This window comes from Hyla sarda, chromosome 7 (assembly GCF_029499605.1).
Source record: "Hyla sarda isolate aHylSar1 chromosome 7, aHylSar1.hap1, whole genome shotgun sequence".
Classification (NCBI taxonomy): Eukaryota; Metazoa; Chordata; class Amphibia; order Anura; family Hylidae; genus Hyla; species Hyla sarda.
This window is the reverse complement of record NC_079195.1, coordinates 88,458,014-88,530,102: the sequence shown is the minus strand read 5'-3', so window position 1 is coordinate 88,530,102 and position 72,089 is coordinate 88,458,014.

The window sequence follows — 72,089 nt, the reverse complement described above, 5'->3', positions numbered from 1 at the left end:
ATTTATAGGGACAGAAGGTTGATCCAGGGATTTATTTTGATTGCCATATTTGGAGTCAGGAAGGAATTTTTACATCTAGTATGAGGGTTTTTTGCCTTCCTCTGGATCAACTCTGTAGGGACTCATTAGGGTTATAGGTTGAACTTGAAGGACTCAGGTCTTTTTTCAACCTGAACTATGTTTCTATGTTACTAGGTGGCAGGCATCCTGTTTTTTTGTCATGTATTTTGCTAACTTAGTTCAATAAACTTTACATGGATTTTATACAGTGTGTGATTTATGGTTGTAGGTGCTTGAAAAAGTATGACTATAAATTATTGTAATTGTAATTATTTTTTGGCTGATGAAGACTTTGTAGGTTTACTGGCCACTGTAAAGCTTATATTTTGGTGTTGTTAGTATCACTATTGCCAATTATTGTACAATGGACTAACGAATTATGTAATTGTAAAGTTTATTGTCATTTCTACACATCTGGAGCAAGCACAGACATTAGTCTTGACAAATAATAACCACACTCTGACCCTGCTGTATTTCTCAGGCAAGACATCTTTCAAGCCATTCCGGTTGTTGAAATGTGAGTATTTCAGTTCCATATTTCTGCTTTATTACACTGACTAATGTTTATACTTTATACTCTAAGATTCCTTATCATATGATGCATATGCTACAGTGTGTCAAGAAAAATGTACAAGTATGTTTATTCTGTGCTGATAAAGAGTTAGTGGTACATACTCCTGGATTATGTTCTAAGATTGAAAATGATAATTCTGCAATGGAAAATCTAATTTATAAGCTGAAAGAAGGGAAACAGCAAAATGCACAGCATTTCATGCAATGGGAAATTGCCTATATTAAACCTGACTGGGTTCAATTATAATCAAATAATTTCTAAAAATACAAAATAATATAGGCTTATATTTGATCTGATTTGCCCATAGCAACCAATCATAGCTCAGGTTTGGGGTTTCTAGCCTCTGAAAAACTTATCATGCGTATCAACATGATAGAGATTAAAGGGGTTCTGCAGTGCTTACACATCTTATCCCCTATCCAAAGGATAGGGGATAAGATGCCTGATCGCGGGAGTCCCGCAGCTGGGGACGCCCGCGATCATGCACGCGGCACCCCGTTTGTAATCAGGGCCGGCGGCGTGTGACGTCACGCCTCCGCCCCCGTGTGACGTCACCCTCCGCCCCTCAATGCAAGCCTACGGGAGGGGGCATGATAGCTATCACGCCCCCTCCCGTCGGCTTGCATTGAGGGGCAGAGCGTGACATCACACGGGGTCGGAGGCGTGACGTCACACGCCACCGGCCCTGTAGTCGCCCGTAGTCAGACCCGGAGCGAACACGCTCTGGGGACTGATTACAAATGGGGTGCCGCGTGCATGATCGCGGGCGTCCCCAGCTGCGGGACACCCCCGCGATCAGGCATCTTATCCCCTATCCTTTGGATAGGGGATAAGATGTGTAAGCACCGGAGAACCCCTTTAAGTGTCTGATCATTGGGAGCCTAACCTCCCTGTGATCTCTACAATGTGGGCGTAACTCTCCCTCTGAATGTAGCCGTGGGTCAGCTCACACTTCATTTATTGTCTATGGAAGTGCAGTTTCTCCGGTGCTCCAAAAGACCCTGAATGGAGCATGCAGGGAGAGTGTAGTCCCTATTTGGACACAGGACAATTTACAATAGAACTGACATGTTAATCTGTGGGTCAGTTCGATTACAGTTGTATCCAATTCACATATTTATTTTATTTATTTATTTAGTTTTCTTTTACCACTTTAAAAAACATTATGCTTAGATAAATATGCAACAAAATTCCCTACTATAATTACTGCACAAACTCGCTCTGTGCGTAATGACCGGTGATACAGAGGCCGAGGAACATCGTGACGTCACGGTGCTAGACACATAAAAATTTTAAGTACATGGTCAGGATTAGGTACTGATTAATATATCACTTTTCTTTTCTTTTCTTTTTTTTTGCACTATGACAGTACGCTTTAAGGTGAAAATGGGCTGAGTCCTTAAGGGGTTGATCATGACATCATGGGTGTTAAATGATCATGGTTGCATTTGCATGGTATTTACCTGTTCTTCTCATACTTGCATACATTTCTACTCTGCTCACAAGTTGTACCTCACAGAACTCAGAGCTAAACTGACTTCCTTGGAAACTAGCTAGAGTACCTAGTATGTTTATAGGTTTTAGTATAATTGAGAAGAGGAAAGTAGTGGCAGATACATAGAGATACTTACTATTCAGTTGAGGATATGAGGAATACAAAATAGGTTTTATTGTTAAACTATAGTCTACTTTGCCTGAGCCACCACAAGGGTGTGAAGACTGCTTACAAATTATATAACTACTAAATATTCATAAATGATTAATATTGATCATTGTGGAGTCCCAATGCTTAAATTTTACAATGCGCAAATGAGAAAATAAAATTATTCAGCTCTACATTCCCACTATATGAACTATATGTCATTTTAGCACCAAGTACATTGTAAATTGTATCTACATAAATGTTTTGTTCTTTAAGTAGGTTTAGCCGAAAAGAAATAATGGCATTTTTCTATGAAAACAGATCATTAAATGCAAGACCCTTAAATGATACATATTTCTCTTGTTGCCTGCAGCGTGACTATGAAAAATTGAACCACATGTCCCTAAATCCAATGTATTTTCAACGGTGCCAACCATTCTCCCATATAAATCCATTAGATTTAATCACAGCCACTCTGTTCCCACTTACAGGCTAACTTTGTTTTTCAAACTAAGTACATTACTGACAGAATCGTTCTCTACTGTAAGATAAGTTGCTAAGCCGCTATCATTATTTACCAGAACTGATACTACACAACTCAGGGACTCAGGATTCATTGGATGAAAGTTTAAACTTGAAATCTCATTCGTAGCTTACAATTTACTTGAATATTCCTTCTGAGGAGAAGACAGCTGTTTAAGAAAATGGTAATGCAGCAATGTCACCAAGGTGCAAGCAGAATACTAACAGCCTTTAAGTAAGTAAATAATATAAATGAATGATACATATTGGAATATTTGCAGTACTAAATTGTCTAAAAGTAAATTATCTAGTCACAGGTAAGATGCATCATAGTGAAGATAAGAGCTAGCTGAAATAAGGTAGCTGTGGAGACACAAATTATGACATACCCAGTGTTAGATATCGATCAAAAAAGCCAGTTGCCTCTTATATTAAATATTGAAGTGTGGCAAAAATAAGATAGATATACAGAGATACGGATAGATAAATAGATAGCCACTTATATCGGCCTCAAGAACCCCAGCTTCCATTTATTTTCTATGAGAGCTGTGGAAACACTGACACAGGATTGTGGTCTCCATTTCTGAGATTGTGCAATCACATAGTTATCTCCCACCCTGTGAACAACTTTGTCAGATGGTAGGGTTACATGTAGTTGATTGCAGTCAGGTAGCTCTGTGTGTCTGCTCGTAGCAGCGGATTTCCTGCAGTAGACACAGTGCCTGCTTATAGCAGATGTGTGTGGGGAAATCCACCGCTACGAGCATACACACAGAGCTACCCGGCCGGAGTAGGGACCTTACTCTTGTGACTGCTATCAGTGAGTTACATGTTACCCTACCCTACCCAAAGGATAGGGGATAAGATGTCCGATCCCGCGATTTCCCTGCTGCACCCGGCGTTTGTTTAGAGCGTCAGGTGCAGCGCTGGAGGCTCATGACATCATGGCCATGCCCCACTCATGATTTCACGGCCACGTCCCCTCAATGCAAGTCTATGGGAGGGGGGATGTCCTTGATGTTACAAGCGGGGCTTGACCATGATGTTACAAGCCTCCGCCTGCATCACCAGTCATCCAGAGAAGTTCCCTTTGTGCACCAGCTGTCTGGGGTGGCGCAGCAGAGATCGTTGGGGTCCCAGGCAGCAGAGTACCCCTTTAAACTGAGCTACATGTAGGTGCTACTGAAACTGTAAAGATGTAAACAGCTGGTAAAAACTATAGCAAAACAAGGAGCCTTTAGCTCCCTCTCCCAACACACACTATTATAGGCTGGCCAAAAAAGGGGTGCTACCTAGGGTAATATTGTATGAAAGGTCATCGCCATTCCACCGTACATTAATTTGACTATTAATCTTACTAGGTTGTGAGCCCAACTTTATGCCCCACCAAAGAGATGCAGTATGCTACTCCATATCCAAGTTTCACTCTCCATAACAGAAATGTAGAGTTCAATGTAGAACCCTTATATTAAAAATGCTGCTTTATTTGCTAGACATTGCTGCAAGGGATTAGCGAATTAAATCCGAAAAATCCAAATTCGTTATGAATGTCGTGAAAAATGTGATTCACAACGAATGCGAATATCACTGCGATTTGATCACGTGAATCGCTTAATTAAACTCCATCTAAAATGGTGGATGCACATGTGAGGATATGGGGCAAGGAATCCTGGGAAGGCTGGAACAAGGGTCAGCGGGATGACCCTGAATCACTTGCAGCATGCAGCCTATCAGCAGACAGTCACCACTGTGATGTCACAACCCTATATAATCGGTAGCCATCTTGCGGCCACTCATATCAGCGTTCAATTGCAGAGAGAGAGAGAGAACAGTGTGTTGCACAGAAAAGCTTTTTTACAGCAGCAATTCACCTCAAACCCAAATCTAGCCTAAAAGCACTGATAGGGAAGGGAGAGTGATTGAGAGAGAAAGTGCAATTGTGGGTGTATTACAGCAGTGATTCACCTCAAGCCCAAATCCAGCCTAGAAGCACTCATAGGGAAGTGAGTGAGATTGAGAGAGAGCACAATTTTGGATGTATTACAGCAGTGATTCACCTCAATCCCAAATCCAACCTAGGAGCACTGATATCTGGTGTAGGATTCTATTGTGGCACTTGTAGTCCGCTGCGGGCATCCTCCATTGTATGCATATTTATGCTGGGTTTCGCCCCTAGCAACGGACTACAAGGGCGGGATCTGCTCCCACAGAATAAATGCACAACTGCATTTGGGGTTGAGCACCTCCAGCCATTTGAGACCACATTTTTTGTTGTTGTTTAAATTTTATACTTGGAGGTGTGTAAACTCCATATGTAATTGTGGTGAGGAACTGTGTGGAAAGCCTTGTGGGGTGTAGGTTAGTTGGAGTGTTGCTGTTCTAGATACTGAAAGGGCGCTGTTAACCCTTGTCACTCGTGACACCAGGGTGAGGGTTAAAACTCTATATTGATGCTGGGCCTATGGCCACCCTTCCCAAGAGTGATAGGTGAGTGTGAAATAAATAGATTGTCCACAGCAGTGCTGAACTTAAAACTTGCAGAATCTTTACTGAAGATTTTCTGTATTTGCAATAACGGTAACATTCCAGATAACAGAGTCTATTGAAACAGCACAGCAGTGATTGGCAGATGCTTAGGACCGGAGAGTTCGCTTTAGCTTTAGAGGATTGTATTTGCATAGATCCGCCGGATTTAGGGGTTTGATTAGGTCCGGAGATCTTGCTGAGGTAACAGGGAATTGTATGAACTATCCGTCTCTAGTGCAGGTTTAGGCTTAGTAATTTGTCTTGTAAGCTGCGGAGGTCCTACCTCATCCAGAGTCAGCAACCCAAGAGCGAAGAGAACGAAGAGCGATCAAGATGGCGCAGCTCCCTTATATGGGCAGGGGCTGGCCGGTTTGGATTGGTCCAATCAGCTGTCACTCACGTTACATTGCATTGTGGGTGATCACATGTCATGAGAACCACCAAAGGTCCTTCAGCAAACCATAGAGTTCTGCAACCCGGTCACATGACCCGCAGGTCCTGCGACGCAAACAAGGTAAGAATCTTTAATAGACATATTCACATGTTTATTTACATAAATATGAACTAACCATGGGGTGGCGAGGGGCTAGCTAAGGTAGAGGACCCCCACTGTTCTTAGGGACTCTGTCTTTGGGGACCTTACCACAAGGTAACGCATTAAATACGGTACCGGGATACCACATTATGCGCTTGGAACATTCTCCAGGCAGCATGAAGGTAGCACCTGTGAGGCCATGCACCTATATTAGCCAACTTAGATGGGGCTTGCAGCTTGCCTCTCTCCTTCCATTGTATGTGTGTTTAGCCACGCTGGAGTGAAACTGGGAGGACTCTGTGAGTCGACCTAATGCGTCCGTAATTGCCCACTGGCCCCTGTTTTGGTTATCACGCACAGGTAGGTTTAGCGCTAGGTTCCCTGCCATTTGAGAAACCTTGGCGTTGGTGTGGGCTCTGGTATGTCCTTCATATAAGGATATACTGGCAAATGTCTCAATTTTAACATCAGTGTTGAGGGATAGCCAATGTCACTGTATACATCTACCACAGTTGTGCACCTATATTCCTGTATTGTATTGTTCTAATTGTTTCACATCCACACCTTCTATCTGGTGTAGGATTCTATTGTGGCACTTGTAGTCCGCTGCAGGCATCCTCCATTGTATGCATTTTTATGCTGGGGATCGCCCCTAGCAACGGACTACAAGTGTGGGATCTGCTCCCCCAGAATAAATGCACAATTGCATTTGGGGTTGAGCACCTCCAGCCATTTGAGACCACATTTTTTGTTGTTGTTTACATTTTATACTTGGAGGTATGTAAACTCCATATGTAATGCACCTGCAACATTCTCCAGGCAGCATGAAGGTAGCACCTGTGAGGCCATGCACCTATATCAGCCAACTTAGGTGGGGCTTGCAGCTTGACTCCCTCCTTCCATTGTATGTGTGTTTAGCCACGTTGGAGGGTACCTGTGAGGACTCTGTGAGTCGTCCTAATGCGGCCGTAATTGCCCACTGGCCCCTGTTTTGTTTATCACGCACAGGTAGGTTTAGCGCTAGGTCCCATGCCATTTGAGAAACCTTGGCGTTGGTGTGCGGACTCTGGTATGTCCTTCATATAAGGATATACTGGCGAATGTCTCAATTTTAACATCAGTGTTGAGGGATAGCCAATGTCACTGTATACATCTACCACAGTAGTGCACCTATATTCCTGTAAAGCACTGATAGGGAAGGGTGTGATATTGAGAGAGAAAGTGCAATTTTGGGTGTATTACAAAGCAACTGTGTGATGCAGCACTGGTGTGTACAACAGCTGAAAAGCTAATAGTAGCAAGCCAGCTCAAGAGTGAGCAGAGCACTAAAAGCATATTGTCCTCTATTAACCCCTTCCCGACCTATGACATACCTGTACGTCATGAGTGGCAAGGTGTTCCCGACCCATGACATAGAGGTACGTCATGAACATTTTTGCCGCTACTCGTGGCATCCCGCAGCGCCTGGTAAGATGGTGGCTATCACTGATAGCCAGCCATCTTACCATGCAACCACGGGGGTTTCATCCCCCACTGGGGGGCAGTGATCGCTGCTATCAGCTAGTCAAATCTGTCTAGCTGATAGCAGCGCGGTGTGTGAGTCCCGATCACAGGGATCGGGACACACACCACTCTGCTAAGTGTCCCTTACCGGTCCCCCGGCGTCACTTACCCGGCCATGTGGTGTCCCGAGCGGTCCCGGCGCGAGCGGCGTCCTCCAGGCGGTCCCGGCGGTGGTGCGTCCCGGCGGTGAGTTTGCAGCAGCAGGGCGGCATCTTCATTGGCAGCAGCGAGATCGCCGTAAAGCGATCTCACCGCTGCCTCTGGGAGTTTCAAAACTGCAACTCCCAGCATGCACAGACAGCCTTTGGCTTTCTGTGCATGCTGGGAGTTGCAGTTTTGCAACATCTGGAGGTCCACAGTTTGGAGACCACTGTTTAATGGTCTCCAATCTGTGCTCTTCCAGATGTTGCAAAACTAAAAATCTTAGCATGCTCAGTCTGTCCAGGCATGCTGGGAGTTGTAGTTCTGTAACATCTGGAAGAGCACAGATTGGAGACCATTATGCAGTGGTCTCCAAACTGTGGACCTCCAGATGTTGCAAAACTACAACTCCCAGCATACCAGACTGCCCAAGCATGCTGGAAGTTGAAATTCGGCAACATCTGATCCTTCAGATATTGCCGAACTACAACTTCCAGCATGCCTGGGCAGTCTGGGCATGCTGGGAGTTGTAGTTTTACAACAACTGGAGGCACACTGGTTTGGAAACACTAAGTTAAGTAATAAACTTTCAAGTGTTTTGCAACCAGTGTGCCTTCAGCTTTTAGATAACTACAACCCCCAGCATGCACGGACAGCCAAAGGGCATGCTGGGAGTTGTAGCAGTATGCCTCTAGCTGTTGCATTTCCTTCTGCTGAGATGTGTAGATTTTTGCAACAGCTGAAGGCACACTGGTTGCGAAACACCAGTTTGTTATCTAACTCCTTGTTTCGCAACCAGTGTGCCTCCAGCTGTTGCAAACCTACAACTCCCAGCATGCACGGACAGCCAAAGGGCATGCTCGGAGTTGTAGTTTTGCAACAGCTGGATGTTTGCCCCCCTCCCCCCAATGTGATTGTACAGGGTACACTCACATGGGCGGAGGTTTACAGTGAGTGCTGTAAGTTTGAGATGGCGCAAACTTGCTGTGAACCTCTGCCCGTGTGACTGTACCCTAAAAACACCACACTACACTTACACTAACCTAAAATAAAAAGTAAAAAACACTACATATACACATACCCCTACACAGCCCCCCTCCCCAATAAAAATGAAAAACTTCTGGTACGCTACTGTTGCCAAAATGGAGCCTCCAGCTGTTGCAAAACAACAACTCCCAGTATTGCCGGACAGCCATTGACTGCCCAGGCATGCTGGGAGTTTTGCAACAGCTGGAGGCCCCCTGTTTGGGAATCACTGGCGTAGAATACCCCTATGTCCACCCCTATGCAAATCCCTAATTTAGGCCTCAAATGCGCATGGCGCTCTCTCACTTTGGAGCCCTGTCGTATTTCAGGGCAACAGTTTTGGGACACATATGGGGTATCTCCGGACTCGGGAGAAATTGCCTTACAAATTTTGGGGGGCTTTTTCTTCTTTAACCCTTATGAAAAGGTGAAGTTGGGGTCTACACCAGCATGTTAGTGTATAAAAATTAATTTTTTTACACTGACATGCTGGTTTTGCCGCATATTTTTAATTTTCACAAGAGGTAAAAGGGAAAAAAAGACCGTCAAAATTTGTAATGCAATTTCTCCCGAGTACGGAGATATCCCATATGTGGGCGCAAAGTGCTCTGGGGGCGCACAACAAAGCTCAGAAGGGAGAGTGCACCATGTACATTTGAGGTGATTTGCACAGGGGTGGCTGATTGTTACAGCAGTTCTGACATAAACGCAAAACAATAAATATCCATATGTGACCCCATTTTGGAAACTACACCCCTCACGGAATTTAATAAGGGGTGCAGTGAGCATTTACACCCCACTGGTGTATGACAGATTTTTGGAACAGTGGTTGTGAAAATGAAAAATAAAATTTTTCAAATATCTGTCAAACGCCAGTGGGGTGTAAATGCTCACTGTACCCCTTATTAAATTTCATGAGGGGTGTAGTTTCCAAAATGGGGTCACATGTTCTGGCACCATAGGGGCTTCCTAAATGGAATATGCCCCCCAAAAACCCTTTCAGAAAAACTCACTCTCCAAAATCCCATTGTCGCTCCTTCCCTTCTGAGCCCTCTACTGTGCCCGCCGAACACTTTACATACACATATGAGGTGTTTACTTACTTGAGAGAAATTGTGTTACAAATTTTAGGGTGATTTCTCTCCTTTTACCCCTTGTAAAAATTCTAAAATTGGGTCTACAAGAACATGCGAGTGTAAAAAATGAAGATTTTGAATTTTCTCCTTCACTTTGCTGCTATTCCTGTGAAACACCTAAAGGTTTAAAACACTTACTGAATGTCATTTTGAATACTTTGGGGGGTGCAGTTTTTATAATGGGGTCATTTATGGGGTATTTCTAATAAGAAGACCCTTAAAATCCACTTCCAACCTGAACTGGTCCCTGAAAAAGTACGATTTTGAAAATCTTGAGAAAAATTGGAAAATTGCTGCTGAACTTTGAAGCCCTCTGATGTCTTCCAAAAGTAAAAACACGTAAATTTTTTGATGCAAACATAAAATAGACAAATTATATATGTGAATCAATATGTAATTTATTTGGAATATCCATTTTTCTTACAAGCAGAGACTTTCAAAGTTAGAAAAATGCTAAATTTTCTAAATTTTCATGACATTTCTAGATTTTTTACCAAGAAAGGATGCAAATATCAGTGAAATTTTACCAATAACATAAAGTAGAATATGTCACGAAAAAACAATCTCGGAGTCAGAATGATAAGTAAAAGCACCTCAGAGTTATTATTGTTTAAAGTAACAGTGGTCAGATGTTCAAAAAATGCCCAGCTCCTGAAGGTGAAAATGGGCTGGGTCATGAAGGGGTTAAGTGTAACCTGTGCGTACATCAAGATAGTGTACCATGTGGTTCCTGTTAAAGTCCCAAGGGTCCAGTTACTGTGAAAGACCAGCCAAAAGTACACACCTATAATGTTGTAAACAAATACTGTTTTAAGCATAGTGGAGCACATTGTACTCCTCTCAAAAGTGCATACCACATATGTACATCTAAGTGGTGTACCATTTTTTCCTGTTAAAGTCTTAAGGGCCTAGTTACTGTGAAAGGTCAGCCAAAAGTACACACCTGCTGCTGTTCTAGACAAATACTGTTTTAAGCATAGTGGAGCGTATTGTACTCCGCTCATATACGTTCTAAGTATGTCAGGCAGAGAAGTGTCAGGATGTGCACAGGTGAGTGGCAGAGGCCTAAATTCACCAGGCGCAGGCAGAGGTCACAGCAGACTTGGGGCGAGTGGCAGCAGGAGTCACAGCGAAAAGCCTGAGCTCCTGGTATCAGCTAGTGGCTGTGTATTGACCAACAACCCATCTGCTGTCATTGACCGGTTAACTTGGTCATCCACTTCATCACAAGTGAAATCTGATACCCCCAGTCAACAGTTGGCATGGCCTGTGAGCAATTCCTGTCCTCCAATTGCCTCTGTTCTATATTGTTTCCTCCCCCATAGAAGTATCCTATGCTGTGGGTTCAGCTCCACTTTTTAGTCAGGACGATCTACTAGAGGACAGTCAGCAGCTACTTCCCAGCCAAGAAGTGGAGGAGACATCCCCCGCTTCCTTCGCAGGTGGGCAAGTAGTGATGAGGAGAGTGGCATGGTAGATGGTGTTGGGAGCGTTCAGGCTCCTGAAGCACACACTGCTGAGAAACCTGAGGAGGACATCAGTGACGTGCTGACACAACTCGATGATGATGAAGCCGATCACACTTGGAAGCTGGGTGCAGAAGGGGCTTCATCATCATCAGGAAAAAAGGGTGGCATATTGCCCGTGAGGCAGCAGATGTGCCAGCAAGGTGGTAACATGGTTGGGAGTCAGCATGGTGGCAGCAGTGGGAAGTCTGGAGGCAAACGTGCCCGGGGTAGACCACCTGCTTCGCGGTAGCCTACCTGCCCAGAAGGTAGTGGAATAAGGGTCCCTGGAGTTGGTGACAGCAACAGTCAGTCAGTGTGGACTGTTGGGGGGGAAATTAGCTACTATGCGGTGTGGCAGTTTTTTATATAAAATATCTGTAAGCTTTTCAATTGTGAGGCCCTTTGGTCTGGTCAGGCTGCCGCCACCTCCGGGCTTGGTCATTCTGCCACATGTTGGTCTCCTAATGCTGGATCCACCTCCAGGCCATGTCATTGTGCTGCCATGTGGTCTCATTATTCTGTTGGCACCTTAAATTAAACTTTAAAAATGTTAATCTATCTAAAATCTTCAATAAAAAAAATTATTCTAAAATATCTCTAATTTTTTCTATTTTGAAGCCCTATGGTCTAGTCGAGCTGCTGCAACCTCTAGGCTTTGTCATTGTGCCACCATGTGACTCCTTGGTACATTGGGTTTTGTGGTCATACAGTATTAGTTCAAAGTAAACGCTTCAAGCAACCGGAACATTACTTGTGGATCTAATCAAAATCTTAAATTTAAATTTAAAAAAAATCTATGTCATCTTTTCAAGACTGAGGCCCTGTGGAATTACCACAAGAATCCAATCAAACAGGTTGGAGCAATAACAATGAACCATAACTGATTAAATGAAACCTTCACACTTTCACAGTTGGGGGGGGGGGGCGCTGAGAGACAGGGGCTAGAACAGTTGGTAGATCGCCTGGAGGAGGACCATCAGCTCGATTTTAATATACAAGTACGAGTTTTTTTCACTGCAGCCACTTCTAGCTTTATGCGCCCAAATATCCATTGGCACAGAAGCTGTATGCTCCTGTCCAAGTTGCTGGGACTACAGTCCCTCCCTTTTGAAGTGGACGCTAAGTCATGAGCATGGGGGTGCGCAGAAACATTCGCACTTTCACAGCCGGGGGGGATGCCGCTGAGAGGCAGGGACAGGAAGTAGCTGGCCTCGCGGTGAACCGACAGCTCGATTTTAAGATACAAGTACAAGCTTTTTCACTGCAGCAACTTATACATTGCAGCAAATTTTACACTATTGGAGCTGGAAGTACCGTGGCTGCTGGCACCAGACTTGCCCTCCGATGGGTCCTCAATATAGCTGAGAGAATCAAATCGGACAAATCAAATAAAAAAATAAATCACTCCTCCCTAGTCGTCGTCGTATATTACCTCTGGAATTACCACAAGAATCCAATGAGACAGGTTGGAGCGATAACAATGGACCATGACTGATTAACCGCTTAAGGACCCTGGTTTTTTCAGTTTTAGCGATTTAGTTTTTTCCTCCTTACTTTTAAAAATCATAATTTTTTCAAGTTTGCACCTAAAAATCCATATGATGGCTTATTTTTTTGCTCCAGCTGAAGGTATTCCATGGTAGCGGAAAGAAAGAAACCTCGTTGCGGCGTTCACTTAGCAGTGTCCTTGCGGTTGATATAGAAGATGGGTTTACCTTTGAATAACCGATACGGACAAGTAAAATAATAAAGAAACGAAGTGCAGTTAATTAAATCAAATAAAATAAAAATGACGAACTACGAGTTTCAAGGGGCAGGACCCCCTCTTCCTCAGGTCCAATGATCTAGTAGCATTGCATGACATCGATATATATGGAAAAAAAACTGCAAAAAACGGGCTAGTATAAAAACATGAACAAACAAAAGTAAAATCTGATAACATGTGAACGCATTGTATGAAAAGATTTAGCAGCAGACTACAAATGCATTCATCTCATAGAGGACGTAGTCAGCAAAAATCTGAAATAATCTTACATGTTGCTGTATTGCACGTAGCTATCAGAATCTATATTATAGGTCTCTGATATGGGGAAAAGGAGATTGGACAAAATAGCTTGCATAGGTAGTTCTCCACATTATGGGCAAGCTCCAGAAGACATTACTGTGGCCAAGAGTTATATGGGAGACCACAAGTGAAAAACAATAGCAATAGTCATACATAATAATAATTCATTCAATTACATTTTATCTCTGAAAAAAACAGTAATGATGTTGTGTGGAAATAATGAACTATTAATAAATTATTTTAATATAAAAAGTGGAGAGTAATAAAAATAATGTAACGTCTTTGATGTAATTACTTGGCGTCAAGAGGAGGATTGCACTCAATAAGTAACCTGCAAGGGCAGATGCCGGGGTGAATCAAACTTCAAAATAACGGAGAACTACTGTTTGGTTTGATGAATAACTTTGGTCGCCTCATTCAGACCGTGTGGTTGCAAGCAGTGAAGACTTTAAATCCAAAACATTTCTTTTCTGGAAAAGGTTTCAAATCTATTGTGTATATGCGGAGGAATGTAATCTATTGGTATAATTGAAATGACATTATTAGTTTTTTCATCTTTGTGTACTAAAGTAATATGCCGGCAAAGACTGTGAAGCATAAATTGTTACTTTGTATTGTTATGATGTTGATTAAGCCGGCAATGCAGTTTTTGGGTAGTGCGACCCACATACTGTTGGCCGCACTTACAATTGATTAAATATATTATGGCAGGACATACTGTATTTTATGGGGAAAACTTCACCTGTATGTGTACTGGAAAAAGTAATTTTAGTATCTTCTATGATCAGACAACACCTGCTCCTTGGACGGTAACATTTATACACTCCTTTTTTAAGGCAGGGGGCAGAGATGTCACTTGGTGCTATGATGTTCCAAAAGGAGGGAGCTTTCCGGAAAGTGAGGCCAGGTTTAGAGGGTAGAATCTTTTTAAAAAAGGTTCAGAATGTCCCAATATTTTGTTATGGCATTTTTATTTATCTTTGTGTCCCCTGAATAAGTGAAGAAAGAATATATATTATTGTCCCTACCAGGGAATGAGGTGCCTTCTAAAATATAACTTTTAATAATATAGTTTAAAAATACCCATCCACAAACTATAAAAATAATAAATCATCAAGGAGTGATATTATCACACTATTGCGACTATTGAGACCAATGACGCTGTAGGTATAGCACCAGTGGTTAGGTACACACCATGCTATAGTTATATAATCCTAGATGTGATGTTGACACTATCATGTACAGTAATCAAACAATATATTTTCCCTTATCCCAACGCGTTTCCATGTAGGGGTTAGAGTATATAGTTATCCCCCACACTTCTTCAGGGGATTAGGTCTATGGTTAAGGCAAACTCTGGAGTCAAGTATCACACTAATATGTCACTGTATATATCCCTTTAAATGGGCAAATTTTTCAACCAATGATACCCAGAGGATAACCCCCATGAAGCAAACTGCGTCAATAGAGCTCCGGCTCTATGATTAGCTATCGCGTCCAGAGACGAGGCAGAGCGTTTCTCACCATCCCGGTTAGTGCCTATAACGATAAAAAATCATAGACATCTCCCTTAGTAACCAGTAGATGACTTACCCCTCTTTGTTGTTTTTCGTGCATTAGCAAGTGGGTACTTACTGTCTACTGGATCAAATAAAATGAGAGAGCCGGGCACTGTAAAAATAATATGCCCTTATTTAGAATCTCATTCAAACAGAATGTGTGGAGCACAAACAAAGTAGCCGCATAATAACTAACAAGAGGTAAGTAATAAAATGTTGTCTAAATTACCTACATACAGCTGTTCAAGACAAAGTGCGCATAAATCGCTTCTGTGGCAGCGAGTACCGGAGCGGTGTCCGGGCTGTCTGCGTGTCAGGTGAACACGCCGGCGTCTCCATCAAGCCGAGGCGCACCCTATTTACATCATTGGAGGCCCGTCCCCATGACGCCGCTCATGGGGGCGTGATCCCCGCTCAAGTCCCGACATCGGGATAGATCGGGTTTGGCCGTATTCACACGTCGGATGCGATATCGGCTAAGTTGTAAACATATAAATTAACAAACACTGACTTAGGCTAAAGACATGGAACAGATATTAACTTATAAATAAGATAACTATACCCAATATCGGGTCCGTTGTGCCTCCATCTGCACAATGTAGCAGGCATCTTTATTAATCCAATCCTGGATGTCCGTATGCCTGCTCTAAATTGTGACCTTCTCTCTATATCTACACACATAATAAACCGCCATTAACCAGATTTAGTCCTGTGCTGATCAGGTAAGTAATAGACACAATCCTGACCATGATCCAAGTTTTTCATCCTACCCATATTTTGAATGGTGCTTTAGAATATTTCATAGAAGTCGGTACTGGAGGATATGGTGATGTCTAAGGTTGCAATAGCGATACATCATTTCCAGATCATTGGCAAAGATGGGTACAAGCAAAAAGATAAGGATAGTATATATAGTAATAATGCATATTAGCAAGTATATCTATTAGGTGGATGGGGGAAAAAGTCAGAATACTTCCTATAACACTCAATGTCCCATACATATAGATAGTAAAGAACCCCATTATCAATAAATAATCAATTAGGTCCATATTGTTCATAGGTCCCATAAGGTGAAATTAAATGTGTATGGGACAACGTATGTTACCTAGGCATTTATAGAGATACATGATATTGGAACTAATGTATGGAGGGGGGAAGGGTAGAAAAAATATATAGAGGGGAGAAAGGTAGAAAAAGTAAGGGGGATAAGAGACCCACAGAATGATATTTGGACTGGATATCCCTATTTGGAATGAGGGGAGGGGGAATTAGGATGGGCCTAGGGAGACCTGTTCTAGCCCTGTTGGATCCTGGTATATATCGCCTCAACCTAAGTGGCATGGACGCCCTAAAAAGGGCGGTACCGAATGTCAGGAACCTCCTGTTGCACCCTAGATCTCCCTAGCTACATAGGTGGCACCTAAATCCTTAAGATCCACTGGGATCTCCCCTAGCTACCTCAAATCAGCCACCCTTGGGTAGGTCCTGTCCGTGGGTCTCTTCCCAATACCTCTAAATGAAACAGGAAAACGATAGTTGTTCATTAAGGCCCCTTGGGGCCATAGTTTGTAATTTGTAGATCCATCTACATTCTCGTTGCAGAATGGATCTATCCCAATCTCCGCCTCTTTGTAGTGGCTTAACCAAATCAATACCAATGAATTTAATATGAGATATATCACTATTGTGCATGGTATTTATATGCACTGCGACTGGAGTATTTCTGGCATTTGAAACATCCCCTACGTGCTCCAGTACTCTTCGACGAAATTTGCGTATTGTCTTGCCAATGTATCTCTTGCCACATTGGCACACAGCTAGATAAATGACCCCTCTAGAACTGCAGTTGATAAAATGCTTGATATGGATATTATTACCTGATACTGTATCCTCAAAGGATTTCGTTTTGGATATATGAGAACAGGCACGACAGTGGCCGCACTGAAAACAGCCCTTTGTGCTCCCTACCCCCAACCATGTTTTTGGAATATCAATTTGAAGATGACTGTGGACGAGTTTGTCGCCCACACTTGGTCCTTTGCGATATGTAATTAATGGTCTTGGGCCTACCACTTCTCTCAAATCTGGGTCCATTCTCAATATGTCCCAGTGCCGATGGATGATATTCTTCACCTCCTGGGACATATTGTCGAATGTCCCTATTTTTCGTGTATATTTATTCTCCTCCCTTTTGGGTTTTGGTTTCAGGAGTGATGTTCTATCCTGAGACAGGGCAAACTTATAGGCCTTTCGTAGTATATGGTCCGTATAGCCACGTTGGAGGAAGGGATTTCTTAGATCTTTAGCCTGTTGTATAAATTCCTCCCTATCTGAACAGTTCCTCCTGAGACGGAGGTACTGCCCCTGCGGTATGCCCCTTTTAAGGGGCAGCGGGTGGCAGCTTTCCCATCTCAGGAGGCTGTTCGTGGCTGTGGACTTTCTATAGACCGTGGTGTCCAGACTGCCCTGTGTATTATTTCTAACCATAACGTCCAGAAAGGCAAGTTGTTTTTCCTGGATTTCAAACGTAAATGTCAAACCGATTTGGTTACGGTTCAGACAGTTTCCAATTTTCTCAAAATTCTCCTTACTGTCTAGCCATAAAACAAAAACGTCGTCAATATATCTAGACCAAAGTATGGCCTGGTTAGACAGGTCCTCTTGCTCACCGACGAACGCTATAGTTTCCTCCCACCAGCCTAGGGTCAAATTTGCGTACGATGGGGCACAGGGGCTCCCCATCGCGGTGCCCCTAAGCTGGTGGAAGTAACGTCCCTTAAACAAAAAATAATTGTGGGTGAGCGTATATAAAAGAAGATCCAGGATAAATCGGTTATGTGCCTGATGTTGGAGGCCACGGGAGGAGAGGAAGTGGGAGACCGCTTGAAGCCCCACCACGTGGGGAATCGAGGAGTATAATGCCTCGAAGTCAATCGAGGCTAATAAAACACCCTCGTCCACAGTAAGGTCTTCAAGTTTACTTAGTAGGTCTAGTGTATCCCTGGTATAAGAGGGTAAAGAAGTCACAAACTGTCTTAGCACTTTATCAAGATAAATCCCCACGTTCTGTCCCAGACCCCCAATTCCTGCCACTATGGGCCGGCCTTTTAGGGGAGTCCCCCCTTTGTGTATTTTGGGAGGGCATAGAACGTGGGGGTAGTGGGGGTCCTAGGCAGCATGAAGTCATATTCTTCCTGAGAAATCACATCACTATTTTTAGCAATATCCAGGATGAGTTTTAACTCATCCAAATATTGACGGGTAGGGTTATTAGGGAGAACCTCATATGTCTGGGAGTCATTCAACAGACGATTACACATTTTCTCATATTTATTCACATCAAGGAGCACAATGTTCCCCCCTTTATCGGAGGGTTTTATTATCAGATTTTTGTCCATTCCCAGGGCATCCAAAGCTCTCCTCTCATTAAACGAGAGGTTGTGACGAGATTGAATGGATAGCCTGGGAATGGATCTCAAATCTCTTGTAACCAAATCTTTAAAGACATCAATACAGGAAAGATCATTTAGGGGAGGAAATGACCGACTCTTTGGTTTACAGTCCGTTTAGGGACCCTGACCCGGGACCCTCTCATTATCCGTAAGAAGTTCTGCCAGATCTCCAGTTACCCCCAGGTCATCAACCGTAATACCCTGTTCTCTGGCTAGTCTCCTATCTCTAGCCTTAAAAAATTTATGCCAAGAGATTTTCCGTGCATACAAGTGTATGTCCTTTGTCCATAAGAAAGGATCAAAATTGGTGGTAGGGACAAATGACAAACCTTTACAGAGAACATTCTTTTCTTGTATCGTGAGAATATGGCTAGACATATTGACGACCTGGGAGGTTTGATCCGAAATTAAGCTGGGTATCTTCCTCGATACGGTCGTTCCCGTAATTGGTATGAATCCCTGGGGACCTCTAAAAAACCCACAGAGGAGGATTGAGATGCATAAGACTGTCCAGATGTTGGATAGGATTGTGCTGATGTCGTATTTTGGGGTGGCATCCACGAATTTCTCCCTCCTCCCCATGCCTGCTGTGTCTGATTGTGATAGTCCTGTGGGGGCGGTGCTCTATAATAGGTGTTGTTTCTAGGTTTATAGGAACCCCTGGGTCGACGGCCTCGCTGTGTTGGGCATCCCCTATCAAAACGTCCTGTATTCCTTTCTGTTCCTGATACGTCCGTATCAGATGTAGAAATGTCAGTTTCAGTGTCTCTTGATGTTTGTTTTGTCAGAACGGAATATGCCTTATTCTCCCTGAAATCTTGTAAGTCACGAATATATTGTGAATGCTTACGTTCTTTCAGGAAGAATTGAAATCTCTCAATCGTTGCTTGGAGCTGTGTCTCCTTTGAGGCAAACTCCGGATCTGACTTACATTTGAGTACAATTTCCTTCTGCTCAGCTAGTTTCTTGTCAGCCAGGTCCAAGTGTATTTTTTCCTCCTCCAATAAGGTAGTGAGGAATTCCAAAGAACACTTTGTCGCTGATTCCTCCCACTTTTTAAGTACTGTGGTCGATCTAAGTCGCTGAGCAGGAAGAATTGGCACCCTTAAACCACGAGGAACTATCTGATTTTTAATATAATTTTCAAAGCACTGAACCTCCCAAAAGGAGGTAATGAAAGATTTGTGACAGTTCTGTAGCTCTCTAAACGCTGAACGTAAGGATGGAGACGGTTTGGGCTGTGAAAAAAACTTTCTCTGAAAAGATATCTCTGGCCTCTGTTAGCCAATCCTCATAGTTAACTGTCCCTGTTACAAAATTAGCCATATACGGTAATTCTTAGACTGGAAATATTAGTGTATGAAGAGTTTGGCCATACATATACCCAGGTTTAATACATAATACCCCTCGGCAATAAATCAAGAAAGAATATATATTATTGTCCCTACCAGGGACTGAGGTGCCTTCTAAAATATAACTTTTAATAATATAGTTTAAAAATACCGATCCACAAACTATAAAAATAATAAATCATCAAGGAGTAATATTATCACACTATTGCAACTATTGAGACCAATGACGCGGTAGGTATAGCACCAGTGGTTAGGTACACACCATGCTATAGTTATATAATCCTAGATGTGATGTTGACACTATCATGTATAGTAATCAAACAATATATTTTCCCTTATCCCAACGCGTTTCCATGTAGGGGTTAGAGTATATAGTTATCCCCCACACTTCTTCAGGGGTTAGGTCTATGGTTAAGGCAAACTCTGGAGTCAAGTATCACACTAATATGTCACTGTATATATACCTTTAAATGGGCAAATTTTTCAACCAATGATACCCAGAGGATAACCACCATGAAGCAAACTGCGTCAATAGAGCTCCGGCTCTATGATTAGCTATCGCGTCCAGAGATCAGGCAGGGCGTTTCTCACCATCCCGGTTAGTGCCTATAACGATAAAAAATCATAGACATCTCCCTTAGTAACCAGTAGATGACTTACCCCTCTTTGCTGTTTTTCGTGCATTAGCAAGTGGGTACTTACTGTCTACTGGATCAAATAAAATGAGAGAGCCGGGCACTGTAAAAATAATATGTCTTTATTTAGAATCTCATTCAAACAGAATGTGTGGAGCATATACAAAGTAGCCGCATAATAACTAACAAGAGGTAATTAATAAAATTTTGTCTGAATTACTTACATACAGCTGTTCAATACAAAGTGCGCATAAATCGCTGCTGTGGCAGCGAGTACCGGAGCGGTGTCCGGGCTGTCTGCGCGTCAGGTGAACACGCCGGCGTCTCCATCAAGCCGAGGCGCACCCTATTTACGTCATTGGAGGCCTGTCCCCATGACGCCGCTCATGGGGGCGTGGTCCCCGCTCAAGTCCCGACATCGGGATAGATCGGGTTTGGCAGTATTCACACGTCGGATGCGATATCGGCTAAATTGTAAACATATGAATAAATAAACACTGACTTGGGCTAAAGAAATGGAACAGATATTAACTTATAAATAAGATAACTATACCCAATATCGGGTCCGTTGTGCCTCCATCTGCACAATGTTGCAGGCATCTTTATTAATCCAATCCTGGATGTCAGTATGCCTGCTCTAAATTGTGACCTTCTCTCTATATCTACACACATAATAAACCGCCATTAACCAGATTTAGTCCTGTGCTGATCAGGTAAGTAATATAGACACAATCCTGACCATGATCCAAGTTTTTCATCCTACCCATATTTTGAATGGTGCTTTGGAATATTTCATAGAAGTCGGTATGAAAAAGTGGTAACAAAGTTTGTAGTGAATTTATGATGTCCTTCTAGTATACCGTGTTTATTCTTGCTCTCACTCTTTTCTCTTTTTTTCATTTTTTTCAAAGGTTCGTCGTTGTCCTCCCTGAGTTCCCGATAGCGTGGGTCATGATAAGCAGTCGAAAGGCATTCCTCTTGTGTCAGCATAGAGGCTTTCATTAAAGTGTCTTCTACTAGTTGTTTTAGATATCCTTTCTTGATAAAACGGATTTTCAAAATCGCAGCTTGAGAAAAAAAATGTTGAATCTTTCATGCAGTTTTTTCTAATTCTACATATAGCATGTTTTCACGCCATTTCCGATAATGGCACTGAGGAACGGAATGCAACTATTCTAAACAACAGGTTTAAAATATGTTGCAGTGATTAGCTTTTTTTCTTCATGAGAAATAAGAAGATCAAGAAATTCTATAGATGTCTTGGAGTATTTTGGGGTTAGAGTTATATCCTAGTTATTTAGATTAATATCTTGAATTGAAATGTTGATATCTTTGATATCACCCTGCCCTAAAATGAACAAGTCATCAATATAGAGTTTATAGATGACCACATTTTTTTGAAATAATGCATGGCAGGTGATAAGACACTCCTCAAAACACCCCATAAAAAGATTCTCAGAAGATGAGGCCACCCGGGTCCCCATAGCCATGCCTTTTATCTGTTTAAAAGTTACCCCATTATAGATAAAAAATAATTTTCTAAAATTAATTGTAAGCATTGTAATTAAAAATCCAATTGTGCAGCTGGAATCTGTGGGTCTTTGACCAAAAAAAATGCTTATGCATTGGATGTGCTGTTACATCTAAAGTGACAAGTGCCATATCATCTTCCCAAATAATATCCTTTAAAATACTCTTTAGTGCATCAGAGTTTTTCAAATAGCTGGGTAGGCGTTGTACATATGGCTGTAGGATGATGTCAGGTACTGAGAGATGTTACATGTTAATTAACTATATATTTTTATAAATCGGACATTTCCACACGCGTTGATATCATATATGTTTATTTATATTTACACAGTTTGTTTTTTTTCAAATAGGAAAAGGGGGGTGATTAAATTTTTTATTAGGGAAGGGGTTAAATGATCTTTATACACTTTTTTTTAAATAGATATTTTTTTGCAATGTTATAGCCCCCACTGTACACTCTGATCGTTTATATTGATCAATGGATTCTCATAGGAAAGCATTGATTGATGATTCAGCCTCTTGACTGCTCAAGCCTGGATCTCAGCTGCTGAGCAGTCATTCGGCGATCTGACACCAGGAGGCAGGTGAATGGACCCTCCTCGTGTCCTACAGCTGGTCAGAATGCCCCGATTTCACCGCAGCGGTCCCGAACAGCACCCTGAGCTAACCTGCCTTAGTTTTCTTTCACTTTAGACGCAGTGATCAACCTTGAACACCGCGTCTAAAGGGTTAATAGTGTGCGGCACTGCAAACAGTGCCATGCGCTATTAGCCACGGGTCCAGGCCGTTGTTAGAGGCCAGTCCCGACCGATATTACTTGGGGCTCTGCGTTATAGAACGGGAGCGGACTCAGGTCATACAGGTACACCCTGGGTCATTAAGGGGGTTAAACCCTTGGGGACGGAGCCCATTATAAACCTAAGGACGGGAGCATTTTTTGCAATTCTGGCCACTGTCACTTTAAGCATTAATACCTCTGGGATGGTTTTACTTTTCATTCTGATTCCAAGATTGTTTTTTCGTGACATATTCTACTTTATGTTAGTGGTAAATTTTTGTCAAAACTTGCATCATTTCTTGGTGAAAAATTCCAACATTTGATGAAAACATTGAAAATGTTGCATTTTTCTAACTTTGAAGTTCTCTGCTTGTAAGGAAAATAGACATTCCAAATACATTATATATTGATTCACATATACAATATGTCTACTTTATGTTTGCATCATAAAGTTAACATGTTTTACTTTTGGAAGACATCAGAGGGCTTCAAAGTTCAACAGCAATACCTCATATGTGTATGTGAAGTGCTCGGCGAGCGCAGTACAGGGCTCAGAAGGGAGGGAGCAACAATGGGATTTTGGAGAGTGAGTTTTTCGGAAATGGTTTTTGAGGGGCATGTCACATTTAGGAAGCTATGGTGCCAGAACAGCAAAAAAAATCCCACATGTCATACAATTTTGGAAACTTCACCCCTCAAGGGGTCCAGTGAGCCTTAACACCCCACAGGTGTTTGACGACTTTTTGTTAAAGTCGGATGTGTAAATGAAAAAGAAAAAATGTGTTCACTAAAGTGCATTGTTACAAAGGGTACTGGGAGAAAATGCCCCACAAAATTTGTAACCCCATCTCTTCTGAGTATGGAAATACACCATGTTTGGACATAAAATGCTCTGTGGGCGAACTACAATGCTCAGAAGAGAAATGGTTTTTATGGGGGCATGTCGCATTTAGGAAGCCCCAAATAAATTGTACTCAGGAGAAATTGCGTTACAAATTTTTTTTTTCCTTTTACCTCTTGTGAAACTAAAAAGTATGGGGCAACACCAGCATGTTAGTGTTAAAACAGGCTGGTGGAGACCCCAACTTTTCCTTTTCATAAGGGTTAAAAGGAGAAAAAGCCCCCCAAAATGTGTAGTGCAATTTCTCCCGAGTACGGAAGTACCCCATATGTGGCCTTAAACTGTTTAATTCAAATACGACAGGGCTCCGAAGTGAAAGAGCGCAATGGGTATTTGAGGACTAAATTATGGATTGCATAGCGGTGAAGATAGGGGTATTCTACGCCAGTGATTCCCAAACAGGGTGCCTCCAGCTGCTGCTAAACTCCCGGCATGCCTGGACAGTCAGTGGCTGTCTGGAAATGCTGGGAGTTGTTGGTTGTGGCTGTCTGGAAATGCTACTGTACAATACATTTTCATTTTATTGGGGGGGGGCAGTGTAAGGGGGTGTATATGTATTGTTTTATCCTTTATTATGTGTTAGTGTAGAGTAGTGTTTTTATTGTACATCTGCACTTGCGGCGGTTTACAGTGAGTTTCCCACTAGGAGTTTGCTCGGCGGTGGAAACTTTGTCGCAACTCAAACTTGAAGCAGGAAACCCTATGTAAACCCACCCATGTGAATGTACTCTGTATGCACTGACAAACCGTGCTAGCTGGGAGTTGTACTTTTGCAACAGCTCGTGGAACACTGGTTGGAAAACCTTCAGTTAGGTTCTGTTTCCTAACTCGGTATTTTCCAACCAGTGTGCCTCCAGCTGTTGCAAAACTACAACTCCCAGCATGTACTGATCGCCGAAGGGCATGCTCGGAGATGTAGTTATGCAACAGCTGGAGGTACGCAACTACAACTCCCAGCATGCCGAGACAGCTGTTTGCTGTTTGGGCATGCTGGGATTTGCAGTTTTGCAACATCTGGAGGGCTACAGTTTTGAAACTACTGCACAGTGATCTCCAAACTGTGGCTCTCCAGATGCTGCAAAACTACAAATCCCAGCATGCCCAGACAGTAAATTGCTGTGTGGGCCTGCTAGGAGTTGTAGTTTTGCAAGATCTGGAGGACCACAGTTTAGAGACCACTGCACAGTGATCTCCAAACTGGGGCCCTCCAGCTGTTGCAAAACTACAAATCACAGCATGCCTACACAGAAAACAGCTGTCTGGGCATGCTGGGAGTTGTAGTTTTGTAACATCTGGAGGGCTACAGTTTAGAGACCACTATATAGTGGTCTAAAACTGTAGCCCTCGAGATGTTGCTAGGCAACTCACCGGCTTCCGTAGGATCCAGGGAGCCGCATTGCCGTCCTTTTCTGCCCCTGATCGTCGCCTCCGCTGATGGGTAAGTGGATCTTCAGCGCCGGTCCTTCTCGATTTCGGCTATCGTGGGTGGGCAGAATGGGGAAACCGAAAGTTATCCCCCCCCCCCCCCCGATCTTCTATTGGTCGTCGCTTCTAGACAACCAATAACAGGGATACAAGGGGTGGCACCCCTGCCACCTCACTCCTATCCTTTCAGGGGGATCGTAGGAGTCTTGGACAATCCCGATCTCCCTTATTTTCCAGGTCACCGTAGACCCATATCACCCGAAATAGCTGCAAATCATCGGCGATTTGTGCCGATCGCCGACATGGGGGGGTCTCAGGACCCCCCTGGGCATTGGCATGGGATGCCTACTGAATGATTTAAGCACTCATCCCGGTCCGATCACCGCCCGGTGAGAGTCAGTGATCGGAAATGCGGAGGGCGTACAGGTACGCCCTCCGTCCTTAAGTGAATGGACGCAAGGGCGTATCCATATGCCCTCCGTCCCCAACAGGTTAAATGAAACATTTGCAGTTCCACACAGAGTAAGACAGTCAGGGGAGGGGTGCGGGGACACTGAGAAGCAGGGTCTGGAACAGGAGGTAGCTCGCCTCGCGGCAGACCACCAGTTGGATGCTCACCAGAATGAATACTCAAAAAATTTTAATAAATTCAAATAAAATAAAACAAAAATGTCATTAAAAAATCTCTTTAATCTATTCAATTTTGTCGCCATATGGTCTCCCTGCTGCCACATCCAGACGCTCTGCGGGAGTGATTCTAATAGCGATGTCTGTAATCTGCATGTCATTCAGAATAACAGTATCATTTCACTAACAGCACAATCTCTATGCTTCTTACGACAAGGCAAAGTGTTCTACACCCCTATTGAGGCTCTCTGTAGCCCAGAAATAGCAGTTTTAAATAGCGATTCGCCGCAAATAAATTTGGACCTTGGAGAAAATTTGACAAATCGGCCGACTCAAATCTATCAAAAATTCGCTCATCTTTAATTGCTGCCAAAAGGATGAATCAATCCACAAAGTCTAAAAGCTGTACTATATGTCCTTTTTATTTTTCAAATAAAGTTGTAAAGTTTTCAGCGCGCTTTACAAGTAAATACTTGGATCGTTGTCAGGCCCAACAAATGTACTGCATGAAGAAAACATATTTTATAGATATAACATTTACTCTTGTGAACTTAAAATCTCAATAAATCACTTACTAATCAGTGTCGTGTAGAAAACATTAGAAAAATGTGCACACTTAGTATAATGACTTGTCAGTTGTATTGTGAATGCTTGCATATAAAAGTAACAAAGCAATCAATGCATATAATGCTTATCAGATTACATAAAATAGATTACCAATTTCCATAGTTAATGACCAACTCCATGTTCATTACATCACAGCTAAAATGGTATGCATCTAAATGTCCAAATAACAAATACACCAAGTGATTACCTTTCTTACTTGTAGAAGATTGTCTTCAAATTTGTGGCAGAAAGTTCATACATCATCAAAGGAGAAGCACCAGTAATTTACCATAGCATAATTTCTGTGTCTCAACTCTTACGATAGGTCAATTGTCACAACAAGGGATTGATTTGATAAATTCCTGAACCTGGGTATGGAAGGAAAAAGAGTCATATCCCGAATCCTGTGAGCCCAAGGACAAACTTTGGACCTGCCCCTCCCCCATGACCGCCCTAATGAGGTATATAACAAAAAGTTACCAATAGATAGATAGATAGATAGATAGATGGAGCAGTAGGATATTTAAAGGGGTATTCCAGGATTTTTTTTATTTGGCATTGGAAATAGGGGCTGTAAAGTTAGTGTAGTTCATAATATAGTGTCTGTACCTGTGCTTGATGGCTGGTCTCGCGATTCTTAAGTGATCTTAAGTTATCTTAGCGGCATACAAAATAAGTGTTGTCTCAGCTTTTCCCTGGTTGTCCGAGACATTATCTCACTAGTCAGGTGTTGAATAGTGATGAGCATCAGGGGCCATATTCAAATTCGTAACATTTTGCAAATATATTGACGATTATTCATCCTATGTTTGCGAAATTTGCATGTTCTTTCACTTTTTTTTTCCTTGCGAAAATTCGAATGAAAAATATTTGCATAAAAATGTGCATGTGAAAAAAAAACACGAAAATTCTCATGGAAAATTCACATAAAAATTTGCATGTGAAAAAAAACAAAAAAAATGAATATTCGTCATTACGGAAATGTAGCACTATATTCTAAATATTTGCATAACCGAGAATTGCCGATATTTGCGATAAAAATTCGCATTACGAATATTCGTGCTCAACTAGTGTTGAAAGGGAGCATGTGTAAGGAAGATCATTCTCCACAGGGCAGCATGGCATTTTAGTTTCAAACAAGGCAGACATTCAACGGAGTTCAGCTGTGCTGCAATGGGTGGGGTGGCTGATGTGTGGGAAACACTTACAAATAAGGGATCCTGGAAAAAAAACTCCAAGAGGAAAAAGCCATTTCACAAAAAGAAAGCAGCAGCGTTATAGTGGACTCACAACATAGCCATTAAGCCCCAAGACAAGCACGGATCCTTCCTAAGCATGTCCATTACTGTCTGGCAGGTAAATGCTAAAGTCACCTTATGTTGGATAACTTATTTAAGACAACTTTCTGTAAGTTATACTGTATACCTAAATATAATAATCATACAGTTACCAAAGAACACCACAACCCTATATAAGGAGCAAATTTCACCATATATATTACCATTATTGTAACTGATCAAATCCAGTATGCTAAGACCAATTTTACCAATAATACCACTATACAAGGGATATATAATGTCACCACACCATGACCACTACCCTTACACCAAATAGTGACAGGATATTACTCCTATACTCTTATTTAATAAAATCCACTCTATAAAGACCAATATTCCCTCATGCAGTGATCATAAAGTGGTGTATATGCAGACCAAATAGGTGATAACATGGAGTTACATGTAGTTATTCACAGCTGACATTTTCTCTGATAAGAGTTGTGCACTTTTCATTTTGTTCCCCACCATGAAGACTTCTACCAGCCATGACCCATCTCCATAGAGTCTGCCAGACAAACATTTTAGGCTCCTTATTCTAGCACCCTCCTTACCTCTTAACAAACTTCTCTGTATTGCACTGCCCCATATAGCAGTTGAGCCTTCTGTGTGACATATTGTCAACTGGACAATGAGCAGAGATGTTCTGCTGCTGGTGCTGTTTCATTGGCCAGCCGAGTCTCTCACACATAGTGCACAATGAAATGACTGATGGCTCTGGCTCCTCCTCCTCCACTGTCCATACACACTGCTACCCTACTCATTCCTTTTTTTTTTAATTTTTGGCAAAAGTAGGAAAGCAAAAAAATACATATAGTAGGATAATTACACTGACCCTCTGAACAAAGTTAACATACCATTTATACCTTAAAGCCTAAAAAAGGGACACAAATGTAATAAACAGCAAAATATAAAAAAAATTGCTAAAAATGTTTCTAATATTGTTAAAAAAATACTTCATACTGCTATATTGATTAAAAGAATGATAAAAAAAAATCAAAAGTCATGATTATTTAAATGCAGTGATAATAAAATGTCCCAACATAGCTGTGTCCTTAAAAGGGTTAAAGAGCCCTAAGACTGTTCTTATCCTAAACTAAGTCAACTATTAGGCCAGAATGCTCTGTCTTATAATCATGACTTTTTTGAAAGTCTTTTAATTTTTAAATAATCAACTTGAGGGCACGCCAAAAGAGCCAACAACCTCAGTTGCTGATATGTAAATGTTTTATTGTCATGTATCCAGAGAGGATATTAATGTAAATAACATAAGACAACTTGCCTGTCATGAGCTGCTTTAAGTCACTTTGTACCCAATTAAAGCTTTTAAAACACTCAGCAAGTTGACTTTGAGGTCTACAGGCAGGCCAAACACTGACACTTCATAACTATAAGCAGTTTTTCTTACACCAGTTAAATTGGCAAGCTTATACAATGATTTGGTTTGGCAGAGCATATTATTTTAAGCCATTCCAGTTGCAAAATCATCAGTATTCAGTAGACAGGGATACAGAATACTCATAGTGCAAAAATACTTTTAAAATTTCCTTTACAGTGGTTCCTCAAGTTACAGTATGAATTGATTCTTGGACATTGTAAGTTAAAAAAAATATTGTATTTTTAAACCATTGCTCTATGGAAAACTAGTAATGGATTGTGAAATCTCCACAATTTTTAATGGGCACTGTAACTTAAAAATCTTTAGACATGTTGCAGAAACATGTAAAAAGTTTTTATTGGTCAGAGTCTGAACACACAGATAAATGGCTAGAACGGGTCAGAAGAAGAGCTTACACAGCTTGTTTTCTTCTGACTCTGTGCCACTGTGGACAAGGTAAGTCTATGGGCTTGTCAGGGTAACCAGTATAGTGATAAAGAAAGCCTTTACATATAAAATCAGAAAGAGGACATGGAGCTCCTTGCCTTATTGCCCACATACAGGAAAAGCACAATGGGGGGGGGGGGGGTACTGTGAAGTTTGCTGGACCTCAAATGGTTCATCAGCCTTACAATGGAGGAAACGGGAACATTAGTCTCCTGCAGTGCGAAGCAAAATGGATTATAAGGCTAAAAGCTCTAGGACTTTTAGGATTGAAGGACAAAAATTATCTAAGCTCATTTTTATAATGCTTTGATTTGTTTCTGTTCTGCTCTGATTTGTTTTTAAAAAGAAGCACATGTGTATGCTGATGATTAGTGCACCTGTGATTGTATGTTGATATTCCCCCCCCCCTCCACACTCATTCCCTGAGTGTTGGCTAGACTAAGTGTGCTTGCCACACAAGACGGACACGGCCCCATGGAGGTTCCCCTGACCTATATACCTGCCGAACTTGTAAGACTGGCATCAAGAGGTGAGTGGAACTTTTTGTGATTTGTTTCAAAATAGACTGTGTTACTGGTGAACTATTTACTGCTACGCACCACTGCATCCAGAGTTATAATGCCTTAGTCCACTGATGCATGCATGTTAAAGGGAACTGTGCATCCAAGTGAAGTGCCAGATATCAGTTTCTCTTCTGTGCTGTCTAAATTTTTGGTCTATCAAATACTGTAATAAACACTAGGAGTAAGTTAATCAAGTAACACACGGTACAGGTACAGTTGATGCATCTATAATTCAGTGTAATTAGTCATACTTTTAAAAATCTCATCTTTGGTTGCCCACCGAAATTAAATCTACAGCAAATTTTTGCAATTAATACAAAACATTTAACATAATTTTCAAATTATATGCAAGACGCACATATTAAATTGAAACCCATTACTTTTGCTGTAGTGGCAGTCTATGCTGGGTTTGTACGTGCAGGATATTTTCACCTTAATTAGCTATTCCTATAACAATTCAATGATTTACAAAGCATGCCAACCATTCATGGCATCTAAATGTCTAGCATGAAATGAAATTACATTTAATATTGATGAATGGTAAATTGTACAGGATGATGTTTGGGATGAGATAGAATATAAAATGGTTTTAAGTTTTTAATGAGACGTTGGGAAGGTGTTTGAGCGCTATGGTTGAGCTCATCTTGTCACTGCCTATTAAAAGTGCAAGCCACGTTGTCATTTGATGGAGTATGAAGTAATAATATCTGCTTTACTGCTGACATCCATAAACTCAGGGCTCTGAACACATCCATTTTTCAAAGAACAGATTCACTTACATGTGTCGACATTGTTAGTGCGAACTACCTCTAAAAGGGTTTTTCATTCCTAAACATGGTCTATGCTCAGGATAGGCCATTAATATTAGGGTTAATTTTAGTTTGAAGGGTCCACAGAACATACCTGTGGTACTTTGCATTCGCGGTAACATGGTCACAAAATGTCGCTTTTTTTGTTTTGTTTTTTTTTGTTTTGTTTTTTAAATCTGTGCTACTTTTCTCCATGTTTATGCTCTTTTTCAAATGTTCCAAACTGGTAACAATGATTACACAGCATCATCTGCTGGTAGATCCAGTGGCGTTGCGACCCGGGTGCGGGGGGTGCGGAGCGCACTGGGTGACACCAGCCTGGAGGGGTGACACCACGGCCGGCAGCACCCCCCACATCTGCACACAGTCACTCAACTCAGCCGGTATTTGCAGCATCCCCAGACAGAAGAGGCTTCTTTCCTGACCTGCAAGCTGCCGCACTCCAGTTTCAGCCCCCAACACTAAATCCTATCCCCCAGCCCCAGGAAGCTGCCTCTTTAAGACCTGCAATGCTTTCTGGGAACAGAAGTGCCGTGCACACGTCTGCTCCCTCCCCCGACGTGTCCCTGTCTCATGTGCTCCGTGTTTTCTGAGGATTCATGGGGGATAAATTCCTCCCCAACCCCCGGACATTCCTGGATCTGGAGCCGCCCGGGGAGAGGAGAAAGTGAAGACAAGAGACTGGTGAGGCCTCACTGTGTATTTAATGCAGTGTTTCCCAACCAGGGTGCCTCCAGCTGTTGCAAAACTATTACTCCCAGCATGCCCAGACAGCCTTTGGCTGTCCGGGCATGCTGGGAGTTGTAGTTTTGCAACAGCTGGAAGCACCCTGGTTGGGAAACACTGTTTTAATGTAACAGGGAGAAAGGGGGTGCTGAGAGGCTCTGGGGTGTGCCATTGCCAGGAGGATGATCCTCCTTATGTATGATGGGGGTGCTACTGATGAATGATGGGGGTGCTGCACCCCCATCATCCATCAGCAGGATCATCCTCCTGTGAGTAGCACCCCCATCATCTATCAGCAGGATCAACCTCCTGGATGATGGGGGTGCCTCTGGCAGGAGGATGATCCTCCTTATGTATGATGAGGGTGCTACTGATGAATTATGGGGGTGCTGCACCTCCATCATCCATCAGCAGATCATCCTCCGGGATGATGGGGTTGCTACTGGCAGGAGGATGCTCCTGCAGATGTAGCACCCCCATCATCCTGGCTGTAGCACCCTCATAATCCATTGGGAGGATCATCCTTCTGCCAGTAGCACCCCCACCATCCTGGATGATGGGGGTGCCACTTACAGGAGGATGATCCTCCTTATGTATGATGAGGGTGCATAAGGAAAGACTATAGAGAAGTCACCTGTATTCACTGAGATTATTGTGTATTTTCCTCATTATGTCCCATCAGAGCTGTAGTCACTTGTACTTTTACTCATCACAACTGCAGAACTTACAACTCCCAGCCAGGGCCGGTGCAAGGATTTCTGCCTACACAAGCGAAGCTCCATTTCGGGAATCTCGTTGGGCCACAGCAATAAAGCCAGAAAGGGGGGAGTGGTGGCAGTGACCTCTGCTGTGCGGCGGCGGGGCGCACAGGTGGGGGTCTTAGTATAAAAAAAAGTCTTCATTTTTCCGCCCCCATCAGCTGCGAGTCCATGCGCCCTCAAGCGGACGCATGGTTTGCCTTATGACAGCACCGGGCCTGCTCCCAACATAACCTCACCACTGCTTAGGTCATACTGGAAGCTGTAGTTTTAAATGGTGAAACCTTTTTTAGCGCTTTCCCACTCTTTGGTAATTGGTATATTTGATTATTATACTGGAATTTTTCACACTGCTCTACATCCGTGGCGCATGTCACAACAGGCTAAAAACTTACTGGGGGGGGGGTAGGTATGGGGTGACACCATTTTCTATCGCACCGGGTGACACCAACCTTAGCAACACCACTGGGTAGATCATGTATTACCTCCAGTGCCCTCAGTTCACACAGTTCATTACTATTGGCTTAAGGAGCATGCACTTTTTTGACCGCTACATAATGCGGTAAAGGGACATGATACTCAAAGGAAGTTGGTATTCAAATGTTTCCTAAAAAATGTGTATTATAAAGCTATTAAATCTTTTTTTTAATTATGTGAGCATTATTGCAATGGAAAAATGTCTAATGCTTGCTGAGAGAAATGCAAGAAAATGGCTCTTTAGGGACACAATATTTGGCTCACTTATTACTCAGTGTCTTGTGCAGTCTTCCTTGGCTGACACAGTGGTATAATCTGAGGTCACAGCACATGGAATTGCAAAGTGTTGTTTCCCATTGATCTTCTTTACCTATTGTGTTCAGAGCACTGAGATTCTCATTGGTGACATATAATGCCACCAGTACTACTCGATGACATGTTCTGTTTTTTCTGGCTCTATAGTTTCCATCTATGTGACACTTTATATAGCTCAGAATGCTAAAAGGAGTACTCCGTTGCTAGACACCTTATTCACTATATAAAGGATAGGTGATAAGATGTCTGATTGCAACACCTGGAATTCTAAACAAATGCGGGGTTCCTGTGGCAGTGGTCATGACATCACTGCCATGCCCCCTCGTGACATCACGCTCCACCCTCTATGGGAGGGGATGTGTCCATATACATAAATGGAGGGGGTGTGGCGTGATGACATGAGGGGGCGTGGCCACGACATCACGATCATGGCCTCCGGCTCTGAGCATGTAGGTGATATGATATGAGAAATACGCAGCTCAACACATCAAGTGCCCAGAAATCTCAGCCCTTATTGCCACTCACTTTATCTTACCGCCTTGACTGCTGCTCAAGATTTCAGTGACTAAAAGAAAAGATATGATAGCACAGAGGCTGCCAGTCACAGGCAGTAGAAGGAGGCGGGAGGCATTACAAAATAGACACACACATTTTGTAAGTGTTTTTTCTAAGACCACACTTAAAACTTTAACCTCTTAAGGACTCAGGGCGTACCTGTACGCCCTGAGCCCGGTCCCGGTGTTTAAAACGGGGGCACGCCTTGACCCCGCATCACACCGGGTCGGTCCCAGCTGCTAGTCATAGCTGGGACCCTGGGCTAATAGCGCACGGCACCGATCGTTATGTCGCGCGCTATTAACCATTCAGATGCGCCGATCAAAGTTGACCGCCGTGTGTGAAAGTAAACGCTTCCCGGCAGCTCAGTCGGGCTGATCGGGACATCCCGATAAAATCGGGATGTCCCGATCAGCTAGGACGCGAGCGGAGACCCCCTTACCTTGCTCCGTCACGTCCGATCTGGGTTTGATTGCTCCAAGCCTGAGCTACAGGCTTGAGCAATTGAGCTCCTATCTGACTGATCCATGCAAAGCTTACTGGGCTGTACTGGAAAAGTTGCCAAATCTATTTTCTGATCTAAGTAAAACAGCTAAAATGGAGCAGAAACTGTAGCTCTCAGCATTTCCAAAATGATGTGCAGAGTGCATGCAAGGAGTGGGCAGAGAAGGAATGCTGCGAGGTGAGTGATGATATTTCTGATTCTTTTAAAGAGTTTTACTATGTGTTTCTATGATTGTGACCCCAACCAACTGCCTTTCTGCAACACCCTAACTAGAGATGAGCGAATTTTTAAAAAATTTGATTCGGCCGATTTGCTGAATTTTCCCCCAAATTGAGGTTTGGTCTGAATTTATTTGCGGCGAATCGCTATTAAAAACGGCTATTTCTGGCCTACAAACAGCTTCAATAGGGGTGTAGAACACTTTGCTTTGCCATAACACGCATAGGGAGTGTGCTGTGTTAGTGAAATAATACTGTTATTCAGTATGACATGCAGATTAGAGGGGTCGCTATTAGAATCACTGTCACAAAGTGGCACAATGACAAAGCCTGGGGTGGCATCAGTATGAGGAGACCATATAGTGGCTGAATAACACAGGGTGGAAGTGGTGGTAGCATGAGGTGATCATAAAGTGCCTGAATGACACAGTGTGGAAATGGCTGCAGCATGAGGAGACCATATAGTGGCTGCATAACCCAGCCTGGAGGTGGCAACAGCCTGAGGATACCATAGGGCCTCACAATTGAAAAGATAAGATATTTTTTTACATTTAAATTGAAGATTTTAAATAGATTAACATAAAAAAAATGATGTCATGTGCCAGCAGCATGAGGAGACCACATGGCGGCACAATTACACAACCTGGAGGTGGCACCAACATGAGGTGACCAAAATGGGATTGCAGATTGACCAAGCCTGGAGGTGGCAGCAGCAAGAGGAGACCATATGGAAACAGAATGACACAGCCTGGAGGTGGCGGCAGCCTGATGAGACATAGGGTCTATCAATTGAAAAGATTAAAAATATTATTTTAAACTGCATCTGGCCATGTTAACATCCTCCGGATACTTGATTTAAAAAAACTGCCACACCGCAGAGTAGCCGATCCCCCCCCCCCCAACAGTCCACACTGACTGACTGCTACTGCCGCCGACTCCAGGGATCCATGTTCCACTACCTCCTGGGCAGGTATGCTCTCGCGAAGCAGGTGGTCTACCCTGGGCACATTTGGCTCCTAACTTCCCATTGCTGCCACCATGCTGACTGCCAACCATGCTACCAGCTTGTTGGCTCAACTGTTGCCTCAAAGGCAACCTGCCACCCTCTTCTCCTGATGATGATAAGCCCCTTCTGCACCCGAATTCCAAGTGTGATCGGCTGCTTCATCATCGAGTTGTGTCAGCACATCACTGATGTGCTCCTCAGGTTTCTCAACAGTGTGTGCTTCAGGAGCCTTAACGCTCCCAACACCACCTACCATGCCACTCTCCTCATCACCACTTGCCTGCCTAGCGAAGGAAGCGGGGGATGTCTCCTCCACTTCTTGGCTGGGCATTAGCTACTGACTGTTCTCTAGTAGATCATCCTGACTAAAGGGCAGGACAGGGACTGCTCCCGGGCCATGCCAACTAAGGGTTGTGTCAGAGGAACCCACCGACTGTTGACTGGGGGTGTCAGATGTCATTTGTGATGAAGTGGATGACCGAGTTAACCAGTCAATGATGGCAGATAGGTTGCTGGTTGAGACAGGACCACCAGCTGATACCGGGAGCTCAGGCCTGTCGTGAAACTACTGCTGCCACTCGCCCCTAGTCTGCCTGCTCCTAATGAATTTAGGCCTCTGCCACTCCTCTTTGCACATCCTGGCACTTCTCTGCCTGACATACTTAGTGCGTACATGAGGGGAGGACAATACGCTCCAACCCCTTAAGGACTCAGCGTATTTCAGTTTTTGCATTTTAGTTTTTTCCTCCTTACCTTTTAAAAGTCATAAACCTTTCAATTTTGCACCTAAAAATCCATATAATGGCTTATTTTTTGCGCCACCAATTCTACTGTGCAGTGACATTAGTCATTTTACCCCAAAATCCATGGGGAAATGGAAAAAAAATCACTATGCTACAAAATTGAAGAAAAAAAGACATTTTGTACATTTTAGCGGCTTCTGTTTCTGACAAGTTATCATTATTCTGTAGGTCCATACAGTTAAAATGATATCAAACTTATATAGGTTTGATTTTGCCGTACTTCTGAAAAAAATCAGAACTACATGCAGGAAAATGTATATGTTTAAAAATGTCCTCCTCTGGCCCCCTATAACTTTTTTATTTTTCCACATATGGAGATGTATGAGGGCTCATTTATTGCACTGGGATCTGAAGTTTTTATCGGTATCATTTTTGTTTTGATCTGACTTTTTGATCGCTTTTATTCATTTTTTAATGGTATAAAAAGTGACCAAAAATATACTATTTTGGAATTTTTTACGTGTACACTATTAACCGTACGGTTTAATTAATTATATATGTATATAGTTTAGACATTTACGCATGCGGTGATACTACATATGTTTATATTTATTTTTATTTACATAGTTTTTTAATGGGAAAAATGGAGGGATTGTGACTTTTATTAGGGAAGGGTTAAATCACATTTATTAACACTTTTTTTTTTTAACTTTTTATTGCAATGTTATAGCCCCTATAGGGGGCTATAACATTGCACACACTGATTTCCTACACTGATCACTGCCATGCATTAACATGGCATTGATCAGTGTTATCACTGCTCAACTGCTCCTGCCTGGATCTCAGGCACGGAGCAGTCATTTAGCGATCGGACACGCAGGAGACAGGTAGGGATCCTCCTGGTGTACTGCAAGCTGTTCCGGACTGCCGTGGTGAAATTGTGGCATCCCGAACAGCCTGAATGAGCTGCTGGGATGCTTTTGGTTTCATTTCAGACGCGGCGGTCAACTTTGATCACGCATCTGAAGGATTAATACCAGGCATCACCACGATCGGTGATGTCCGGTATTAGCTGCGGGTCCTGGCCATTGATGGCCGCCGGGACAGACCCGATATGACGCATTATATCATGGGACAGGACGTAAGTATACGTCCTGTGTTGTTAAGGAAGTAAAACATTATTTGTCTAGAACAGCAGCAGGTGTGTACTTTTGGCTGGCCTTTCACAGTAACTAGGCCCTTAGGACTATAACAGCAACAAAATGGTACACCACGTAGATGTACGTACGTGATATGCACTTATGAGGGGAGTACAATACGCTCCACTACACTCAAAACACTATTTGTCTACAGCACCAGCAGGTGTTTACTTTTGGCTGGCCTTTCACAGTAGCTAGGCCCTTAAGACTTTAACAGGAACAAAATGGTACACCAAGTAGATGTACGTACGCGGTATGCACTTATGAGGGGAGTACAATACGCTTCACTACACTTAAAACAGTATTTGTCTACAACACCAGCAGGTGTGTACTTTTGGCTCACCTTTCACAGTAACTAGGCCCTTAAGACTTTAACAGGAACAAAATCGAACACCACCTATGTACACACAGGTTACACTAAATAGAGGACGATACACTCCACCATGCAACCTGTATTAGGCACTAATAGCGGTGATTATGGCTTTTAGTGCTCTGCTCACCCTAACTGGCTCGCTACTGTTAACTTTTCAGTTGTTATACACCCCAGTGCCGCAGCACACAGTCGCTGTGTGCTACACCCAAAATTGCACTTTATCTCTCAATCTCTCTCAGTTCTCTATCAGTGTTTTTAGGCTGGAATTGGTCTTGAAATGAATCATTGCTGTAAAAACGCTTCTCTGCAACACACACTGCTCTCTGTCCCTCTCTCTCTCTGCAATTAAACGCTGATGTGAAGGGCCGCAAGATGGCTGCCGATATTATAGGGCTGTGACCTCACAGGGGTGGCTGGCTGCTGACGGGCTGCATCCTGCATGGGATTCAGGGTCACCCCGCCTACCCGTCTTCCCAGAGTTCCTTGCCCCATGTCCTGATATGTGGAGCCGCCATCTTAGATGTCCTGGAGCCTGGACCACACTAAATGGAGTTTAATGAAGCGATTTGTGCAATCAAATCGCAGCAATATTCAGATTGGTTGCAAAGCTAATTTTTTCCTGAAATTCATAACAAATTAGGATTTGTCAGATTCGATTTGCTCATCCCTAACCCAACCCAGGGGTTAAGTCCTGGAAAAAAAGTGTGGGGACTCACCCATGATTTCCACTCAAGGACTGGTCCTGCAGGACTCCTGTTAATGGGAAAATGGGAATGGTGTTTCTACTGTGGGAAAAGTGCAGGAACTCAGTTCCCACACGTTCCTGCAGGACTTGACAGCATTAACCTATTGTATTTCTGCAATGTGTTGTTAACCCCTTAAGGACGCAGGACGTAAATGTACGTCCTGGTGAGGTGGTACTTAACGCACCAGGACGTACATTTACGTCCTAAGCATAACCGCGGGCATCGGAGCGATGCCCGTGTCATGCGCGGCTGATCCCGGCTGCTGATCGCAGCCAGGGACCCGCCGGCAATGGCCGACACCCGCGATCTCGCGGGCGTCCGCCATTAACCCCTCAGGTGCCGGGATCAATACAGATCCCGGCATCTGCGGGAGTTCGCGATTTAAATGAACGATCGGATCACCCGCAGCGCTGCTGCGGGCATCCGATCATTCAGAACGCCGGACGGAGGTCCCCTCTCCTTCCTCCGTCCGGCTCCCGGCGTCTCCTGCTCTGGTCTGTGATCGAGCAGACCAGAGCAGGAGATGACCGATAATACTGATCTGTTCTATGTCCTATACATAGAACAGATCAGTATTAGCAATCATGGTATTGCTATGAATAGTCCCCTATGGGGACTATTCAAGTGTAAAAAAACTGTAAAAAAATGTAAAAGTAAAAAAAAAGTGAAAAATCCCCTCCCCCAATAAAAAAGTAAAACGTCCGTTTTTTCCTATTTTACCCCCAAAAAGCGTAAAAAACATTTTTATAGACATATTTGGTATCGCCGCGTGCGTAAATGTCCGAACTATTAAAATAAAATGTTAATGATCCCGTACGGTGAACGGCGTGAACGAAAAAAAACAAAGTCCAAAATTCCTACTTTTTTAATACATTTTATTTAAAAAAAAATTATAAAAAATGTATTAAAAGTTTTTTTATATGCAAATGTGGTATCAAAAAAAGTACAGATCATGGCGCAAAAAATTAGCCCCCATACCGCCACTTATACGGAAAAATAAAAAAGTTAGAGGTCATCAAAATAAAGGGATTATAAACGTACTAATTTGGTTAAAAAGTTTGTGATTTTTTTTAAGCGCAACAATAATATAAAAGTATATAATAATGGGTATAATTTTAATTTTATTGACCCTCAGAATAAAGAACACATGTCATTTTTACCATAAATTGTACGGCGTGAAAACAAAACCTTCCAAAATTAGCAAAATTGCGTTTTTCGTTTTAATTTCCCCACAAAAATAGTGTTTTTTGGTTGCGCCATACATTTTATGATATAATGAGTGATGTCATTACAAAGGACAACTGGTCGTGCAAAAAACAAGCCCTCATACTAGTCTGTGGATGAAAATATAAAAGAGTTATGATTTTTAGAAGGCGAGGAGGAAAAAATGAAAACGTAAAAATTTAATTGTCTGGGTCCTTAAGGCCAAAATGGGCTGAGTCCTTAAGGGGTTAAAGAGAACCCACCAATTTTTTCATACTTCCCAAACCACAGGCAGCAGAAAACAGGTCCCTCAATACAATGCACTATGACTTACTCTGAAACATTGTGGCATTTTAAAGAACTCATAATCTTAAAGATAATTTGAGAAATTCTTTAAAAAAAACTACAAAACCAAACAACGAAAATAATTCTTCCTGTCTTTTATAAATCATCTCCGCAAGGCCTTTCTTGCCTTCTAGTTTTTAACAAGTTCCCTTGTGATTCAATTATAAGTCTGTATTATGAATCATATCACATTTGCTTCTTTAACCTGAATGTCCATTACTGGTTTACCTATTTGTGTCACAGCAGAATGTACACCTTTTTGTCTTTTCAATGTTTGTTGCACAATGCTTACACCAGAGTGTGCATTAACCCCTTAATGACCAGCTAAATAGTTTCATCTATGCCTTTAGCAGTTATTACTTTTGTTGTTTTTTTTTTTTTATAGACAGGATTGCAAAAGGCAAAGTTTTCTGAAACATATATTTATATTTGGGAGCAGTTTAGGGGTGCCTAAAATTATTGAGTGGGTTGTTTTTTGTGGTGAGGCAATATAAAAAAAATGTTTTTGTTATTTTCCTTTTTTTTTTTTTACTTTTCACACAGAAAAACCTGCTAAATTAATTATCCAGGTAATTTTTGTGGTGTAAATACCTACTACATGTAGTCGTTTTTTTATTTTTATTATTCTTTATTTAAATTTCACATATCGTATATAACCGAAGTACACACAGTCTATAATATATTCATATTATCAGTTCGTCTTGACGCTAGTATGTCTAAACACCACTATTTACTGTGACAGAAAATCTCAAAGCTTAAACTATCCCTCCTAAGCATTGATAATATTACTCCCATTCCTTGATCCAGAGTAAGGAATATATTTCAAGAGCACCATACCCTAAAAATTCTGGAGCATCTTATAACACAGCCTTTCAAATATATAATGAAAAAAGGAGGGAAGACAAAGACGAAACAAAACTATTTTCTTCTATAATGTTCTGTTTATCTACTAGCGTATTTTCCTCTTATACTTAAATTCCCCCCCTTCTCCCCAAATCCCCACCAAAATAGTTTTTATGTAATGTGTGCACAGCAAAATGTATTTTGTACTAAATAATAATAATAATATAAATAATCATGAATAAAAATATTATCTTCTAGTTTAATACTTTAATCTTTATTTTAAGCATATAGACCCAGATTTACTTAAGCCTAGCATTTTCCATCTCAGTCATTAGCAAATCTGTGAAGCAGTACTCTAATAGCAGGCCTTCGAATAAATCAGGCACATTGGTTGTCCGAAAATTAAACCTATTGTCAATTGTCTAATAAATTTATACTGCCAAATAAATAAAAATAAATAAATATATAATTTTACTATCTATTTGTGGCCTTTCAGTCTTTCCTTCTGAATTTGATGTAAAACAATGTTATCTCTCAACTATAAAGGGTTAATTTCTATAGGATAAATCTGCAGCAATATTTACATGCAGAGTCAGCACAGATGTGCAGTGAAATCCCTTGTAGACTGTCTGATGGGTTGGAAGTTCAGTTTCAGTAAAATTGTGCACTGGCACACTAAAGGTATTACATTGTAAACACAGAATTTTGGGCCTTTTTAGAGTGATCTGTAAGAATATTGACAATTTCATATACTTTGCTGTTTTAGATCTACATTTACATTGTTTATTTAAATATGAAAACATTTCAGAAAATATAACATAAAGTACATAGCCCCTATGTAGATATTATGTATATATAAGAAAATAATCATACAGTAGTGAATGATATAAAGCAGTTTATGGTCTATCCTTGACTTATTTTTTAGTACAAGATTAGTACAATGTTCATGGATTGTGTTAAGAAATAATACAATGACATTACCTTGCATTCACTTCTAGGCAGTGGAAGAGAGAGGTGGTGTCTGGTAACTAGAAAAGAAAGTATACTAAGCGATTGAGCTAGTGATTGTGTGTCTGTATACGTGTGAAGTATACATCTGTGTGAAAGAGTGTGAAGTATACAAGTGAGTGTAAGTATAAAGTGAGAGGGACTTAAAATTAAATGAATAATGTGAGAAATATTGTGAGCATTGTTAAGTGCATTTCTGTGAGTTTTTTTTCTCTTTATCTGTATGGGAGGAATACAGGTGGCGAGTGGGTGAAGTACTTAATTAATTAGCAGCTGATGAATTGCAGCTGTTTGCAGCCAGATAGCCTCCATGTTGGAAAAGGCATCCCAGTGTGCATATCGCGCAATGTATGCAATCCTTGAACAGCAGTTTGAGAGTGCATATTGTTGTGTCAGATGTGTGTGAATTGTTCATTTGGAAGCCCAGATCCTGGATCTAGAGTAGCAACTGGCAACACTGAGAGGCATTGACAACTTGGAGTGGAGTCTCCTGCTCACTAAGCAAGTACTCCCTGGGGTAGAGGTGGGGGAGGATAGCAGGACAGAGGTGCAGGACAGTCAGGCAGCTATCTGGGTTACAGTTAGAAAATGGGGTAGAGGGAAAAGTGTCAGGGAGGCTAGTCCTGATCTGGCACACCCCAACAAGTTTGCCCGGTTGGTAGATGAGGGGATGACATTTTAACCCCTTAAGGACCCGGGCTTTTTCCGTTTTTTCATTTTCAATTTTTCCTCCTTAACTTTAAAAAATCATAACTCTTAAAAATTTTCACCTAAAATTATATATAATGGCTTAATCTTTGCGTCACTAATTCTACTTTGTAATGACATTAGTCATTTTACCCAAAAATCTACGGTGAAACGGGAAAAAAAAATCAATGTGCGACAAAATTGATGAAAAAACACTATTTTGTAAGTTTTGGGGGCTTCTGTTTTTACGCAGTACATTTTTTGTCAAAAATGATACCTTATCTTTATTCTGTAGGTCCATACGGTTAAAATGATACCCTACTTGTATAGGTTTGAATTTGTATCACTTCCGAAAAAAATCATGAATACATGCAGGAAAATTTATACGTTTAAAATGGTAATCTTTTGACCCCTATAACTTTTTTATTTTTCTGTGTTCAGGGCACTTTGAGGACTCATTTTTTGCGCCGTCATCTGAAGTTTTTAGCGGTACCATTTTTGTTCTGATCAGACTTTTTGATCACTTTTTATTCACTTTTTTGTTGTATAAAAAGTGATCAAAAATGCGCTATTTTGGACTTTGGAATTTTTTTGCGCGTACGCCATTGAACGAGCGGTTTAAAAAGCGGTATATTTTTATAATTCGGACATTTCCACACGCGGCGATACCACATATGTTTATTTTTATTATTATTTACATAATGTTTTTTTTATTTTTGGAAATGCCGGGTGATTCAAACTTTTATTAGGGGAAGGGATAATTGAAAGGGTTAATGATTTTTTTACACTTTTTTAATGCAACATTATAGCTCCTATAGGGGGCTATAACATTGCATATACTGATCTTTTACTCTGATTGATCCATCTCCATAGGAATGGATCAATCAGGGTTTTCGGCGATTGAATGCTCAAGCCTGGATCTCAGGCTTGAAGCATTCATTCGGCGATCGGACAGCACAGGAGCAGGTAAGAAGACCTCCTCCTGTGCTACAGCTGTTCGGGATGCCGCGATTATACCGCGGCGATCCCGAACAGCTCCCTGAGCTAGCCGGGCACTTTTACTTTCATTTTTAGCCGCGCGGCTCAGCTTTGAGCGCGCGGCTAAAGGGTTAATAGCGCGCGGCACAGCGATCAGTGCCGCGCGCTATTAGAGGCGGGTCCCGGCTTCACTATGACGCCGGGCCCGCCGCGATATAATGCGGGGTCACCGTGTGACCCCGCGTTATATCGCAGGACCGGGACTCATGACGTATGCATACGTCATGGGTCCTTAAGAGGTTAAAGCTTGCAGTACTGCAGCAGGACTCTGCCTCTGACCTCCAGGGTGGTGTCTGCTCCAGTAAGAGGGAGGGAGGAGTGCAGGGCAGGTCAGACAGGTAGTGGGGGACTCAATTATTAGGGGGACAAACGGGGCGATCTGACACAAAGGCCGGGATCACCGAACAGTGTGTTGTCTTCCTGGTGCTGGAGCTCTGCACATCGCGGATTGGGATTACAGGTTGCTGGGTGGAGCTGGAAAGGACCCAGTAGTCATAATACATATTGGCACCAATGACAAAGTAAGAGGTAGGGGAAGTATCCTTAAAAATAATTTCAGGGTCTTAGGCCGCAAGCTTAAGGCAAGGACCTCCAAGGTAATATTTTCTGAAATATTACCTGTACCACAAGCCACACCAAAGAGGCAGCGGGAGATCAGGGAGGTAAACAAGTGGCTCAGAAGCTGGTGTAAGAAGAAGGGGTTAGACTTCTTTCTTTTGCCGAGGAACATGCTCTCGAATCACCCAAAGTGGAAGAAAAATTGCAAACGTGTTACACTAAAAAAAACATCCACAAGGGATGGGGTCTATCGTAAGCCCTTCTCTGACAGGAGAGAGGCCCCCAAAAACCCTTACCCTTTGGCTCGGGAATAAAAGGTACCTGCGAGGTTCCAGGTTCGATGTCCCTTTTTGTCGAAGCTACTAAGGGACCACAATGCTCCCGGCATCCCTCTTGGCGTTAGCCAAGGTATCTGCCTGCAGAGATGTTAACGGCTGGTGCCCTGGGGTTTTTGCAGGGAGCCCTTAAAGGTCATTACCCAGGTTTTTTGCTGGGAGGTGCGGAACCTAATGTCCACACACACCTCCCCTAGACCGCTAGGAGGGACACCCAGAAGGGCAACCGCATCCTAACAATCTTATGGACACACAAAAAGTGACACAGTGAACAAAAAGAAATAAATAAGTGAATGTGCGTAGGTATACTGCCCGGACATCAGTCCGCATCTATAAAAATTTCTCAGATCCTAGCCAGAAGGCCAGTAATCAAGAGTGCCACTAAGGTGAAGAGATCACAGTGCCAGTGTTTCAACTCAGTGAGCCAATACACCCAGTGAGTTTCAGCACCTCTGGGTCACCACTCCTTAAGGCTCTAAAGTACCTCGGCTTTAGACCCTCTCGGCCTCATGGCGAGACTTGGAGGAAACAGGTCAAATTAGGGCAGCCGTTGAGCTGGTTGGGCCCAAGTCCCGGAATGCCCAGTTACACCTTCTCCTCCATGCAGCCATTATAAGAAGAAATTATAAACAGGGATCAGGAAAAAGCAAATATATTAAACAAATTCTTGTCCACTGTATTCACCGAGGAAAATTAAATGCAAAGTGAAATAAAGCAAGATAAGGTAAACTCCTCAGTACAGCTGACCTGTCTAATACAGGAAGAAGTACAGTGCCGCCTACAAAAAATCTAAATAGACAAATCGCCAGGTCCAGATGGCATTCACCCCAGTGTTCTAAAGGAATTAAGTAATGTAATAGACAGACCCCTATTTTTAAAATTCAGGGATTCAATAGCAACAGGGACTGTTCCCTAGGACTGGCGCATGGCAAATGTGGTGCCAATATTTAAAAAGGGGTCAAAAGGTGACCCCAGGAATTATAGGCCTGTTAGTTTAACCTCCATTGTATGTAAATAGTTTGAGGGTTTTCTAAGAGAAGCTATTTTGGAGTTTCTTGATAAAAAATAAATATATGACTCCATATTAACATGGGTTTATGAGGGATCGGTCCTGTAAAACTTAACCTGATCAGCTTTTATGAGGAGGTGAGCTGCAGATGATACTAAACTCTGTACAGTGGTAAACACTATAGAGGACAGTGCACTATTACAAATTAATCTGGATAGGTTGGAGGTTTGGGCTGAGAAGTGGCAGATGAGGTTCAAGACTGATAAATGTAAGGTTATGCACATGGGGAAGAAAAATCTGGGCTGGGATTATGTATTAAATGGGAGCACACTTGGGACGACTGACGTAGAAAAGGACAAGAGAGGCTGTAGCAACCAGTGCCAAGCAGCTGCTGCCAAGGAAAATAAAATCATGGGTTGCATCAATAGGGGCTTAGATGCACACGACAATGAAATAATTCTACCGCTGTACAAATCACTAGTCAGACCACACAAAGAATACTGTGTACAGTACTGGGCACCAGCGTACAAGAAAGATAGTGGAACTGGAGAAGGTTCAAAGATGGGCAACCAGTATAATACTGGGAATGGGAGGACTACAGTACCAAGAAAGATTTTCAGAATTAGGGTTATTTAGTTTAGAAAAAAAAGGCTTAGGGATGATCTAATAACTATGTATAAATGTATTAGGGGGCAGTACAGAGATCTCTCCCAAGATCTATTTATACCCAGGACTGTATCTATAACAAGGGGGCATCCTCTACGTTTAGATGAAAGAAGGTTTCTACACCAGCACAGATGGGGATTCTTTACTGTAAGAGTCCTCTGCCTGAGGAGGTGGTCATGGTTAACTCTGTAAAAGAATTTAAAAGGGGTCCGGATGCATTTTTGGGGAATGATATCATTACAGGTTATTGATTCTAGATCTATAGGGACAGAAGATTGATCCAGGGATCTATACTGATTGCCATATTTGGAGTCGGGAAGGAATTTTTACCTCGAGTATGAGGGTTTTTTGCCTTCCTCTGCGATCAACTCAGTAGGGACTTATTAGGGTTATAGGTTGAACTTGGTGGACTCTGGTCTTTTTTCAACCTTATGAACTATGTTACTATGTTACCTTCACTATATCATATCATTAAAAGGAATGCCAAAGATTCTGAAGTACTGTTAATGTGATAAAATAGGCTGGTGGAGAACATTGTGAAGGCGAAAACCATAGAAGTTTAAAGAATAATAGACAAAGACATTATTAGTGAGATGTCTTAAACCACTGTGAAAATGTTACTCATTTCCTATAAATCAAGTTTACTTACAGAACATGCGGAAGCTGCTTATAGGGGTATTCCAGGATTTTTTTCCCTCAGCCTTTGAGCCCATGATGGCAAGTTATAATACCATGTAATATTCTTCTATAACCTCTGGGCATTGCTTTGCTCCATTTTCATGCAGGGGACCCAGACTCAGAAATGCTGTAGTGTAAGTGTGTTTATTTTACTAAACACATGTAGAAAGTGAAGAACGGAGCACTAACCATTCGCCCTAAATGACGGATCGACAACTTGGAGCAGGTCCCTTCCTAGCGCAAGTACATGGGCGACAAAATGAACAAAACAAACAGAACTGTACATGTCGGGGGAAAAGTCAGGAATATGACGGAATACAATAACCAACAAACAGATATATAAATACAAACACGGCAGGATATAGCATACTAACATACAGTTCAAGAACCAGAATCAAGATTAACGGTAGATATGATAATATGAACAAGACTAGGTATGGGGATAAATATACAGCAGACAAAACCAGGAGATGCAGGGGATGAACAGGTAAACTGAATGCCAGAACACCAACCAGGTCAAGAAATAAAGAGCACTGTTCAAACTGGACTCAGAGCAAGGAACACACTAGACACCCCACTCCAAGCATGGAGGGATATCAATACCAAAGCCAAATAGGCTCCTAGCCAGCAGGGACTCTCCACCAAGGGATCAGGATACTGGCCTAGGAGGAAAGAAAAAAATTAAATACAAGGAAACATGGGTACCTATACAAGACTCACTCACTCCTAGATAGACAAAATAGCACAAGGCTCAGAACAGGATTCTATCCTCAGTGTTGCAGGATCAAATAAGGTTAAAACAGGACTGACATAACGCACAGTGGGAATGCAGTCTAAGGAAACACAAAGCAAATACAGAACGAACATACACAAATACTAAAACCCCACAAATATACTAAAACAAAGCAAGCTAAAATCTATATATCAAACAGGACAGATAACCATGGTTAAAACTCAGGATATGCACACAGAGACATAGTTAACATGATACCAACATGGCCAGAATAAAGGTCTAATGACCAGCACCAAACTGCACCTGAAGAGGTCTTATAAATCCTCCCAGTGCTGAAGTAGAAAAAGGTTAAAGGGGTACTCCCGTGGAAAACTTTGTTTTTCTAAATCAACTGGTGTCAGAAAGTTAAACAGATTTGTAAATTACTTCTATTAAAAAATCTTAATCCTTCCAGTACTTATTAGCTGCTGAATACTACAGAGGAAATGGTTTTCTTTTTGGAACACAGAGCTCTCTGCTGACATCATGACCACAGTGCTCTCTGCTGACATCTCTGTCCATTTTAAACTCTTTCCAGAGCAGGAGAAAATCCCCATAGCAAACATATGCTGCTTTGGACAGTTCCTAAAATGGACAGAGATGTCAGCAGAGAGCACTGTGGTCATGATGTCAGCAGAGAGCTCTTTGTTCCAAAAAGACCATCAAAATTACTGGAAAGATTAAGATTTTTTTAATAGAAGTAATTTACAAATCTGTTTAACTTTCTGGCACCAGTTGATTTTTAAAAAAAAGTTTTCCACGGGATTACCCCTTTAACTCTTCCCTAACCAGGGAGAATTAACACAAAAACTGTTCAGACAAAAACCTAATGTCTGAACAGGACCAAAAGAATAAAATACAGATAAACGGACATTACAACACAGTAGCGCAATATGGTCCGTTGCCTGAAGTCCCTACTACTAGTCTGCTCCCCCACTCGCGATGTACCCATATTTGGAATCAAGGTGTTCCTGCTTCAAAATTTACCAGTTAGTGCTCCATTCCTCACTTTCTCCATGTGCTTTGTAATTTATGCTCTGCCTATGTTGAAGCACTGTTTACCAGTTCAGCATGGAACTGCACTTGAGGAGTTGTATATAGCTGCATATATATCCACAGTTTCCTGCTACATTATGGATAGTGATTCCGAGACCTTTCTTGCTTAGAGAGTTTTTATTTTACTGTTGTCAATGTGACAATGGCCCTCATTTACTAAGCTATAACCGACTAGTTTTTGTTGGGTTATTCCAAGTTATTTTGGAGCATAGTGTCTGCAACATGGCATCGCCAATCTGCATCAGTGTGTGCCAATCAAATCCGACAAGCCCGAAATTGCATTGTGAAAAGCTGGTAATGGGGTGTGGTCTGTCTCAAAGGGGGCATGGTCAGCCCCTGGAAAGAGGTGTGTTATCACAACCCAACTTATTTACTGTTAAATTCACAGAAAATCCTGTGAATAAATGGCTGGAAATTTCCACCTAGAAAAAGCGGTTCCGACTTATAAATCTGTGAAGTCCCATAGTAAATAGAGTAGAATCCTGCAAGTCTCAAACAACATTTCACCTTAGTAAAAACTCAACACTCTTAATATATGAGGGCCAATATGTCATAAGACACATGATCTCCAGGTGGCATGGCTATGTAATGCTATCCACACACCCACTGCAGCATAGCAATGCCCGTTTGAGACCATGTGACTGCTGACATATTGGCCATCATTTACTAGTATCGGGTTTATTCTAGTGTGAAATGTTGCTTCAGACTTGCAGGATTCCACTCTCTTTACTATAGGGATTCCCAGCTTTACAAGTCGGGAACATTTTTTGACTAGCTTTTTCTAGATGGAAATTTCCAGCTATTTATTTTACAGGATTTTCTGCAAACTCAATAGTAAATAGGTCAGGTAGTGAAACCACTCCCCATTTTTTGGACTGACCTCGCCCCATTTTGAAAGACCACACCCTTTTTGCATTTCACAATGCAATGTCAAGTTTGTCAGATTTCCTGGTGAACACATGCGCAAATATTCGCATTTAAAATTTTTATCGCGAATATCGCAAATTTGCAAATTCGCGAATATTGCGAATATATTTGCTATATATTCCAAATTACGAATATTCACTTTTTTCTGCATATGCGCATATGTGAATATTCTCATATTCCTTCTTTTCACTTGTGGGCCAATTAGAATGATGCAAATACACTTGTCAGAGGTTATCAACAACATCCCTAGCAACCACTAGTAAAGTTGCCTACCCCCTCACTGTTTTCTTCCTCAAATATGCGAATATAAGATGAATATTTGTCTATATATTCGCGAAATATCGCTAAATAGAATATGGGCAATGCCGCTCATCACTAGTCACTATATGTACAGCATTATTTTGGGGGACAATGCATGTAGGGTTATATTTTTTTTTTTTAAACACTGGCACTATTTGCTTGGGGGCTTTTTTTTTACACAATGTCTAAAGACAATCTATGGTTGGAACCACACTGCTCAAAAAAATAAATGCTTAATTAGTCAGACCAATCCACCTTCCATTACTCTATGATCAACTCCTGATGCCTATGTGCCCATTGTAGGTGCTATTAGCAGTAAAATTGGCTCTGTCACTGGTCGGTGACTATGAAACCACATGGTAACCTGCAATAACAAAAGTAGAGAATAAGAACAAAAATAAAAGAAGCAGCTCTGAAAAACCCACATGGTTAGGTGATTTACTCCCAGCAGGTTACTTGAAATGTAAAAGCTGTAACTTTTGCAAGTTCTGCTGGGAAACTAAACATGTTAGATTGGGGGCTGTATACCATACCATTAACGAGCTAATAACTTGCAGAACGACTAATGTCATCTGTGCAATTATCTGCCCGTGTGGGTTCTTTTACATCGGGCAAACGAGCCATCAGCTCCGTGTGCGAGAGCATTTTTATGCTATGCGCACAGGGAGGCCAGGAGCGACGCATCTTATTTCCCATGTGAAAGAAGCCCACGGAAATAACCCCGAAACATAGCGATTTCTGGGTTTGCAGAAAGTACATACAAGTAGGAACGATCGTATTGACCTCAGGCTCCTGCGCATGGAAACTCTATGGATTGTCCGGACCAACGCGACGGGAGTTCTGGGGTTAAACGATCGAACAGATTTAGCTGCCTGCTTCTGATCATAGGTGTGACACTCCCCCTCCTTCCACGTCATCGGGTAACATGATGTGCGACCCAGGGCGTGATTGGAAGCACACTTTACTCACCTGTATTTAATCACAGTCTAGGTATGGTTAGCATGGCCGGAGGAAGCACATCTACTGTGCGAAACGGAGCTTGGTCGCTATCCATTTTACCCCCCACCACCCTCCTTCCTTTGTTATATGCATGTGAGTATTTTATATTAAAGAAGAATCTTGCAAGCTACCTGCAGTGAGTTGCCGATCTTTTCCTTCATCTTTATATGCATATAACCTGTAATAAACTGTGCATTCTGATGCTTTTATGTCAAAAACAGCGTGAACTTTTTCAGCATATTTTTCAAATCAGACATGCTAATCTTCTTTTCCCATCCAAATCAGAGATCCATGAGTGCAGATGACTCTGTTGCTGTTCTCTGGTTGTCCTTCTGTGGACCACGTTTGATAGATATTAACAAATGCTTACCCTGCAAGAGCAAATGCTCTGAGTTATCTCACTATCATAAGTTGGCCTTTGTCAACATTTCTCAGATCTTTTTCTCTTGTCCATTTTGCCTGCTTCCAATGCATCAACTTCAAGAATTGTCTGATCATGTGCTGTCTAACATATTCTACCTCTTCATATTTGCAATTGTAATAGGATAATAAATATGATATATTTTGAAATATATAGACTATAGCAATCTACAATAAAATTTAGGCAAACAGTAAGATTGTAAAGTGTATTATCATTAAATATGTATTACTATTTTTGCGGTCATGACAAAGCTAATTACGACACAATGTACAAATTCTGTTTAGTGCAAGTCTAGCTGGTGAAAATGTCCTGGGAAAGGGATTTGTTCTTACAGTCTTGCATTTATATATGTAGATTAATGACCATGGAACTTACATAGCTGGAAAATGCTTACATTGGCTGAAAATATAAAATATGTTTGGAATCTTTACAAAATACATAGTAGACTTAGATGAATTAGTAGGACTTGATGAAAGTTTCAGCCTATGAGTTTAGGAAAGATCACATAAAACTTTGAAAAATCACTGACAGCAATATCAAACTTTGAGCTAAAATGTATAGGACTTAGCTACACTTTTCATTTTGCTTGTATAAGGAAAGGCATATAAGGAGCGGCATCTTAGGCAATGGGACATTAATTGATTATTGAGAAGATCTCAGTTTTCAAAGTTTTGGTTTTGAGGTAGATTTATTGCTCAACATAGAAACAACAAATTGATGTTAGAAAATGACCACAAGATCCCTGTAGTCTTTCCTTATACTATTTCCTTTATATCTTTATATACAGTATCCATAGGCGTGTGCACCCCAAAGCACAAACTCATGCCACGCGCATATATATATATATATATATATATATATATACACACACACAAAGACACAATTACACTCTTGCTTGCATGCACACATACATAAACAGACCTGCACTCATATAAACATCAATACAAGCAAAATGAAAAACTAGAGGGCAGTGCTCTCATCAAAGGGAGTGCACCACTAGATGGAAGTGCTCTCACCATAGGGAATGCTCAAATAGGGGGCAGTACTCTCACCAGAGGGAGTGCTCCAATAGGGGGCATCACCCTCATTGTAGGGACACACAGTTATGGGCATAAATTAGTTAAAAGTAGTCAGGCAGGGTAAACTGCATTAAAAGGACACTTGTCTAAGTGACTAGCAACACATTGCTAATTTGCTCCTGATCTCTATGTGAATTGCACTCAGTAAACAGCCCAGGTCAATGTTCTATGTGAACAATATGTAGTATCATGCAAGTTTAAAACAATAAATCAGAACAATCTGTATTTGAATCTAAGCTATCAATAGGTAGCCATTTGCCCCTTTAATATGTGACACAGTTGGGTCTGACTGAGGCTGAATGAATGAGTAATTGAAATAAAAATGCAGCATGAAGGAAGAAGAAATAAACTCTTAGTGTACATGGCTGAGGAAAAGAATAATAAAATCAGAAAAATGTATATATATATATATATATATATATATATATATATATATATATTTATTAAATAAGCAATAGCTGTTATCATTAAAGCTGCTAAACTAAAACATTAAGGTGACTAACTAGAGAATCCATAGAAAGATGGTAGGGCTAGCGTACACTTTCATAATAATAAATATATAACCAATAAATTACACAATTTATTACAAATTGATGATTTAAAAATAAAATAATTACCTCTAGCAGATATTGGCTGCCGTAAGCTGTTCTAGGAAAGTGGGATACCGAGAGTAATGCCGCTGGTATTGCGTAGTAACCTGGCAGTGCCTCAACCTTGCGTTGCGTGACTCCACCTCAGAGTGACGTCATGAAACACACCGCGCATGCTACAGGGGAGGTCTGAAGGAGGAGCATGTCCATCCTACACTGTGCGGTTATAATGCCCGGATAGTGTAGGAGGATTGGGTCAGCAGGGAAACAAATGCACGGCAAGGCAGTGCAGCACCGAGGTGATCAGGGGCGGACTGACAACACTCAGGGCCGACGGACCAAATAAAGCAAGGGTCCCCAGTCAGCCCCTGGCCACACCTCTGCCCCGCCCCATTCTATGAGGCTTGTTTTTTGCTCCACCAATTGTACTTTGTCATTACATCACTAATTTAACCATAAAATCTATGGCGAAAGCAAATAATATTTGTGGGTCAAATTTTCTTTTTAAAACAGCGCAGTTTGCAAATTTTGGAGGGGTTTGTTACTACACAAAAATGACACATTATCTTTATGATAATAATAGTATATTATTACAACAATTCCCAAATTATATAGGTTTTGTATTTTACTACTTTTTAAAAAGTTATAGCTTTTTCTAGGAAAATGTGCATGTTTCAAATCATCCTTTTACCCCTATAACTCTTATTTTTCCGTGTATGGGGATGTATGAGGGCTCGTGATCTGTAGTTTTTATCGGTACCATTCTTGTTCAGATTGGACTTTTTTATTTCTTTTTATAAATTATATATATAAAAGGTATATGAAGTGACCAAAACTCAGCAATTCTGGACAAATGATTGAAGTCACTCAATTGGTGGCGCAAAAAAAAAAAAAAGCCCTCACATAGTTCTGTAGGTAGGAAATTGAAAGTGTTATGATTTTTAGAAGATTAGGAGGAAAACCCCAAAGTGAAGAAATAAAAGAGTTGTCAGGATCCAGACTGGTATGCAGCGAGGACACTGGAGGTGGATCCTCTGTGTCAGTGAGGTGATGGTGTGGGCAGTACCAGGGGAACAGAATCCAAGGGGTTACTGGTTTTCACCAGAGCCCGCCGCAAAGTGGGATGGACTTGCAGCGGCAGGTGACCCCCGGGTCGTTCCACCCGATAGCGACTCAACCCCACTGACAGCTGAGACAGGCGCGGTACACAGGGACAAGGCAAGAGCAAGGTCGGACGTAGCAGAAGGTCAGGGCAGGCAGTGAGGTTCGTAGTCAGGGGCAACAGCAGAAGGTCTGGGTACACAGGCTTGGGAACAGACTATAATGCTTTCACAGGGCACAAGGCAACAAGATCCGGCAAGGACAGGAAGGGGAAGCAGACTTAAATACACATGGAGCGGATGGAAGTTAATTAGGGCGATTGGGCCAGGCACCAATTAGCGGTGCGCTGGCCCTTTAAATCTGAGAGCCCCAGCGCGCGCGCGCCCTATTGAGCGGGGCCGCGCGCTCCGGGACCCAGCAGGAGATCGGGACAGGTGAGTGAGACGGTATGCGATCCGCGGACGGGCATATCCCGCTAGGCAGATCGCATCCCCGCCGGGCACAACAGAGCAGGGTCTCTGGTTAGCGTTGCTGCCCGGAGCGCTACAGGGCAGAAGATGCCGCGAGCGCTCCGGAGGAGGAGGGGGACCCGGAGCGCTCGGCGTAACAAGAGTCCTATAATATAAATGTTTTAACCATTTTTAGTCCCTATAGGGAACTGTCACATGTCACCTTTTGTTCGCAAACACTAACCAATGCTGTACTATAGCACAGCATTCATCAGTGTTATTGGCGTTCTAATTATTAGTGTTGCTCGCGAATATCCGCAATGCGAATTTTATTCGCGAATATCACATATTCGCGAATTCGCGAATATAGCACTATATATTCGTAATTACGAATATTCTTTTTTTTTTTTTTTCTTCACAGTACACATCACAGTGATCACCCCTCTCTGCTTCCAGCTTGGGTGGTGTAAAGAAGGCTTTAATACTACTGTGTGAGACCGGTGCTTGAATTTTCGCATATGCGAACATTTGCATATGCTAATTTTCACATTTGCGACTTTTCGTATATGCTAATTTTCGCATATGCGAATTTTCGCATACGCGGAAATAAAACGCGAATATTCCGAATATGCGAATTTAGCGAATATTCGTCCATATATTCGTGAAATATCGCGAATTCGTATATGGCCTATGCCGCTCAACACTACTAATTATACAGGCTACCTATATTCTTGGACCACCGATCTGACGGCTTTGAGCAAGGTAGGGCCCCTTCAGCCTTCCTCTCAGCTGATTGGGACCCTGCAATTTTGCCGCCAATCAGATTTAGACGCCGCCATCAACTTTCAGACATCAGCCGGATCGGTGACGTCTGGCATTAGCCGATGGTTCCAGCTAATGATTTATACAACACAGTGGGAGCAGACACTGTGTACATGTACACCTTGCATCCCTAGGCTATGTTCACATCTATAGGATCTGCTGCATATTTCTGCAGCTGATTTTGCTACCCATTGAAGCTAATGGGTATCAACATCAGCTGCACAAAATATACAGCAGATCCTGTAGGTGTGAATGTGCCCTTAAGGGGTTAATAATAAGTAAACAAGCAGTGTGTCCACATGTTGTGGCCCCAGCTGGGTCTCTTTCCCTCCTCCAGTGTCCACAGGTCACCAACAGGTTGCATCACCTGAACAATTTCAAAAATTGCCGTAAAACTGTGCTAATTTTGCTGCAATTTTTCAAAATATTTTTCTGGTGATGCAACCGGTTTGTGACCTGTGGACACTGGAAAGTGAACCCACTGAACTGCTACTATACACATCACCCAGCCCAGGTTATATTGCTGATCTGAGGGGAAAGAGGCAGCACACAGGGACATCACTCACCCTCACATGAAGCAGCCTCTCTGCTGTGTTCCTGGGAGGCCTGTCAGCTCTCAGCCCCGTCCTCTTCTGTACTGGGGGTGAGCCATCAATGAGGTTCCTTTCATCCCTGTGCTGCTGCCTGTCTCTGCTAATTAAACGCAGACCAGGAGCAGCGCAGGGATATTTACACAGGTGATAGAGCCTCAAGTTGGAAGCTTGATTAGGGTTTGCCCAGGCACACCCGACACGCCCTGTGCGCACGCCTATGACAGTATCTCACATAGGTGATTCCACTCCTCAAATCTTTTGTAAATATTTTATTATATCTTTTCATGTGACAACACTGAAGAAACTACACTCTGCTACAATGTAAAATAGTGAGTGCACAGCCTGTATAACAGTGTTTGATGTTGTGTCACCTCAAAATAACTCAACACACAGCCATTGATGTCTAAACCTTGGCAACAAGAGTGAGTACACCCTTAAGTGGAAATGTCCAAAATGGGCCCAAAGTGTCAATATTTTGTATGGCATTTTATTTCCCAGCGCTGCCTCAAACCTCTGTGGCATGAAGTTCACCAGAGCTTCACAGGTAACACTGGAGTCCTCTTCCACTCCTCAATGACAACATCATACATCTGGTGGAAGTTAAAGACCTTGCACTCCATATTTTCTGTTTGAGGATGCTCTACAGATGCTCAGTAGGGATTAGGTCTGGAACATGCTTAGCTTCTTTAGTAAGACAGTGGTCATCTTGGAGGTGTGTTTGGAGTTTTTATCATGTTGGAATACTGCCCTGCAGCCTTGTCTCCAAAGAGAGGGGATTATGATCTGCTTTAGTATGTCACACAACATGTTGGCATTCATGGTTTCCTCAATGACCTGTAGCTCCCCAATGCCAGCAGACCATGACACTCCCACCACCATGCTTTGACTGTAGGCACACTTATCTTTGTACTCCTCCTCATCTGGTTGCAACGAAGACTGAATCTTTAATAGGCAAGCAGTTTGGGGTGAAGAAATCAACTGTGGGAGCAATTATTAGAAAATTGAAGACATACAAGACCACTGAAAATCTCCCTTGATCTGGGGCTTCACACACGATAACACATCGTGGTGGTAAAATTATCACAAGGACCGTGAGCAAAAATCCCAGAACCACACGAGGGGACCTAGTGAATGATCTGCAGAAAGCTGGGACCAAAGTAGCAATGGCTACCATCCGTAACACACTATGCCGCCAAGGGCTCAAATCATGCAATGCCAGACATGTCCACCTAATTAAGCCAGTGCATGTCCGGGCCCATTTGAAGTTTGCTAGAGAGCATTTTGACGATCCAAAAGAGTATTGGGAGAATGTCATATGGTCAGATGAAACCAAAATAAAACTTTTTGGTAAAATCTCAACTTGTCGTGTTTGGAGGAGAAAGAATGCTGAGTTGCATCCAAAGAACAGCATACCTACTGTGAATCATGGGGGTGGAAACATCATGCTTTGGGCTGTTTTTCTGCTAAAGAAACAGGACGACTGATCCATGTAAAGGAAAGAATGAATGGGGCCATGTATCAAGAGATACATTCTTCCATCAGCAAAGGGCATTGAAGATGAAAAGTGGCTGGGTCTTTCAGTTTGATAATGATCCCAAACACACCGTCCGGAAAATGAAGGAGTGGCTTCGTAAGAAGCATTTCAAGGTCCTGGAGTGGCTTAGCCAGTCTCCAGATCTCAACCTCATAGAAAACCGTGTTGCCCAGCGACAGCCCCAAAACATCACTGCCGTAGAGGAGATCTGCATGGAAGAATGGGCCAAAACACCAGTAACAGTGTGTGAAAACCTGTGAAGACTTACAGAAAACATTTGACCTTTGTTATTGCTCAAATACTCATTTTCCACTATAATTTGCAAATAAATTCTTTAACCTCCCTGGCGGTATGATTATGTCTGGAAATTTGTACCAAAAGCGGTACAATTTTTTGCATTGAAATTCCACATCTCCCCCCGTCACATTCCCCCTCCCTTGTCACATTCTCCCCCCCCCCATATCACATTCTCCCCTCCTTGTCACATTCCCCCCCTTGTCACATTCTCCCCCCTCCTCGTCACATTCTTCCCCCCCTGTCACATTCATCCCCCCCTGTCACATTCTTCCCCCCCCTCACATTCTTCCCCCCCGTCACATTCATCCCCCCAGTCACATTCATCCCCCCTGTCACATCCCCCCCCCCTTGTTACATTCTCCCCCCTTCATGTCACATTCCCCTTCCCCCTGTCACATCCCCCCCATGTCACATTCTTCCCTCTTGTCACATTCCCCCCTCTGTCACATTCCCCCCTATGTCACATTCCCCCCTATGTCACATTCCCCCCCTTGTCACATCCCCCCCCCATTGTTACATTCTCCCCTGTGTCACATTCCCCCTCTGTCAAATTCATCCCCCCCCCCTCCCCCCTTCTCACCTTGTCTTGTCCTGCAGCAGTATACACTGGGTTTGCCGGGCAGATTTCAAACCTAGTGTATTTGCTGCAGAACAAGCCCTTTCCCCTTCAGCCAATCACAGGCTTTACACCACTGCGGCCTGTGATTGGCTGAAAAGGGAAAGGTCCTGCAAGATGAATAGTGAAGAGAGCAGGGACCAGAGCGCACGGAGGGGAACGACATCTGCAGGGACCGGGATTAGGTAAGCAAAAGTTTTTTTTTATTTTCCTCAATTTTACTTTTACACTTAGCTCAGTGTTTTTCTACCAGGGGGCCTCCAGCTGTTGTGAAACTACTACTCCCAGTATGCCCGGACAGCCTTTGGCTGTCCGGGCATGGTGAGAGTTATAGTTTTGCAACATCTGGAGGCCCGCTGGTTGAGAAACACTGACTTTTAGTGTATGTCTTTACCTGCTCTGGCCAGCCCCCGCCACGGGAGCCGACCCGAGCAGATAATCACATATTTTCTCGGGGGCTGCATCGCGATTCGATTGCTTTTGCGATATACTGTGCAGCCCGCACAGCAACTCTGCAATTCTACCCCGAGCGTGACTCGGGGTTACCGCTTCTAGCAGCGAAAATTAACCCCGAGTCACGCTCGGGAATACCGCTAGGCTGGTTAAAAATCAGACAATGTGATTTTATGGATTTTTTTTCTCAATATGTCTCTAATAGTTGAGGTATACCTATGATAAAAATTACAGGCGTCTCACATTTTTTTAAGTGGGTGAACTTGCACAATTGGTGGTTGACTAAATACTTTTTTGCCCCACTATATATATATATATATATATATATATATATATATATATATATATATATATTCATTTCTAGATACAGATTTAAATATATCTTAAATAAAACATGCAAAAAAGCTTTAACCACAGCTTTTGATCCCACATCTTTATACATCCCCTATATGATAATACCTGTAACAGAAAGGAGACACAATTTTTAAAGTATTAATAGTATGTTGTGCTATTAAGAAAAGGAAAAAAAGAAACATTTATTTAGGTTTTGATATTAAATTTACTAATCTAAAAATGACAACAAAATAAAGCTCACTGTATCACAGAAAAATGACACAAAAATTATTTAAATACCTTTAACAAGAAGAAACATTATACCTTTCAAAAAATTATTTGTTCATGGCAGGGGATAAGGGGTCAAGTCTAGAAGTGTTAAAAGTTTATTATCAATCACTAAAATAGGCACCAGCCAACGTCCCTGCTATTTTTTAATGTATGGTGTTCTCTTCTCTGCTTAGCAAGGGGTTGTAAACTCTGGCCCTCATTTACTATTGCAAACCCAACAGGTTTTGTTGCATTGTGCTAGATTCTGTCGCATTGCGCCAGATTTTGTGCCAGAATTTGTGCCAGAATTGAAAACACCCAAACAACTCTCCATTTTGCTAAGAAAACCAGAAAAAGGGGCGTGACTGCCAAAAACGGAGTGTGGTCTCCGAAAAGGGGCATGTTCCCGACTTTTTCACAAAAACCCAACATATTTACTAAGATTTCCACGTAAAATGTGGTGGATTTGAGCTGAGAAAAACCCGACAGATCAGAGCATGTGTAAAAAAAAGCAAAGTGTAAGGAAAGTGGAAAATGTAGGGAAACCTTTATAAATACTGTGGAAAATAAATTGTAGGGAATTAAAACCCACAAAGAAACCTACACAACACTCTTAGTAAATAAGGCCAGTGGGTTTTAATTCCCTACAATCTATTTTCCACAGTATTTACAAAGGTTTCCCTATATTTTCCACTTTCCCCACACTTTGCTTTTTTTACACATGCTCTCATTTGTTGGGTTTTCCTCAGCTCAAATCCACCACATTTTATGTGGAAACCTTAGTAAATATGTTGTTTTTTTGTGAAAATGTCGGGAACACGCCCCTCTTCCCGGTGGCCACGCCCCTTTTCCCGGGTTATCTTAGCAAAATGGAGAGTTAGTCGGGTTTTTTCAATTCTGGCACAAATTATGGTGCACATTCTGGTGCAGACAGAATTTCTGGCGCAATGCGACAGAATCTGGCGCACAACCCTACAAAACATGTCAAGTTTGCAATAGTAAATGAGGGCCAATATGTCTGTTCAGGGGATTTGGAGCTTAGCACCAGAAAAAGGGGTACCAATCCACATAAATATCCAGCAAGGTATGAACCTACACGGAGTAATCATTTTATAATGAAGCGCTTAAAGGGGTACTATGGCCCTAATACGTCTTATACCCTATCCAAAGGATAGGAGATAAGATGTCTGATCGCGGGGGTCGTCACGCAGGGGAGAAGTCATGACGTCACGATACTCCAGCCCCATCGTTGTCATGCTGCACACTCGGAGCCCCCAGCGCTGCGGAGAGAGCTCGCAAAGGTAGGAGAGCTAGCGGCAGGACCCCACGATCAGACATCTTATCCCCTATCCTTTGGATAGGGGATAAGATGTATTAGGGCTGGAGTACCCCTTTAATTCTCTTTTATCTTAAATAAGGCTTGACACTAACTGGATGACCTTCTGTTCTTTCTTTCCTTGAAGTAACCGCACACATTGGGGGAAATTCATCAAGGGATTTACACTGGATTTTTGGTGTATATTTGTCGCAAAAAAAAGTTGCACGTGCATCTTTTGTGCGAGTTCTGTTTTTTGCTTAGCTGTAGGCAAGGATTTACTAACTGCGACTTTTGTTAAAAAGTCCCCAAAAAGTCGCGAGTGGGTTAAAAAGTCACAAATCTAAACCTTTAAAACCTTGCCTTACAAAAAGTAGCATAAAGTCCCGCCTGCATCTAACACCCGCTGGTCGCCCGCATCGATCACTGGCTACCCGCATATACCACCCACTGTTTTAAGACTAAAACTCCCACCATGCCCTTACAGGGGTGTTAAATGCGGCCGGGCAGCAGGTGGTATATGCGGGCGGCAGGTGGTATATGGGGGGGGCGACATGGTGGCATATTGCGGGGGGTAAATGCGAGGTGCAGCAGGGAATAGATGCGGGCGGGTGGTGGGGAACGGAGCTGGTCGGGAACCATGGATATAATACTAAATTGTAATTTCATATTCCCTGCCCAGAGCAGGTGGTGGGGAGCGGAGTCGGCCGGGAATCTTGAATACAATACTACAGCATTGTCATTTCATATTCCCCGCCTGGAGCTGTGACTGGCCGAGGGGTCTCGGCAATCACAGCTTCAGGAGGGAAATATGAAATTAGTTTCATATTCATGGTAGCCGGCCGAGGAGCAGAGCACTTGTCACATGCGCCACATGACTACAAATCCCAGCATGCCCTTACAGTAAGGACATGCTGGGAGTTGTAGTTGTGAAGTGCGGGCAATGACAAGTGCTCCGCTCCCCGGCCAGCTTACAGGAATATGAAACTACGGCACTGTAGTTTCAGATTTCCCTCCTGAAGCTGTGATTGGCCGAGACCCCTCGGCCAATCACAGGTCCAGGTGGGTAATATGAAATGACAATGCTGTACTATTTTATTCAAGGTTCCCGGCCGGCTCTGCTCCCCACCGCCCGCACACCACACAACTGCAACTCCCAGCATGTCCTTGCTGTAAGGGCATGCTGGGAGTTGTAGTCATGTGGCGCAGGCGGGTGGTAAATGTGTGAGTGGGTGACAAGGTTCCCTGTCACCCGCCTGCACCTTTCCCACCAGCCCGCGCCTCACAACTATAACTCTCAGCATGCCTTTACAGTGAGGACATGCTGGGAGCTGTAGTCATGTGGCCAGGTGGTGGGAGATGAGAGGGCTTCCCTGGCTGTTGCTAAACTACAACTTCCATGATGGTAGTTCTAGTTTAGGAACAGGGTGCCTCAAGCTGTTGCCAAACTATAACTCCCAAGATGGGAGTTGTAGTTTAAGAACAGGGTGCCTCCAGCTGTTGCTAAACTGGAGGCTCGCTGTTGCTAAATTACAACTCCCGTCATGGGATGGGGGTTGTAGTTTAGCAATTGCTGGAGGCAACATAAATATATTAACTTATTTCCCATGTTTTTTTGCTTCTCATTTCAGATCTGTGTATGCAGAGGACTTCTTCAGATTTTGTGGATTACGTCGATGACCAGCGTTTTTTTTTTTTTTATATTAATGAAATGGTTAACAAGGGCTTGTGGGGGGAGTGCTTTTTAGAATAAAATTATTTTAAACGTGTGGTGTTTTTTTTTGTTTTTTGTTTTCTTAACAGGATTAGTAGTAGAAGCTGTCTAATAGACGGAATCCATTATTAAGCTGGGCTTAGCGTTAGCCACAAAAACAGCTAGCATTCAACCCCAATTATTACCCCGTTACTCAACGCCACAGGGGTGCCGAGAAGAGCCGGTACCAACAGGCCCGGAGCATCAAAAATGGTGCTCCTGGGTCTAGGTGGTTACAGGCTGAAGTTATTTAGGCTGGGGAGGGCCATTAACAATGGTCCCTGCCCACCCTGCTAACATCAGGCTGTTGCTGCTTGGTTGGTATTGTGCTAAGAATAAAAATACGGGGAACCACATTTTTTGCATGAATAATTAAATAATAATAATAATAAAAATAAAATAACCGCATAGGGTTCCCCGTATTTTCATTCTTAGCACATGCTGAACATGTGTAAGAGTACATATTAACATAGTTCATAAGGTTGAAAAAAAGACCATAGTCCATCAAGTTCAACCTGTAACCCTAATGAGTCCCTACTGAGTTTATCCAAAGGAAGGCAAAAAACCCTCATACTCGAGGTAAAAATTCCTTCCCGACTCCAATATGGCAGTCAGCATAGATTCCTGGATCAACCTTCTGTCCATATAGATCTAGAATCCATAACCTGTAATGTTATTATTCCCCAATAATGCATCCAGACCCCCTTTTACATTCTTTTACCGAGTTAACCATGACCACCTCCTCAGGCAGAGATTTCCACAGTCTCACTGCTCTTACAGTAAGGATTCCATTCTTTCCTCTAACGGTAGAGCATGCCCTCTTGTTATAGATACAGTCCTGGGTACAAATAGATCATGGGAGAGACCTCTGTAAGGTCCCCTGATGAATTTATACATAGTTATAAGCCTTAAAAATAAGCCTTATTTTTTCTAAACTAAATAACCCTAATTCTGATAAACTTTCTGGGTACTGTAGTCCTCCCATTTCCCGTATTACTCTGGTTGCCCATTTTGAACCCTCTCCAGCTCCACTATATCTTTCTTGTTCACTGGTGCCCAGTACTGTACACAGTATTCTATGTGTGGTCTGACTAGTGATTTGTACAGCGGTAGAATTATTTCCTTGTCGTGGGCACCCTGGTCAACCATATAGATTCCTTTTCTTCCCCAATTGTTGTAATCCAATATTTTATTTAATTCTGGAAGATTTTCATTATGCCATATTGGAGTACACCAAATACTTCCCGTGATTACTATTATTTGCTTCACTTTCTCCCATACCTGGGTCAATAAAGCAGCTACTGTTATCTCACCTTGTGCCCACCTCTTTAACCTCCCACTTTCTAACAAATCCCAAATTATCTTAAATGTTTCCCCTTCCTTAGCAACAAATCCCATCAAAGCTTGCTGTTCCTGAATAATAAAAATTAACTGTACTGCAATAAAATAATTTAAAAAAAATTGGAATACTTAAGCCACCTCTTTCCAACGGTTATGCATCTTAATTCTCATCCTCTTTCGTCCCCATATCAGCTCATTTAGTTTTCTCTCCAAACTTTAAAAAAAGCAATTTTTAACCCATATAGGTGAGGCTCTCAAGTAATGTAAAGTCATAGGGAGTATCACCATTTTAACTAAGCCTATCCTATCGGCCATATTCAATCCTAACTTAGTCCAAATATTTATTTTTGCCCCTTCTCTTTTAATCAAGGGCTCCAAATTGAACCTCTCGAATTCAGACCTCTGCTTTGCTATCTTGATACCCAGATAGTCTAAGCAATCACTGATTTTTAATACTTTACCAGAACCAATGGGGAACTTCATCTCTTTGTCCAATGGGAGCAATCCCGATTTCTGCCAGTTGATTTTCATTTCTGTGAATGTCTCAAAATCTTCCACCAATTGAATCACCATTGGAACCTTTTCTACTGGATTTCTAATAAACAGAATCACGTCATCCGCATACATCAGTATCTTTTCCTTGTCACCTTGAACCCCAAACCCTTGAAAACACTCTGTGTTCCTGATCATTACATCTAGTGGTTCTATAAATAATGCAAATAATAATGGTGATAAAGGGAATCCTTGCCTTGACCCTCTTTTAAGTTGAATATTATTCGACAAATTCCCACTAATATCAATTCTTGCCATGGGTGCAAAATATATAGTTTTAATCGCCTGCAAAAATATTGACCCCTAAATTAAACTTTTCCACCACCCTAAAAATAAATCCCCACTCCACCCTGTCAAATGCCTTATTAGCATCCAAAGACAGGATAGAGTGGGGATCCCAACCCATTGTCTGAATATTGAGAAAAAGCCCTTTGTATGTTCCCAAACATATTACTCTCCATTAGAAAACCTCTCTGCACTTCCCCTATAATTCCTCCCACCACCTTTTTCAGTTTACCTGACCAAATCTTTGCAAATAATTTATAATCCATGTTAAGTAGAGATATTGGGTGAAATTCTCAATGTCTCCTTGTTGCCCCCTTTCTTGGGTATTAAAATTATCACTGCTTCAGACATTGAGGGAGATAAACACCCCCTTTCCAAGGATTCGGTAAATATCTCCAACAAACAGGGCAACAATGCTTTTTGAAACTTCCTATATATCTCAAATGGGAATCTGTCTGATCCCGGAGCAGAATTCCTATCGCAGGAACTAAGGGCTTTTTGAATGTCACTCAGGCTCATCCTTTTATTCAGCTTTCCCCTGTCCTCATCTTTCAGTTTTAGTAAAGTAAGTTTCAACAGAAATTCATCTATTTCTCTTTCAGATTTTTTATTCTCTGCCTCATATAATTTTGGATAATAATCTACCGCACCTTAGTTATATTTTCTAACTCTCTCATCAGCTTCCCCTCGCTGTTCTTCAGATTATTCATTTCACTGTTCTCCCTTTGATTCTTAATGATGCCAGCCAGGAACTTGTTAGATTTCCCCCCTTCTGTAAATTTACTCTGCCCCCAGAAAAACATCCTATGTGGTGTTTTTTTCCAGATTAAATTCCTTATATTCCTTTTGAGCATGCTCTGATGTTTCCCAAACCCTCTCTTCAGTTTTTTTTTTGTATTCTCCTCTTCTATACATTTAACCTATTTCACCAACTTCTCCTCCCTATTCTTTATCTGTTTCTTGAAGTAGGAGATATTTTTAACCAGAATCCCCCTCAAATATGCTTTCAAAGCGTCCCATACCATAAATAAATCTGTAGAGTCTTTATTGGCATCCCAGAACCATTTAATCTCCTCTTCTATTCCACTTGCTACCTCCCTTACCTTCAACCAATGTGGATTGATGTTCATACTTTTATTTTGGGAGGGACATTAGTTCTCATATACCAAACTACATATCATCATGATCTCATATACATTTGGGTTCATAGCTAATTTTTTGGGTTACGCTAACCCCACTATCATATCAATTCGCCAGGCAGTTTTATGACTCATATTGTAGCATGAAAATACTTCTTTTTTCGGGTACAGATTTCTTCACACATCCCTCCAACCTAATTCTTCACATAGGTCTGCTAATCTAGTTTTCCCTTGCCTTATAATACTACGTCGCGATCTCTTTTGATGTCCATTACGGAATTAAAATCCCCCATAATGAACAGATCCTTATAGTACCTACCATTCAGAAACTCCATTAATATTTTCTATACCTCTGGTGTATATGTTGGCGGTATGTACACAAATGCAAAGACAACATATACCCTATTCCATTCTACATATAAAAAAACAAATCTCTTTTTATCACTTTGCGCCATTTTCACCTTAATATTTAGTTTCCCACGTATTAGAATGGTAAATCTGTGTAATTAGACCCAAATGCATGGAATTCCTGATTAGCTCAATTCTTTTTAACTAGATGTAACAGTTTCCTTAGTTTGAGACCAGAAAGAAAAAAAACCGAAACCGGCGCCTTTAGATATAAGGAACTAAATATTGTGGGGGATACCCACAGGTCATCCCAACCTCGGAACTGAGACTACCCACTTGCAGAGTTAGCTCTTCCAATGATTTATTACTTTTTTCCACTCCATTTAGAATAGAGCTCAGCATTTGATTACTAAGCTCTCCACTCTCTCCCTCCTCCGTAACTCCTTCCTCCTGTAGGACCGTATATCTGGATCTTTGGGAGATTTTAAAAATTTACAAATTTTTCCTATATTTATAGCTTCTCCAGCGGGATTGCCGCCTGATCTCCTCGGTTGTAATTTTTGGGCCATTATCTTTTCTAAGACTTTAATCACATTTGCTAAGTGGTATTCTCTTTTACTCAGGGTAATCCCGGGGTATATGCAGTTCTGAAGATCAGTTTCTTGGACATTCTATTGCACCGCTTGCAGTTTGGATTAGAGAAGCATCCGGTTCCTTGGTGTGTATTCAGTCCGGGTCTCTCGACTCCCGTCGGGGGACCAGAATGCCTCCTCCGCTCCATGCTGCCAGCGTGGCGTCCTCTGGCTCTTACTATAGTGCCGCGAGCGTGCTCACGTGACCTCCAACTCCAACTCCGACCACGGCCGCTCACCTGACTGGTCACATGACTGTGCCTCCTGCACAGCTCTCCGTTCTCACCCCCGTTAGCCATATCAGCCTCCGTTCCTCCACAGCCGCCCAATAGGCTGTAGCAACGTCCCGATCCACACATCTCATCAGGGGAAAGCGCCTGAAGCTCCACCGAGCCACCAATTCCTCCTCTCTGGCAAGGTCCCCAGAAATCTCAATGAGCCGACCGCAGTGAAACGTTCGGTCCGGTCGGCTCATTTTTGTGCCGTTTGCGCTTTTACAGCCGGACCTAAAACCATGGTTGACCGAAGATTTTTCGTAGATAACCACACTTTATCACCAACTTTAAATTTTATGCCGCAAGTATGTCTCTTGTTGGCCGATTTCTTTTGTAGTACTTGGGCGTTTCCCAGGTTCTTCTGAACTTGAGCCCAAACTGTGCACAGTTTACTAATAGTGGTGTTGACCTCAGGGTTATCCCTATCAGTATAGGTACAGGGTCTCTTAGGAATAGATAATGGACACAGCTCCCCTGCAGGACGAATCCTAGGAGTCTTAGCTCGGGCACACACATCACAAGAAGCAACAAAAGCTTTCACATCCCTGTTCAGGGTTGACCACCAAAATCTCTTTTGAAGCAATCTCCCTGTACCATGGATACCAGGATGACCTGCTAATGGCGAACAATGAGATTCCTCGATTATGCGGAGGCGAAACTGATTAGGTACAAAGATTTTGCCTCTAGGAATCTCTGGAGGAACTAAACCTTGATTACTCAAAATTTCCGATGTTAAATCGGCAGATACTGCAGAGATAACCACACCTTCTGGAAGAATAGTCTCAGGATTAGAGTCTATAGGCTGAGAAGCGCTGAAACTTCGAGACAAGGCATCAGGTAAAAGTTCAATAGCACAGACATAATCTCGGTGTGGGGGCAGAGGAGGCCTCCTCAGAAAAAACGTCACAAAAATCTGAAATAAATTCGGGTTGAATACTTTTACCCACACCGAGAGTAGCAAGAGAGTCGGTAATGTATTTGTTAGAACACTCAGATCCCCACTTGATACGTTCCCCTGAGGTGCAATCAAAAACAGGGTTATGATTTCTTAACCAGGGTAAACCCAGAATCACATTTACAGACAAATTTTTAAGAACAAAAAAGGTGATCTTTTCAAAATGCATAGAACCGACCAATAATCCCACTTCGGGAGTAGAAAAACTGACTCAACCCCCAGACAAGGGTGTATAATCCACTCCAGAAATGGGAATTGGGTCCTCCAATCGTCTCAAAGGTAAATTTAAAGACTTAATAAACTTTAGATCCACAAAATTAGCAGCGGAGCCAGAATCAACAAAAGCTTTACCAAATATTTTTCTTTTTTGAAAACATATTTGCACTGGTAACAACATTTTTGAAGATAATTTTGAAGGTCCTGTGCGCCTAAATGACCTCCCTGATTGTCACTTAGGCGCTGACGTCTCCTGGCTACTGGCGTTTGGTGCAATTCTGGACCTGAAGACCAGTCTTTCCACCAGTCTTTCTTCCGAAAGGATTTTCTCTGCTGAGGGGAAAATTTCCCTATCTGCATGGGTTCCTCAGAAGAGAAATGAGAGACAGGAGAAAAAGGAAACATGGAGGCAGGAGAGTGAGAAATAAAATTAAAAGTCCACTCTCGCTTTCTTTCTTTCATACGTCTGTCAAGTCGTATAGCTAATGTCATGGCTTGTTCTAATGAGTCAGGTGATGGATAACTTACTAAAACATCCTTAATAGCGTCAGATAATCCTAGTCTGAACTAACACCTAAGGGCTGGATCATTCCAACCCGAAACCGTGCACCACTTCCGAAAATTCGCACAGTACTCCTCTGCTGTTCTCTTTCCCTGCTTAAGATTGACTAGCTGCGATTCTGCAAAGGCTGCACGGTCTGGCTCATCATAAAGAAGGCCCAAAGCAGAAAAGAAAGCATCCACTGAACTTAATTGAGGAGCTGAGGAAGGTAAGGAGAAAGCCCACTCTTGAGGGTCTCCTTGCAACAAAGACAATATAAGTCCTACTCTCTGGTCCCCTGTGCTAGTAGACTGTGGTCTCATGTGAAAATATAGCTTACAACTCTCTGAAAACAACACATTTTTTTCGGTCACCTGAAAAACGGTCAGGAAGATTAATTTTAGGGTCACTTGAAACAGCTGGAGGACAGACCACTGACTGACCATTAGCTGTCTCCTGAGCGTGAACCCTCTCAGCAAGAGATTGTACTGAAAGGGTTAATCCCTGCATTTGCTCTACTAAAGCAGTCATTGCTTCCATCATAGCAGATGCAGGTAGTAGTTTGGGCCTGTGAAAATGTAACGTATGGGCAGGGAAGGAGTGCTCGCTAAGCTTACCCGCGCCCCTGTCCCTGCCTACTATTCCGCCTATCCTAAATGATAGGCCGGCAACTGGTCAACAATCCCTTCCTAAATAAGTGAGGGGAGTCAAATGTCAACACAATAAAATACAATCCTGTCAGTTGTCAGGAGCAACAGGGAAACAAGCAACTAACAAAGACAAACTAAACATACACACATAAAGTCAATGTCAGTCAAACCGAGTCAAGCCAGGAGTGGGAAGACGTGCCAAATTGCTATAACAAAAGAGAAGTCAGATAGGAAGCCAGAAGTCAAGTTGCCGGGTATACAAGGGAATAAGGAAATGCTAGCTACTCAGGTAATGACCAGTTTCACAGGCATCTTCCCAGTGTCTGATGCCTGGTAATATAGGGAGATGCACATGTGGTCAATCAGTAGCTAACCACTCAGACAGCAGGGCGTAACCCAGCAACCTTGCAACAACACCTTGTCAGCACCAGTTAACCCTGCTGGTGCTGACAATATATTTGCTTTTTCCCGATCCCCGTTTATAATTTCTTCTTCATAATTTTTTTGAGGGCCAACACTTTCATTTTTAACCTTTTAGCTATTGATATAGTAAAAGAATATGTTGAGGTTAGTATTACTCTCTATGGAAATGAGTCTTTCTGTCTCTATTTTTGCAGCTTTTATCTGTTTTTATTTTAAATATTTTACATTTTTCTTAATACCTTTTTAATGCTTCTTCACTGCCATCCTGTTTTAGTAGTTTAAATGCTTTATTTTTTGTTGTTTATTGTCCCCTGAACATTTTCATTCATCCATATAGGTTTTCTTTTATCTATGACCATTTTATTCCCATAAGGTATACAGGGTGGGCCATTTATATGGATGCACCTTAATAAAATGGGAATGGTTGGTGATATTATCTTCCTGTTCATGGCATATTAATATATGTGAGGGGGGAAACTTTTCAAGATGGGTGGTGACCATGGCGGCCATTTTGAATCCAACTTTTGTTTTTTCAATAGGAAGAGGGTCATGTGACACATCAAACTTATTGGGAAGTTCACAAAAAAATGATGTGCTTGGTTTTAACGTAACTTTATTCTTTCATGAGTTATTTACAAGTTTCTCTTTGTTTACAGCCATTGACATGTCGTTGAGGTTTACACGTGAGATAGAAATTGTGTTGATGTCTGGTGAACACAGTAACCGGGTCATTGCAGCAGATTTCAATGCAAGAGACCACCCATCTCCCATGCTACAGTTAGCGAACTGCTTGCTAAATTTCGTGAAACTGATTCAGTGTTGGATTTTCCAAAATGTGGATGCAGGAAATCTGTCACTAATTAAGAAACATCAGTGGCTGTCCTAGCTTCCCAGTCTCCCAGTTCATATCAGGATAGTTAAAGTCCCCCATTATTATCACCTCGTTCTGATTTGCTGCCTTGTTTATTTGCCTCAGTAATTGATCTTCTGCCTCTTCCATTAGGTTTGGTGGCTTATAACAAACACCTATCAGATTTTTTTTTTTTATCTCCATATATTTCTACCCATAATGATTCAACATTATTGTTCCCTTTCCATTTTGTCCGATCCTTCCTGAATAGACTATAACACTGTATGTTGACCGCTCAGTCACAGCTGCGTCCAACCAAGTCTCATACCCACTATGTCATAATTTTCCTGAGACATCAACCTCTCCAGTTCCTCGGTTTTCTTGGACAGACTTCTGGCATTAGTCAACATGCATTTCAATGGTGTATGTTTTGTTTTCCTATGAAGCCTATCCCTATTAACTATTCTAACCCCTCCCTCCGCTCCACCCCCAAGTACATTAATAAGTCCCCCCTCTCTATCCACACTATCTTCCCCCTTTATGCTGTAGGTTCCCTCCCCCAGTCCCTAGTTTAAACACTCCTCCACACTTCTAGCCATCCTGCAGCCCGTCCCTATGGTAGTGCCGGTATCCGACAGCGAAGTCGGCCCAGTTCTCCATGGACCCAAACCCCTCCTTCCTGCACCAGCTTCTGAATCATTTATTTACCTCCCTATTCTCTTGCTGCCTCTATGGTGTGGCTCATGGTACAGGTAATATTTCTGAAAATATTACCTTGGAGGTCCTTGCCTTAAACGGGTAGTCCACTGAAAAACATTTATTTCTAAATTAACTGGTGCGAGAAGGTTAAGCAGATTTGTAAATTACTTCTATTTAAAAATCTTATTCCTTCCAGTAATTATCAGTTGCTGTATGCTTCACAGGAAGTTCATTTCTTTTTGAATTTCCTTTCTGTCTGATCCCAGTGCTATCTGCTGACACCTCTGTCCATTTTAGGAACTGTCCAGAGTAGTAGCAAATCCCCATAGCAGACCTCTCCTGCTCTAGACAGTTCCTGATATGGACAGATGTGTCAGCAGAGAGCACTGTGGTCAGACAGAAAGAAAATCCAAAAAGAAAATAACTTCCTGTTGATCATACAGCAGCTGATAAGTCCTGGAAGGATTAAGATTTTTTAATAGAAGTAATTTACAATTGTTTAACTTTCTGGCACCAGCTGATTTAAAAAAATATATATTTTCCAGTGGAGTACCCCTTTAAGATTGCGGCCTAAGTCCCTGAAATTTTTTTAAGGAAACTCCATCTACTTCTTACTTTGTCATTGGTGCCAATATGTACCATGACTGCTGGGTCCTCTCCAGCCCCACCCAGCAACCTGTGAACCTGATCCGTGATGTGCCAAACTCGAGCGCGAGGAAAACAACACACTGTTCGGCGAACCCAGTGTTTGGGACAGATCGCCCTGTCTGTCCCCCTAATAATTGAGTCCCCCACTACCAGTACCTGTCTGGCCTGCC